At 36.5% G+C, this 72,089-nt stretch overlaps 3 protein-coding genes and 1 long non-coding RNA gene across 4 annotated transcripts; 3 read left to right on the top strand and 1 right to left on the bottom strand.

The window, feature by feature from the left end:
- Nucleotides 1-26,084: 26,084 nt before the first annotated feature.
- On the top strand, nt 26,085-26,920 carry LOC148166841 (uncharacterized). Its single transcript, XM_088048381.1, has 5 exons — nt 26,085-26,173; nt 26,253-26,487; nt 26,531-26,638; nt 26,704-26,717; nt 26,761-26,920. Exons 1-5 carry the CDS (start codon nt 26,085-26,087, stop codon nt 26,918-26,920), a joined length of 606 nt encoding a protein of 201 aa, XP_087904507.1.
- A 1,664-nt stretch (nt 26,921-28,584) lies between these two features.
- Nucleotides 28,585-30,435, top strand: LOC148166840 (uncharacterized). The gene is made up of 7 exons (XM_088048380.1): nt 28,585-28,685; nt 28,755-28,926; nt 29,039-29,111; nt 29,159-29,196; nt 29,239-29,327; nt 29,565-29,912; nt 29,965-30,435. The coding sequence occupies exons 1-7, from the start codon at nt 28,585-28,587 to the stop codon at nt 30,113-30,115; spliced, it is 972 nt and encodes a 323-aa protein (XP_087904506.1). The 3' UTR covers nt 30,116-30,435.
- A 6,319-nt stretch (nt 30,436-36,754) lies between these two features.
- On the bottom strand, nt 36,755-37,238 carry LOC148166839 (uncharacterized). Its single transcript, XR_015770929.1, has 2 exons — nt 36,950-37,238; nt 36,755-36,903 (listed from the first exon to the last, which is right to left on the bottom strand). It is a non-coding gene; the product is annotated as an uncharacterized LOC148166839 (long non-coding RNA).
- A 7,058-nt stretch (nt 37,239-44,296) lies between these two features.
- Nucleotides 44,297-45,339, top strand: LOC148166838 (macrophage metalloelastase-like). Its single transcript, XM_088048379.1, has 5 exons — nt 44,297-44,309; nt 44,368-44,535; nt 44,569-44,709; nt 44,878-44,919; nt 44,972-45,339. Exons 1-5 carry the CDS (start codon nt 44,297-44,299, stop codon nt 45,337-45,339), a joined length of 732 nt encoding a protein of 243 aa, XP_087904505.1.
- Nucleotides 45,340-72,089: the final 26,750 nt, after the last annotated feature.

Raw genomic sequence — 72,089 nt, 5'->3', positions numbered from 1 at the left:
TTCTCTGGCTGATCAGGTGGAGAAAGAGATGTTTTATGAACTAAGTTGTCTTGATCCATAGCTTGGTTTTGTTTGTTAGGAACTTTTGATGAGGATGCTGGATGTTTATTAGTTGTGTCCAAATTGAGTGATCTTAAGTAATCAGCATGCTTATAAAACTCGTTAAGAGTATCTTGTTGTGTAGCATGGATATCATGGAGTTCTTCTTGCAGCTCACGTATAAATCCGGCCTGGGATCGACAGATTTCAGTTAAACTCTCTATCTGTTTAGCAAGAGAGTCTATTTTCTTATAAATGTCAACAGTAGTAATCCAGATAAAAGGTGTAATATGTGAAGGAGAGGAACCATAAGCATAGAGCTTATTTTCTGTACTCTCTTTAGGTTCAGGTTTACCTGTATTGGGGTCCACCGATTCTTCCAGAAGGGTTGCTCCATTTAAAGACGCTTGACCAAGACTCATTAAATGGCTAGGCAACTCCCTAATCTCTTTCGCTGTATATCCCAGAGATGAGAATAACTGAGATGTTTCTGCTCCTTCTTCCTGAGTTTCCAACCAATCATATTCCTCTCTAGTAAGTCCCATAGCAGTATCATGTTGCTGATCTGGGAAATGAATAAACTTAGGTTTTTCCGGTGATAGGAACCCAGTCGAAGAAGTAAAATCCTTCTCCAGAGTCTTCTTTTCTGGAGGAATTTGAGATGTTATTGATGGATGGTTCTCCTTAGTTTTTGAGGATGTTTGCTTCTTGTATTTAGAGTTATCAGACTCTTCTGACTTAGGACGAGGTTAATGCTTCTTTCCTTTGTGGTGCTCTTTATGCTTATGATGAGTTTTTGGGATAGTGCCTGTGTGTTTTTTGAGAGTGATAGTCTGAACCTTTGGGTTGAGTTCTTAACTCATCATTGATGTATTCTTTAACGGAGACTGCCTGTCTCTCTATATTCATAGAGGCTTGAGGTTGGAATTCTGGTGCAGATCCTGATAGTTTACTTTTTAAGAGCAGGTTGGTATAATAATCACCTGCTGTCCGCAATTGTTCTGGATCTCTATGCTTAATTTGATGAGTAGAACTAGATGGACCCCCAGAAGGTAAGGAAAAAATTTGCCCAGATTTATCTGGTATGAACTCTCCCCCTTCTTCAGTCATAATATCAGGAGCTGATATAAACTCCTCTACATCTAACTCAGGCGTCGGGTCACGTAATGTGGTAGGATCTCCCCCAAGGATAAGGTGCTCCCTTTCAGTCGGGTGAGGTTCACTGCTTGGACTGGCACATTGTTGTGGACAAGTGTCTTCATCACAAGTGATTTCTTTGTCCATGTTTTGCATTAATAATCCTTCTACCTCTATTTTTCCTGGAGCAATCAGGATATCTCCCCTTTGAACTCTCTGGATAATATCCAGAAGATTTGGATCAAAAGAATATCTAGTTTCCCCTGGTTGAAGCAATATTGATGGAGTTGACTTGGTAGTACACTGTTTCAAGTGTTGAAGAAATCTGGAATTAGTCTGGATAGCAGGGATGGTATTTTCTTTCTCTAACTCGATTAGGATCTCTGGTGACTCTTGACTTCCTTCAATTCGAGTTTTAACAAAAGCTTGGTTTTGTCGGTTTTTCTTTGACTTGAAAGGCATTGGTCTTTTTTGTGTTTGTTCCGTCAGGTGTCTGCCCCTCGATCCAATGTTTGTCGTCAGAACGTAAGTCTGTTTCAATATACTTTATTGGGTGGCCCCATATAGTCTCTCTGTATTTATCATCCCCCCGATCGAACCTACCCGTCCTTGTCACCCCAAACGTGACAAAAGTGGTGGAGGCGCCGTTCTGAACAAAATTTTTATTTTGTTCAACTTTCAACTTTTTCAAAATTATACGGGTAGTGTTTGATGTCGAATTGGAACGATAAATTGTTAAGACCGGATAAATACGGTAATTTTCATCCTAAATATCGTAGTAGTGACGTTCATACGAGGCCAGTCGAAACTCCAAAATTAAATAATCAAAGTCCGCGACTTGAAGTTATTGATAAAACAATTTTAGCTGCTCAATTTGAATTAAAGTTAGATTTGCCGGAGATTTTGGATAAAACGGTCGAACCCCATCAAGCCGAATTTATTCGTGTTTTAAGTGAATCATCAGAAACATTGAAGGCGTCGACTCTTTCCGACACAGAAGATTACACATTATCAGAACGCGAATTACTTTACGATAAAAATCAGCATCCAAATTTTTTCACACTAAGACCCTTAAGAACCTCAAGTAACAACGCGTCGCATCATGGCTGATAAAACTTGGGCGACTTAAGTACGGCTTCAGCCGAACCACTTCTTCCGAAATACCAAAATCCACCTACGTTTGACCCGTTAGTTGATAATGTTTTGATATTTGTGCGTGATTTCGAAAAAACCGCTTCATACAATAATTGGACGGATACAGTTAAAATGAGATTATTCGGTTCGATTTTACGCGATTTTGCTCAAACGTGGTACGAGGAATACAAAACCAAAGCAGCAAATGCAACTAAAACGTGGGACGGTATTATTTCAGATTTTAAAACTCATTTTCAATTAGAACTTGCAAAGGAAGAATTGTATGATAAATTAGACGGTCGTCGGCAAGGGGAGAACGAAAGCCCTTTGGCATATTTCAATGATATCATTGCAATTATCAATTTAATCAATCCGGCAATGCCAACATCAGAAGTAACGAGAATTTTAAAACGGGGTTTTAACGACACGTGTAAAAAATTATACTTGACTCACGCAGCGCGCACCGAAAATTCTCAGCAATTAATTGAACTATTGCAAAAATTCGACCAAATTACAAGCCTAGAGCATACCTCAAGGAACAAACCAGCACCAGTTTACACCCTTGGTGATTTTCAAGCGGAAACGGAACTTCAACAGTTGAGGCGCGCTTTCCAAAATTGCGGTGTTAGTCCCTAAAATGCACGTTCCCCAACCCCGAATCCTTCATAACAATCAAAGTAGAGACAATATTGGGGCTGCGAGGGGTGGACACCAAGACAGACGGAATAACAACGGTAATTTAAACCACCAGCAGCACTAGAGGAGCAGCCCACCCCAGCGGTGCTCACAATTTCGGCTAAGATGGGCAAAACTATTAGACTACCGTTAATTAGGGTTATTTTAGAAAAGTCAATTAAAATAGATGCTTTAATCGATACGGGCAGTGCGATGAATATTATAGAGAAAAAGTTTGTAAAATCATTAATGACAAAAGATTCATCGCCTCGCTATCTTATTTCGGCTAGTGGGACAAAAATAGTAGTATTGGGAACGAGTTTAATGAGGTTAGATATTAATGGCCACCCGTATGAGGAACATTTTTTGGTGGTACAAAGACTGCCTCGGCCAATGATTTTGGGTATTAATTTTTTGCTTGCGACACAGGCATCATTAGATTTTAGCAAACGAGAAGTAACTTTGTCGAGTAATAATACAATACCTTTTTTATTTGAGAACTACAATGGATTAAATTTATTAAGGAAATGTAACGAGGATGAACTATTTAAAGTCTGTATTAGTAATAATTGCTTAATTAAGATTGGTGGGACTAACAGCTTGGGAATAAAAATTTTCGGGAAGACACAGGAACAACGGGACCTTAATATAGATAATTTCACCTTTATTGTAAATAACAATTTCTGTATTGAACATAGATGTATTATTAAGTCAGATCTTCATCAAAAAAAGATTGAGGTAAGTTTGTCGGGGTATGCGGCTCGGAAAATTTTTGAGGGGAGCACGGTCGGTTTTCTGGTGCCAAAAAATCATTTGGATATTCCCCAACTCTTAATCGTCGAAGAAGACACAGGGACACCCATCAATAATCCTTTGTACAACATCAACAGTTTAAGCAAAGAAGAGGAGAGTCGATTACTATCCCTTTTCAAGAAATACCGCGATGTTTTCGCAAATTGCACGGCAGAGATGGGATTCACGCAATTGGTAAAACATCATATCGACACCGGTGACGCAACACCTGTCCACAGTCGACCGTCCCGAGTTTCCCAGAAGGAGAGAGAAATCATCCGAACACAAGTCAACGAGATGTTGGAAAATGGGATTAAAGAAGAAGAGAGACAAGGAACGTTACGATGCAAAACACAGGGATGTACAGTTTCAAGTAGGAGATGAAGTGAAAATCTACACACCTAGAAGAAAAGTGGGACTTAGCGATAAGCTCTTACTTAGATGGCATGGTCTTTATAAAATTATAGAAAAAAGAAGCGACGTCAACTATGTGGTAAAAATGAGAACAAAAAAGAAACCAATCACAGATACAATTCATGTAAACCGAATTTTACCTTACAATGCGCCATGGGAAGAAGAAGAAATTCAAACCCGGACAATCACACAAGAGGAAGGCCAAAACGAAAAGATATAGATCCTACGAAAATTCTTCTTATGTTTCTCTTAATTAATTTTTTTTTTCTTTTATGCTTTGGGAATTCATAAACTTGCTTTCAGATTGTTAACCTTCTTCATTTCAATGGGGTAGGGGTAAGCTGACTTGACTGGGTCAAGTTTGTAGTTTTCACCCCTATAACTCAAGAAAATTAAGGGCGATAATTGGTTCTTTAACGGGTGTTCTAATGTCATGGTCATGGTCAAGGTGATCGTGCAAGAAATTGTTCGGTGTAATGTTGCTTTTGGTTGGCTCAGCGATTCTCGAATTACAACAGTGTTGATAAACAACCGTTTCGGAAGTAGGCCTCTTACTTGTACCACTTTTAAGCGTAAACAAGCGTCTGAAAGCGCAATCAGTCCATTTTTTTGATTTATAGCTAAAGTTTTGCTTTTAAACTTTAATTAATTTCTCGCATTATTCGACAAAAAATTGATTGTTTCCAGTTTTTTTATCACAACGGTGATTACCGCCGTGGCTCCTCTGCCGGTGAAGATAACATCCGGTGCCTACTGGAAGCCACTTCCAGATTCAGTTCCGTATGAAGCATCCATCCCAATCACATACCGTACCGAATGGACCAAGTTGGATCTCGAGATGTCAGAGGAGAGCCGAGATTACGCCTACGGCAATTTATGCGCTACCAACGAACAACGACCAATGTGTGTTATGGGGCAGAAATTGGGAGACCTCAATATTAACTTTTTCGATAACATCCGGCTTCTTAACGATACCATTAATCCACATGTTTTTTCTCTACATCAAGATTCAGATTCATTTTATAATGATTACGCAACTTCTTCTACGCAACGTTCTAAACGCGCACTTGATTTTATTGGTTCGGGATTATCTTGGTGTTGTGGAGTTGCTACTCAAAGAAAATTGGATACCTTGGTTACGGAGGAGCGTCAATTTCGGGATCAGCTTAGATTATTAAATTCTGGCCTTCAAGCCGATCTTCTTTCAATTGGCAATGTGACGGGTGCTTTCAAGAGCTATTCAGCACAAGTGGCTAATTCATTCAGGGATTTGGAAGATAAGGTAAAACTTATTATGCAACACGATATCGAAATGTCTCACCGCGTTAGTAATGAAAAGAACGAGAATGATAAAGATTTTCAAAGAACTCTATTCCTTATTTTCGAAAATTCAAAAAAATCAATGTATTTACTCCAACTATTGCGAGATGCTCAGATCATGCAGGATTGTAAGGACCATCACATCCCACAATTAATTGTTAATCCTAAAACTTTCTCTTCGGACTTGTTGTCACTAAGTAAAACACTGATGTCTTCTCATATGGATTTGGCAATCCCAGCACATGAGGTTTCTAAATATTATAAGTTACCCTTAGCTGATTGCACTCTCGTGAAAAATGAACTAGTTGTCCAGGTGCGAGTTCCCGTGGTTCACAAAAACTTTCAATGGAAACTTTTTGAATTGATCACAACCCCATTCGCATGGAAAAACCAAACATGTACCTTAATGCACGACACGATGTTTTTGGCAGTTTCTTCTACATCTGAGGGCCGATCCGTCCGGCCGTTGTCTGGTTCCAGTTTACATAATTGTAAACCATACGACAGCAGGCTTTGTTACATCGCTCGGTTTAATTCACATGGTGCGTATGGACCTCAGTGTGCACTAAAAATGTATACCGGGGCGACGGTTGATGAGCTCAACGCTCACTGTTCCTTCCGTTGCCACACATCGCAGGCACTAATTATTTCTGAAGTTCAGGAGGATGTATACGTGTTAACACATGCTCATGCGGGAATTTCCATAAATTGTACAAATTTTCAACAGCGTCTTCCTACGGACATCCCACAGCGCCTTCAGCAGGATCCTGCGAAACTTGGGGTGCTTCCTTCTAGTTGTGGTCTTGATACCACTTTATGTAATTTCGCACTTCTTTCTTCTATTATTTCATAAAGACCATGCCATCTTTCGTTCTCCCCTTGCCGACGACCGTCTAATTTATCATACAATTCTTCCTTTGCAAGTTCTGATTGAAAATGAGTTTTAAAATCTGAAATAATACCGTCCCACGTTTTAGTTGCATTTGCTGCTTTGGTTTTGTATTCCTCGTACCACGTTTAAGCAAAATCGCGTAAAAACGAACCGAATAATCTCATTTTAACTGTATCCGTCCAATTATTGTATGAAGCGGTTTTTTCGAAATCACGCACAAATATCAAAACATTATCAACTAACGGGTCAAACGTAGGTGGATTTTGGTACTTCGGAAGAAGTGGTTCGGCTGAAGCCGTACTTAAGTCGCCCAAGTTTTATCAGCCATGATGCGACGCGTTGTTACTTGAGGTTCTTAAGGGTCTTGGTGTGAAAAAATTCGGATGCTGATTTTTATCGTAAAGTAATTCGCGGTCTGATAATGTGTAATCTTCTGTGTCGGAAAGAGTCGACGCGTTCAATGTTTCTGATGATTCACTTAAAACACAAATAAATTCGGCTTGATGCGGTTCGACCGTTTTATCCAAAATCTCCGGCAAATCTAACTTTAATTCAAATTGAGCAGCTAAAATTGTTTTATCAATAACTTCCCGTCGCGGACTTTGATTATTTAATTTTGGAGTTTCGACTGGCCTCGTATCAACGTCACTACTACGATATTTAGGATGAAAATTACCGTATTTATCCGATCTTAACAATTTATCGTTCCAATTCGACATCAAACACTACCCGTATAATTTTGAAAAAAGGTTACCAGAACACGAAAAAGTTGAACAAAATAAACCACCACTTTTGTCACGTTTGGGGTGACAAGGACGGGTAGGTTCGATCGGGGGGATGATAAATACAAAGAGACTATATGGGGCCACCCAGTAAAGTATATTGAAACAGACTTACGTTTTGACGACAGACATTTGGGTCGACGGGCAGACACCTGACGGAACAAACACAGACACTATCGGCACAACACACCACCAGTTCTTGTTCTCGTCAGTGGTGCTGCTCCCACTTAAATACCGTCAAGGGTTTAGGTCATTTCCTCGTGCAAAGTTCAACAAGTTCAACAAGATTCACACCCAATTTTCCGTCCGGCCGTTGTCTGGTTCCAGTTTACATAATTGTAAACCATACGACAGCAGGCTTTGTTACATCGCTCGGTTTAATTCACATGCGTCTTCCTACAGACATTATGTCTCAACCAGGGGCACTAGAAGTTCATCTCCCGTGCAACTGCCAACTCCTAGTGGGAAGAGATATTGCCATTCCATCACGGTTCCCATGTGGGGAACAGTCAAGAATAGCGGTCAAGTTGAACCATGTTCTTCCTGCAACATGGTCACAACTGAAGTCTCTGCAGTTTAGGCCGATGGCACAAGATTCACACCCAATTTTCGAGAATTTCTCAGAGTGTTTAAATCCAAATTGGACTCTTCACGTGCCACATGTGAATCTTTCATCAAACTTCCTGGACAACAACGTTTTTCGGACAATACAGGCAACAATGGAGAATTTAAAAGAAAACTCATCGTTCCTGGAACCATATAGTTCACACTTCCTACAGTTTTGGAATTTAGTTTTAACCCTAGCTTTAGTTTATGTATACAGACAGAACCGACTCCTAGCAGGTGCGTTTGCACGAGTGCCTACCACTGCGGCCGAGGACCTATCTTACAGAGACTGCGTGTGTATGACCACCATCTTTTTCACCGGTCTCAGCACACTGGCCTTGGTCGTGTGGCTGCTAGGGCGGTTGTTTCGAAGATATGGGTGCGGAACAAAGGAAGAAGTTCCGGCCAGTAATGGAAACGACGAGGGGGAGGTCGGAGGAGACCTCTCAGCCGGTAGACTGTTAATAGAAGAAAGAAGCGCGAAATTACATGAGGTGGTATCAAGACCACAACTAGAAGGAAGCACCCCAAGTTTCGCAGGATCCTGCTGAAGGCGCCACGAGGAGACGTTCCAATCCCGGGGCCCTATAAGGGATTGAGTCGTCCGGAGGCCGCCATGTTGTGAGGGGGGGTGGGGGTGGAGAGAAAAAAAAAAAGAGAATTCCGTCGTAAAAGAAATTTTTTGTTCATCATCGGATGTCAGGATAAACTCCGGCGTATTATCCAAAAGGCGCACCGGCCGTCGATCTTCACAGGACATCCCATAATTCGCGTAACGATTCCATTGTAGATATTTTCCGTACCCACCTGCGGTGGGATTTATCGGATCATCACTGGAGGAGCCTTCATCACAGTTCAAACCACCTCTATGCCAGGTCAAACGACGGAGGCCAAGATGAGGTTAATGGGCGTACCGGCCAAACTCATGGGAAACAACTGGTCATCGCGGAACGAGGAGGTGTGGGCGGGGGAACACGCTTATCCCCATCACCCGCACGACCCCTCTTCCATCCATCAGGAGGGACTCTGTGGCTGGACTGGGGTAACGACCTGGCGAGCATCATGGGACATGGGCAGTGTGGCAACAGGCGTCTCTGGCTTGCTAAATCCGACGTCGGCCACCGCCAGCGGTTCCTACTGCATCGTCACCGTTGCCTCGCCAGTCACTACCACCCTCATCTTCATCGGACGCATTTCCTTCGGCCTTGCGACGACTGTCACAAGACACCAAGTGACAGGTCATGGTCATTGCAACATCATCATCGGGGTTTCGTAGTACAACGTCTGTCTGGGACCCCGACCTGCATTACCATCAACGTCGAGTCAGCAAGGTCACCGGGGAAATGGCTCAACTATATGTGCATGTTGGAGACCAAGTTTTTCCGCAGTGTCAATTGTTCTTCCATGAGGGATGCCGTCATACGCCGAAAGTGTTTCTGTGATTAGGGCTAATCCAGTATGATCCATTTTAATTGATGTGAGGGATGAACCAGGCATACGCACACTGGTTTCCAAATCACCATCTGTAAAAATCATTCGTAAAAATTACTATAGTCAACACAAGTTAACAATTATTTACCAGGCAAATTTAAAGTGGGCAGAGAAAAATTCTTTAGTGTGTCTTTATAGAAAAATCTGCTAGCGAAATGACCCAAGCAAATTGTATAATTTTTGGTGGACTCTTCCGCTTTGTTTCATTAGAGACAAGGCAAAACATTTATCTTCTAAAGAACAATTTGCGATTTTATAAATAAACGTGTTGATGCTGTCAGGTTTTTGAAGCAGCGAAGCAATTCTGGATTTTTATTAATCAACCGCATCTTCTACCTTTGGGGTTGCTGACTGCTTCTTGACAATTTAAGTTGTCAAGGAAGCCCTGACAACTGTTTGCGCAGAAGACGTTCGGGTTTAACGTATTAACTTAATGAATTGTTTTAACTAATTTTTTTTCCACTATTTAGTTTATTCTATTCTTACAAAAAGAAATATAAACAATTTAAATAATAAAATTTAAGTATTTTATTGTTTCGAATAATTTTAGCTTTTAATGATTATGAATAAAATGTTATATTGCACTTGTGTTTAATCACCTACATAAGAATATTAAACACCCGTTCTCGTGCTTTTAATGAAAAACTAACTCATTACTGATTATGAATTAAACAATGAAATGTTAAACTTATACTTACACTCAGAGGGTTCTTCTGGATAAACTAATTTTGCTTTTCATCTCCTGTAAACTCTTTGGGATTTTGTTTTTTGAAGTTTTGGTTGGGGATTTTTGTCTTCTTTAGGATTTTTTTTCTGAGCTTAACACCTCCAGACTTTTTGTCAAGGATTCTGTTAAAACTGATAATTAATATATGTTGCTGTCCCAGAACTCGTGACCCAGAGAAAAATGGCTTATGGAGACAACAATTCTGAACCAAAATTTTTCACCTGAAACATAATCATAAGTAATATAACGAGTGGGCTCGAAATTTCCCACAATTTCGAGCTCCCGAGTTATATTCGTCATGAGAATTCAACGAACTGACAAGCAACTGACGTCACTCTCGCGTGGTATTTTCGCGTGGAATTGTCACTGAAAATTGCACTCGTGAAATTTCCAGAAAAAGTTTGTTGTGATTGGTTGATTTGAAAAAATTAAAGTCTCTGATAGGTCGAACCTATGGTGAGTTGAATTCTCGAGTTAAGACGATATAACACAGTGGGCAAGTGATAAATTTAAAGGCATTGAGGAGATGTCGGGAACAACTTCTGCAATGTTCCTAAAATTTTCTTCTCTTCTTTGCCAACGCTCTGCTTTCAAGTGTTGAAAGTGCATGCATGCATTCTAGTATCAAAAATTAGTAATTAGGTAGTGTACAAGATGGAAAAACTAGTCTATTGTTTCTGTCAAGTAATTTGCCGATAATTTTTATAAAAGAGGAAGAAGATGTTTGTTTCATCGAGATCTACCACTAGTTAAATTTAATGTACTCATTTCTGTTACATCCTGTATTTCTTATAATTTATTAAAGTGATACATGAGCAGAATTGAAATATCTACATTTTTGCTCATATTTTAAGTTTGGAGCAACATGAACAAGTCCATGCTTGAGCTACTTGCGTAGGTTTTTACGTAATTACAAGGACTGTTCAAAATAAGGGTAAAATTCGTTTGATATTTTTGAAATAAATTACTAGACAATACACGTGCTAACAATGTCAACTGAAAGATTTTGGCACGCGTGTTCTTTAAAAACACTCCACCAAAGTGATCTAATGGTGTAAGACCTTAGTTTGGATGTAGTGGAATCTTTGCCTATGCAGTCCAATCGTGGTATGTTCTTTCGTTGTTGTTACCAATTGTCAAAAGTTTAGGAATTTATTTTTGATTTTGGAGCAACTTGGATTCGTCTTCATTGGAAACAAACAATTTTGTAAAATTATCCATGAAATGTGAATTTTGTGTAGCATTTAATTGCCAAGCTCGTCATCTTACCTGAATAACCTTGCATACAAATTAGTTTCAAATTATACAAGGTGTTTATAAATGTTTCTAGCATCAAGGGGGGCTTTGGAATTCCTGTCATGCGCTATTTTGCCGCTTTGTTTTCATAGTGAATATAACTATGTTCACAATTATTTCAAATGTCACTTACGTCTACGACTTACGGTTTTGTGTCAAAATTTTAGATTTTCAGGGTTTAAACCACAACTTGAACAGTTTTTTTTTCAAAACTAACTTTGTTCAATGATTGAGGTTAACTACAAATGTCAGTTGAAAAATCTAAACCCACATTAGTAACGAGCGGCAAATTTATTTGACATTTCATAGGCACCCTTGATGCTAGAAACATTTATAAACACCTTGTATTTTAGCGGTTCTAAACTTGTTTGTTGATACAATGTACAAAGTGAGTCACAAAATTGTAACACAAAATACACATTTCACACTTTGAACTTTTTGAACTGACTGTATTCTCCCTGGGGTTCATCTGTTCGATAAAGATCCACAACATGTTGCCACAACGCTACATTTTGTGGCCCATCTTGGGTAAAATGCAACTGGTTATTTAATAAATTGTTTCGATACCTTTCATTCATCAAATGTGGTCCGTCATAGAAATGCACCACTTCTTCTGCGTCAATTAGGTACCCCTGGTATCTATTTTTGCTATCTACATACATTTCAATATTTTGTTGAATGCAATACCTTGTGGTTTCCTGCATCAATCCTGATATGGCAGCGACGTTTGTAGCGCCCTGGTCACACACAGAAGCAACAACTTGTAGTCCAATTTGTCTCAAATTTTGCACTACTTCTTTTGATCATTCTCATTAGGTCAGCCGTGGAAACAGTACTTTCCGTGAAACAAAAGCAAATGGGTTGTTTACATTTTCGGTTGATAACTAAAATGAAAGATTTAAATAAGAGCACAACAGTAATCCATTAAACAAGTATACAGGGTGTTTCTGAGATGCTTGGCCAAACATTACCAGCACAATCTACCAGTCATACAGATTTAAAAAAACCAAAAATGTTAAGTTCAAAAATGTTTCATTCTCGAGTTATTAAAATCTTAAAATGGTAGAAAAATTTTCACGGAGTGTACTTTTAAATAAATGGCAAACCAAAATCAGTAACGTATGATCCCATTTTAGTAAATGTTTTATTTGTCATTCACAACTGTCAATGTAACATCAAATTAATCTTACTCCTATAATAAATGCTCAAAATGCCTTCCTTCAGCAACAATACATCCATTGCATCGTCTTATTATTGATTCACGAACACGTTCTAATAATTCAAGAGTATTTCGAATTGACTGGAAAGCCTGTGTGATGCGTTGCTGAAGGATCTGACGGGTTGGTATTGGGGTACAATAAACAGTTTCTTTAACATGTCTCCACGGCCAATCCAGCAGTGGGGACAGTTAACATTTAAAAAATTGCGGACATTAATGCTAAAATGCGCAGGGGCTCCATCATGCATTAACCACAACTGTCTGCGTGTCTCCAAAGGTACATCCTGAAGAAGTACCGGCAAGTCATTTTCTAGAAATTGTCGGTATACCTCTCCACACGTTGCACGAAAATTGTTGCTGATGTCGAGATTCAATAATAAACAACAACGATGATTGTTGTGAAAATTAACTATGCGGTGTCTCGCTTCAGGACGTTCTTTGATCACTTCTAGAACTTTGACTTCCAAATTAGGTGTTCGAACAGTTCTCTGCACACCTCTATCAGCAGCAGCATGAGCAAAAGATCCTGTTTCTTAAAGTCTGCGGTGAATCGCAGAAAAAGTACCTTCGGCGGGTACAACTCCTGCGTTGAGCTTCACGAGTGTTCCCATAGGCTTTTCCGTAAACATAGTGAACATCAGCAATTTTGTGATTTGTGTATTGATTCATTTTGTAATTCTTTTGCACACAATTACAAAATAATGATGCGTCAAAAAATTTAAATTTTTTACTTGAGATGTTGATAATTTTTATAACTAAAAACGCTCCTAGGTAACAAACTGAACCTACTATTGAAGTCATTGTTAAAAAGTACACTCCGTGTATAAACTGCTACTACTTTTAAATGTTAATAACTCAAGAACGAGACCTTTTTGAACTTGACATTATAGGTTTAATTTACTCTGTATGACTTGTAAAAGATGCTGTTAAAGTTTGGCCAAGCATTTCAGATACACCCTGTATAAAAAAATAATCTAATTTTTAAAATTAATAACAACCTTGATATGTGTACCACAACGCACAATAATATTTTTTTAGTATGTAAACGTTTGTCGCATTATTATAGTAAGTTACTGGTATAGAAAATTTTTAAATGTTGAACTGTAATATGTTCAAAATAATTTTGAATTATTTTTTTACAAATATTACCTTTAATCATGAATCCCAATGTATGATCGGCAAATGCTGGTCTTCTGTTTCCATTTCCAAAATCGACAAATCCCTGCATAGAATCTGTTTTGCTGTCGTACAAATAGAATGCATTAAAATCCTTACAAGTATCCATATATTAAATTTACCGGGGAGCTAAAGGCTTGGTAATGAGTACCGCTTCAATTTGTCATTATCCAAACAAAATCCATGAAAGTGTCGAGCACAAACTCGATATTTGCTCAGCAGATTCTCGTCCCGATTTTGCAATTTTGGGTTTTTTATGTGATCCAGCCAAATTTTACGAATGTCCACATTTGTGGGAATAACGAGTCTACAATACATACAATTTTAACACAATGAAATAGTTACAAACATGTTTATTATTGTTATTGGTTCAGATTCAGCCATTTTGTGGCCGCCCAAGAATATTCATATGAATAAATAAATTATATTGCTAATATGCACCTGTATAATATGACGATACAACAAATAAATTGTACATACCTTGGAAGATCCTTATTGTCACATCCAGGAACATGGTCTCAATCGTTGTCCTGAGATCATTTTTGTAACTATAAAAATAGTTCAATTTTACCCACAAAACTGAATTAATTACAAATAGATGACATTCAAATGTAAACACAAAAAAGTCAAAGGAAGGACTCAAAAAGTAAAAAACACAGCAAGCAATAAATTGCGCAATATTCAGTAAAGCACGCTTTACTTTTTCTGCTGACTAAAACAAATTTTTGTTCATATCGACACGGACCTTTCATAAGAAAGCATTGAATGACTTGGAGTATCAATTTTACTGTAAAAGTGATTTTAATAAATTTACTTTTTATTAATTTCGTTTCCTTTTTTATACAGTTTGGGGAATTGTCACCCGATGCATGGAATTAAATTTAATAGAAAGTGGGGGACACCGAGCGGGAAAGAGATTCTTGCATTCTTTCATTCTCACACACATCAAGAAACATGAATTTTTGGTCAGTCCAAGACCGATTAATGGACAAATAGATGAGCGCCACAAAGAAAACAATAATTGCTATTGGAGCGAGGAAGATAAAAATAATTTACCCCCATCAGTGCGAATGCATGCGTCGTGGCATTGTTTTATGATTTTTGGCAAGACGAGGTGTTAACATGATTGCTCCTTTAGTAATTCTTCGCTATTAGAGGGATTTGGTCGTTCGAATGCAAAATGCAACAATTTTATTTTTTTATGAGTAATGATAGGCATTGTTTTTCTCAATGTATGTATTTGAGTTACAAATTTCGAGAACTTTGTCGCTAAGATGCGTTGAGGGGAGTAATACCACCCACTGACTCTACTCCTCTCCCACTTCTTATTAAAATTGTTCCCATTCATCGGGTATCAATTCCCCAAACTGTATAAATCTAGTGTTTTTATAAAAATGCTAATTTTTCCAAGGTCACAGACAAAAAATATTACTTTCAGACCGTTTAAGTTTTTTTTAATTGATATCAAATCCTAATTTGGGGTTTAATAACCAATTCAACAAAACGGAGTTTTAGCCCGCTGATAAAATCCCAGCAAAAATTAAATTCGAAGTAAAATAAAAATGAAAAATTTCACAAATATTTGTGGCTTTGACAACGAAATGTAAAATTTATTTTGTGTAGAACATCATTTTCTTCGTATTTTTTCCATAAAAAAATATAATTTATTTTGTTTAAAAATTTATTCAAAATAGAAAAAATAGATACGTTATACTTTTCTCAAACAAAATTGTAGTTAATTGTTTTCACATTATCTCTATCTTCTAACCATCCCTGATGGAAGGAGCATTCAATGAGGCCAAGCATTTATGAATATATATTTTATTTAAAATACTACAAAAAAAAATTAAAAACAAACAAAAAAAAATCTTGTAGAACGAAAAACTAAAAAAAATACTATTACTAATTATGTACATATTAATTATTATAAATGTATAATGTGCCGCCATCATAGATGGTGACTTGGCTACGACTGGCTCTGTTGCCATCATCCCCGTCTTGGCGGCTGTCCTCAGCTGCATGACCGCTACCACCGCCACGACCGCCACGGTCTCGTCCGCGGCCGCGACCGCCCCGAAGAAGCCGCCGCCCTCTGTCCTGCCACAATATTCTCCTGGAAAATAGAAAATATATCTAAATAAATCAAAACTACACTTACCATAATAATTAGTTACCCAAATTTTTATGCAATTAGGTACTCTATATATCTACACTTTTGAATTATATGTATCTATACAGTACCTCGTATCGTCGCAGCATTGTAAAGGCCGTGTTGTCCGGCCTTTCATCCTGCAGGTAAAAAAAAAACAATTAAGAATTATTTTACTCGCAAGCACATGTATAAAAAACAAACTAGTACAAATATGTATTATACAAGCAAATGTTGTGTAATAAAAGCAATTACTTACAATTTCCCTTCTTTCTTCTTCACCTGTTGCCTCTTCCTCTTCTTTTCTTCTCTCTTCTTATTCTTTTCTTATTCTCTCTTCTTCTCTTCTTCTTTCTTCTTCCTCTTCTCTTCTTCTCTCTTCTTCTTTCCTTATTCTCTGTTCTTCTGTTCTTCTTTCTTCATTCTTTTTTCTTTCTTCTATGTTTTGGCGTTCACGCTCCTGTTCGCTAAAATACATAATAATTAAAGATTTTAAATAATTTTTCCTTAATATTTACTAACTTAGTTTTTTCATTTTGATTAGTGTCAAACATGCTGCAAAAATAAAAACATAAATTTAAGTATTCCTGCAAAATCTGTCAACATTAGTTTGGCTCAACCCCAAATTCCAATCCTTTCCGATGCTCCGCTGATAGCAGCCAGTTGCATAAAAGCGCAATGCCGTTAAAACTGGGATTTCAACCGACACGCCATGCCTCCTAATGGGATTTTGCAGGTGTGGTTGTAATTCGTAGATTAAACGACGAGTCGCATTTTTATTCAATCAAAATAACTCAATAAACTTTTTATCCGGCAAATTAAAAGGTTCGCTATTATTTGGTATCTCCAGCCTATTTCTCAAGAGATTGAGATTTTGTTCCCTTCGTTGTATTTCCATAAACATTATCGGCAATATTAATTCTTGAAATTTCAAGGAACAGATTTAAGCACAAGGAATTAAAGGCTTTACAATTTAAGAAAAACTTAAAAATTTGTTGGTTCAACAACTGACAAATTTTGGTTTCTTTTTGCAATGTGCAAAGGCTGCACTTGGTTCTGCTTCATACTTTTCTTGAATTGATTTTTTTTCTTAGCCCTAGGCTTGTTTAACGTCAGTACATAATAACTGGTCTAAGTCAGAAAATCTGCAACCAAATGTTAGAATGAAATATTTGAAATTTCATAGCAGTTTTTTGGCTTACCTTGTAGTTGTAAATTTACTTTATGCGGACTTGAAAGTAAAGCCGACATCTGAAGAACCTGTGAAAATATTTGCCGATGTTCTATATTTTTTACTTGAGACAAAATGACATGTCCCGCCCTAAAAACTCGGTTTCCTTCCCTAATAGGGTTTACTCCTATCCCCTACTAAACTCTAAAATGTCATTTAAGAATACTTCATCACTGTACATTTTGAAGAAAACAGAAAATATAAAGTATAATTAGAAGTAAATCCCAAATAAACCAAGATAAATGCTTTTTCTATTAAACCATAACACGGTTCATCGGAAGGAACTTTTAGATAACTTAAGATTGTTTAGAAGTAAGGAGGGGATAGACGAGAGAGTGGAGGAGATTTCCCTATGCTTATACATTGGGCGCTGTAGATATTATTTTTTTCGCCCTGTAAACTAATCAAACAATCTTAAAATTAATGTAATCCGCGACTCCCTTCAGACTTGAAAGTCCAGCGTTGCCGTGTTTGTTAAGCACTTATTCACTCGAATGTTAATTTTCACATGATTTTTATCTTTACGTTCAAATATTTTGCTCAGAAATCCCCAAATGATGATGAGCTTGGTATTGATCGATGCGGAATACTTCAAGGAATGTGCGGCTTATTTTTCAAAAAAAGTTTAATGTAACGAAAAGATCTATCGCGAGTTGATTGCGAGGACAACTAACTCTCTCCATTTACACTGTAGTGAAGCGGTTCAAATTACGCAACTTTACGTTTTTTTTACTCCGTTAATAAGCTCCCAATCGATTTGAAATTTTACAGAGGCATGGCTCAAATAGTTCACTATCTATACCCTTAATTTCAATTTTTTCTCATTACTCGTGATTTTCTTCTAAACCTTAATTTTGATTGGTATCGATTCGTTTTGATTTTCTGAATCGGAAAATATCAAATTTTAAATTGATTTGTCGATTCGTTTCTGTTTTATAAGAAAATTATTATTTGTACGTGTAAATGACCGAAGAGTTAAAGTTCTGTTTTCGCAATAATTTAATTAAAACTGAAATAATCAAGAAACAAAAGTCTATATTCAAACAAAAGACTTTATTTACAACATTTTTTTCAATATGAGAGTTATTGTAAAAACCAATGGAGATCAAAATAATTTGGATTTAAAGTGAGAGTCGCAGTAATCTTGTTCACTGATACTCCCAATCCATTAGTACTTGTTTGCACTTCATCCGCGTTATTGGGTTGAAATGGCGTACTACGTTCTTTGGGTTTCGTATGATTTATATAACGTCTTTTGGTTTTATCGTTTTCTTCCACGCTTAAAGATTTCATGGTTTGGTCATCTGCAATGTTTTCCATCCGCCAGAAACGTTCGACTTGTTCTTCTAATTGTATTGCCAGATTACAGGATGTTGGACCCATAAATGAACCCTGTTGGAATTGTCCACCAGCAATAAACCCGAGCTTAGTTTTTTGAAAGATGAACCCGGTCGGCATTTTTATTTGACCCAGGCATAACAATTCCCAGAACAGGCCTGCACCCAACAATTGGTCTATTTTGGCGGAGCTGTAAAACGCGGGGTCGGCTAATTGTTGATTGCTGGGAATTTCCAGAGCTTTGGCGTCGATTGATTTCAAAGGGACATTTTCGGTAATTTTGTCTACCACTAGGCAATTTACTTGTTTAGAAAATCCATTTATTCTTGATTTAATATGCACGATAGTTTCCTTGGTCGCTGCGTTTACGGATCCGTTTAGGCACTTGTTAGAGACGTTTGTATTACTAACCTTTAGATTTAATTTTTTACATAACTCGGTGCTGATGTAACTAGACATCGAGCCCTGATCTAATAACGCACGACATGACACATAGTAGTTTTTGAAATTTTTAATAAGTATGATTGCCGTAGAGAACAAAACAGCGTCTCCGATAACATTGAACGTATGACTGTTAATGGTTGATTGTTCGCCACCATTATTGGCATTATTTGCGTTTGAATGAAAGTGTAAGACAGATTGATGATTTTTTCGACACATTCGGCATCTGGATATCGATATGCAGTGTTGTACAAAATGATTATTTCGTAGGCAGTTTGTGCATAGATTAAGAGCCGTATTCTTGAACCGTTCGAGTTGAGACGTATACGAGTCGTATACGACTTTTCACCGATGACTCGATGCGAACGATGAATCCATACAGCGAGTCGTATACGCGAAAGTCGATCTGGCAACATCGTAATCTCACCCGTTCGACACGACTCGTACGATTTAACACGTGCGGTCTAAAATACCGATCGAGTTGAATCCGCGAGAGGGATTTCTTTTTCGTTTGGCGGTTTTTTGTAACTTTTCGCGCTCTTTTGTGGTTGATCTAACCTTAAAAGAGCTTGAGCATCTTTGCAAGTGTGCACACAAGTGTTTAGGTGTTGAACATTTTGTAAAACTGTTGTGTATTGTACATCCGTTGTTTTTACAACGTTCTAACTATCAGAACTGCGTTTCAAGCAATATTTGTTTGAAAATGGAAGAATTGCTAATGTTGGACTTGTTGGATGAAGAGGAAGAAGAAGAAGCAGCAGCAGCAACTGTGGTGGAAGCTCCACGGCAGCCCCGATCGCGTGTCGATGCCTTATCATCTTTAAACAACGACCAGTTTAGAACTTTCTTCCGTATTTCCAAAGACTTGTTTAATTTTGTTGTGGAGATAGTGTCACCCTACTTAAGGCCCCCGAGTAGAGCAACTGATTTAGAAATTCCTGTTCGTGTAAGTATAAATGCAAAACTCGTTAATCATACAAAACAGAACACAAGCGCACATTTGAGTTTTGATTCTTGTAGGTCTTGGCTGCGCTTCGTTTTTTTGCATCAGGGAGTTACCAAATGGACGTCGGTTCAAATGTGTTTATGTCCATGTCTCAAGCCTCAGTGAGCCGTTGTATTTCCGAAGTGAGTGATGCCTTAAACAGCCCTGCAATTTTTGGAGAATATGTAAAGTTCCCAAGAAGTTATGCAGAATTGGATGCAGTTCAACTTCAGTTTTTTCAAAAATACAACTTTCCTGGTGTTGTTGGTTGTATTGACTGTACCCACGTGGCAATTGTTGCTCCTCCAACTGACGATCCTGAACGACCAGCCCATATCTACATCAATCGTAAAGGATACCATTCTTTAAACGTCCAACTGATTTGCGATTCATCTCTCCGAATTTTAAATGTAAATGCTTCGCATCCAGGAAGTTCACATGACTCTTTTATTTGGAATAATTCAAATGTGCTGCCAGTAATGAGAAGAATTTATGAAGATAGACGTGGTACTTATTATCTACTAGGTACGTATTATTTTTTTTGAATTATTTTTCTTATTTTGTTTTCTTAGGAGATTCTGGTTATGCTCTGCGACCTTGGTGTTTGACACCCCTGGATGAAGAACCAGCTCCGAATACTCCAGAACATAACTATAACACTGCTCAGAAACGTGTAAGGAGCATTATTGAACGGTGTAATGGAGTTCTAAAAAATAGGTTCAGATGTCTATTGAAACATCGAGTTTTACACTATTCTCCTCAACGAGCTGGTCATATTGTGAATGCATGTGTTGTTTTACACAACTTATGTATTCAACATAACATACCAGATTTAAATGAAGATGACGGAAACAACGATTGCGATGGTATCTATATTTACAGCAGTAAAAAAAATTGTTTTAACTGTTTCTTTTTTCTTTGCAGGAATTTTTAATCTAGAGCTTCAAAATGTTGTCGCAGCACCAGTAGCCCGTCATGTCGATCCATTACTAACAGAAGGAAGGCAAGTTCGCAATGCCTTAATTGCAAGCCGATTCAGAAATCAATGAAGTTACCGTAAATGTTCATGGAAAGAATTCACACTTCCGAAGAGTCGATCTGGGTGTGATTTTTTGGCGCCAGAACGGAAAAGAATTTATTTGGACATGAGTTGTGTTATCAGCAATAGACTTTTCTTTTCCGACAGTGTGAGTACAAAAATACATTACATTATGAGTTTTGATTGTTATTTTTTTCATGTGTTCGTGAAAAACTGGAAGATGCCCTCAATTGTTCGAAGAATTGAAAGTTTCAATGGATAGTTTTGAACTTCAATTTCTTTGTTTTTTTTATTATAAATGTATTTAATTGTAAATTTGTATACTAAAGGACAAGAGCTTTGTTTATAAGTTAAAAATTAATTTTTCTTTGAACCCATTATAATTTTCTTCGGTAACTAATAAAAAACGTAATTAAACCTGAAATTTTATATTGTTTATTGAACGTAATTGAAGTGCTAAAGGGCTGTGACATTTAAAAAAATGAAATCGGTGCGAAAACACTGTTTACATTTATGAAAACCGTTAAGTTTGTTCTTTAAAAAGACGTATTGAACTATCATTTTAGGATTTGTTCATGAGAAAAACTGAATTTTACTCGACTCCGTTGGAAATTTTCTGGATGTACATAGCCCTTTTATCCATTAAACACTTCAATTAATTAATAACTAAAAAATTAATTACATATCATATTTTTTCTTTTTTATACTTAATAGTTCTGCACTTATTTTAACTTGGGTTTCCATTAACTCTACTTGTCTCTCTAATATGTTAATTTTTTTGTTATAATATTCTCGTTTTATCTGCAGTTTATCTTTTAAATAATGTGAATACTCTAATCTGGAGTTGTTTTCCGCGTTTCGTTTACGCCTAGCCGGAATGGGCCGATGTTGCATTGGAGGATTTTGTGGTTTTGGGGAAACTTGTGGGGTTCTAGAAGTTGATGGGAGTGGTGCACTGGTTTCTAAGGAAAAATACAATAGGTTGGGTTGATGATATGAAATAAGGAAAAGCGATGTATACCATTAAAAGTGCAAGGGCTTTCTTGAACCGCAACATCACCACGAATTGCGACAGGTTTAATGAAGGTCTGGAAAATTTGCGTGTCCAGTTTGCCCATTTTCAATTGCATTGAAGGCCCGCCACCCGTTTTCAGACGATCGGCAACATTTTGCCGCGCCTTCGCTTTGACGCGTGCATACATGTCTTGCCAGGTCTAACAACATACTATTTGAAAACAAGTAAATAAAACTTAAGTAATACTTTTCTCCACTGTTTCCAATGTTTGGTGGGTCCTCCAATGTTATTTAAAATTTCGGACACCTCTACCCATTTTTTTGAGATGTCGCGGTTGGTAAAAGTGGGGGTTGTTTTACCGGTAATCATTTGCATATTGTTAGTAAGAAATTCGGTAAGTACCTCTTTTTGTTCTTCACTTACTTTCGACATTTTAAATTTAAATCTGTCAATATTTTAGTGATATTTATTTGATCCTAAGTTCCTCCCTAAATCTGGTGAGATTACAATGTTGCCATATCGACTTACGCTTATACGATGCGATCGGTCGCGAGAACGTACGCGTCGAGTCATCGGTGGAAAGTCGTATACGACTCGTATACGTCTCAACTCGAACGGTTCAAGAATACGGCTCTCTGTGCTTTGACTTATTCTAATCTCTCTGGTTGAGTTAATTTGAGAAAGTCTTCAGATTGCGCTATTAAATGTGTCGTGGCCTTGCAAAAAAAGCAAAGAAAAGTCTTTTCGTTTGTTGATGAATGCGTCAGAACGCAATATTTTGAGATAAAATTCTGTTTTTGAATATTTACAAATTTATTACTATGTATTTAGAGTTGGTTTGTATTCCGCTTGTTTTTGAGTTAACTCCAATGATTGAAGTACTTGGGCACGTTTTTCCAAGAATTGGATGAGCGTTTTTAATTTGGGTATTGATTTGTCCAGCGACATTTGCCACTCTTTCCTGGTTGCGTATTCTAGTTTTTCCACAACAACTGGTACAATTATCGCATCCCAGCTTTGAACGGGTATTTTTAAGTTTTCCAGTGAGGCAATATTGGACGTTAAATTATCTACAAGTTCTCGCAAGACGGAATGAGATGCTTTAGTAACTGTACTGGCGTTTATTATCGCAAAAACATGATCTTGTACAATTAATTTCGTTTTTTTGAAACGAACTTCCAAAATTTCCCAAGCCTTAACATAATTTTCCTCTTCAAAACTCAAGGAATCGATGGACCGCAATGCTTCATAGCGTAAACAAGATTTTAAATATTGAAGGGCCTGGAGTTTCGTCAAATGTTTATTTTGATCAATTACGGCTTTAAATGAATTTTCGAAATTTGTCCACTCCTTATAATCGCCTGTGAACGTTTTTAAATTTAGAACCGGCAAGTTTAATGTTGGATTTGAATTTGTGTTTGAATTATTTTGCGTGCTTGAAGATGCAGAAGGCTGAATGCTGCGTGTTTGTCTAGTGTCAATTATGTCTTTTAGGTCTGATACTAAATCCCAATAATTGTTTTCGAATTCAGTTCGTGTTTTAAGATGATCTTCTGTTTTTGAAGTTTTGTCAAGTTGTTCGATTTCGTATTGCAGCTGTTCGAAATCTTTCCTTGCGTCAGTCAGAATTTCTAGCCGCGTTGTAATATGATTTATTTTGCCTGATTGTGCATCAAATGTCGCAACATAAGCTTTAATACGTTCGAGTTTTGAATGAACTACCTCCCGTTGGGCAAGAAAATGCTCCAGTTTAGCCATTTTGAAAAGATTAATGGGCAAGTATCAAAGTTACGAAATGTTTCTAGTAATTGATTAGTATGATTGAAGGAGCGTTGAAATAAATGGAAATAGGTAGGTAAAATTAATGGGCAGACCACTGACCTGGAACCTCTGGTGTGATGGAACAGGATGGGGCCTTTGATGCCGCTTCGATTTGGTGGACCTGGGGGTTGACCTCAGTGTCGCTTCTTGACGATGATGCTTTCGTGCGTCGTTTTCTTAGTTGGATGGAACATTGTTGCTTGTCGATGCTTCTGGTTTACGGACCTGGGGCTCACCTCAGCGTCGCTTTCTAGATTTTAACCCGGAATATCACAAATCCGGCTCGAAGGATCATGTTTGCACTTCAACCGCGTTATTGGGTTGAAGTGGCGTGCTACGTTCTTTGGGTTTCGTATGATTTATATCATTTGGTTTTTTCGTTTATTTTCTGATGTCTCTCTTACATGATACTTTCTTACCATCTAACTTAACAACCAACTTATCTAATCAAAGCAAAAGAAAGAGGGGGTGGCCGTAAGGGCGATCGATGGGGGCGCAGCCGCAACCAAGCGTGAGCCTGAGGCGCGAACAGTACTCTTGCGGAATTCAACAATGTAAAAAAACAAATTGCGTGAATTTTAGGGGTAACTTTGATGTTCATATCTTAGAAATCTGTGCGAACGTCTTGTATGGTCTTTTATAAAAATTAGCCAGATTTTTATTACTAAAACACGAAACAACGACTTTTCCAAACTTAAAAAGAATTTAGCATACTTATGGCCGGTTTCTTGAAGCACATTTAATGATTAATGGTTATCATGATAAAGTTATGTATGTTCCATAAAGCACGAAAATCGTTTGTGAAAGCTTCAATAGTTTTTATGTATCTCATAGCGGTTCTACAAGTTATCTCGTCTACAGGGTCGAGATAAAAATATATTTAACGCCAGCGCATTGCAGCTGAATTCGAATTTTGCGTAGGAAACGTTGGATTATTGTGGTTATGTTATGACAAGTGACAATTTTGTTGTTGTTGTAAATATTTGGTGTCATTTTATTATATAGAAGTATCTTATATGGTAATTGTGAACAATAACATTAGTGCTACACATATATTATACTTAATGCCTACGGCAACAGTAAAACTTGGGTAATAGCAAATTACATTTTTTTATTAGAACACAATATATTTTATTTATTTGTAGTATTAATAATGTACCATCGGTGCCCTTTAAAAACTGGTACAGCAAAAATTTGTTTGCTGTAAATGTTGCTTTACAATTATTGTCAATTTATTTGTCAGCGTCGGTTGATTTGTCAGATCCAGTAAATGTCAGCATGCCGAGACTAAATAACATTCAAAAAGAGACAATCGCAGTGCGATTAAGAGATGGGGTTTCAATTCGTCAAATTAGCAATGAATTAGGTGTGAGTAAGAGTACTGTTTTGCTTGCAAAAAAAAAAATTAATGAGTACGGGAGCATCGTCAGAAAAGCAGGTTCCGCAAGACCGCGAGTTACCACTCCCCAGGACGATCTGCAGCTAACGAATTATCTAAGAGAAAATTCTTTTGAAAGCGTCATATCTGCTAGACAAGCAACTCTTTTTCCGGCATCTTTGAAAACCGCCCGTAAACGAGTGCGTAAAACTGAACTACGGAATCGATGTGCGGCAAACAAAATATTTTTAACGGAAGAAAATAAAGCACAAAAAATACTGTTTGCTCAACAATATGTTAATGAACCGCAAGACATGTGGGACAGAGTAATATTTTCTGATGAAAAAACTTTTCAATCGTGTAATAATGGACACATCAGGGTTTATAGACCTGATGGGATGAGATATAATGAGAGATATGTGCACGACTACAGTAAATCAGGTCGATTTTCCGTTAACGTATGGGGTTGGATTAGTGGCATGAGTCCTGGAGTCTGCCTAATAATAGAAGAACGACTTAATGCGGCTGTTTACCGAAACATTTTGCGAGATGTAATGCTCCCATCGGTGCTACCAGTATTTGATAATGTTGAAAATTTTATATTCCAGCACGTTGGTGTTGATTTACTATTTTAAAATATATTTTTTCAATGTGTTATTGTAGGACAACTGTCCGGTCCACAAAGCTCGGATAGTAAATGAATATTTAGAAGAACAAGGCGTAAATGTTTTACCTTGGGCGGCCAAAAGCCCTGATCTGAACGTTATCGAAAATGTTTGGGCACGTATGAGAAAGGTCATTTATACCAACGATTTTCGTCCAAGAAATGCAGACGAACTTCGTCAGAGTATTGTTCAGTCTTGGGAAAGCATTACTCCCCAATTTACAGCGCACCTAGTTTCTTCTATGCCCCGCCGTCTCCAGAGTGTAATAGACAGCAACGGCGCTATGACCAAATATTAGTTCAGTTCCTTTAAATACTCATAAATGCTTAATTTGTTATTTTTCGAATTACTCTGTGTTTTACAATTATTTATTCAGAAAAACAATTTGACAAGTTGTCATCTAACGTCATGGCAGTTATAACCTAATTTAATAATTCTCACAAAACCCAGGTTAACACGATACAAATTTTCAATTTTTGACACTAATCAGTTGTCAATTCGTACCAGTTTTTAAAGGGCACCGATGGTACACCGACACCAGCTCATCTTCAGATGAAGAAGTAATGGACATAGTGGCATATGTAGAAAGACCAAGATTATTTAGGACAAGGATCGATCCCTTTGAAAAATATAATGAGAAAGAATTTAGGAATAGATATCGTTTAAGCAAAAATACCGTTCAGGTAATCATGAATTTGATAGAAAATGATATAGCATCCATTAGAGTAAGGAACCGGTCATTATCAGCTGCAGTTCAGTTTTTAATAGTATTACGATGCTACAGGTATGAGTCAAATAAAAATTGAAAAATTAGCAGTAAGATATTTCCAGGTTCATTTCAAATATTGGTGGGGGATGATTATGGTGTACATAAGAGTACTGTAAGCAGAACAGTAAAACATTTCTGATAAGATAGCTGCGTTACGACCTCAGTTTGTAAGGATGCCCAACATGAGTGAGCAGACATGAGTAAAAACTGGTTTTTATTTAATAAGAAGGTTTCCTAATGTCATTGACTGCATTGATGGAACTCATGTGCCCATAATCTCTGTGGGAGGAAATAACGCACAATTATTTCGCAACAGAAAAACCTACATTTCTGTTAATGTTCAGGCGGTGTGTGATGCAAATTGGCTAATACGGGATGTCGATGCCTGATGGCCAGGATCTACACATGACAGTACAATGTGGAATGCATCACTTTTAAGTGCCAGAAGTCAAAAAACAGAGAATTCTTACCTGGTTTCTTATTAGGTGATAGCGCCTATGCAGGCACAGAATTTTTGCTGACTCCTGTGTTAAACCTAACTACACCAGAGGAACACAATTACAACACAACTCATATCCAAACGCGAAATTGTATCGAACGCTGTTTTGGTGTTTGGAAAAGACGCTTTGCTTGCTTGAGCTTAGGTTTGCGAACAAAACTTGGAACTACTTTATCAATTGCCACAGCTGTTTTGCACAACATGTTGAACAAGAAATAAATGTCGCTGATAATGCAGGTGGTAATGCAAAAAGAATAGGGTTAATCAATACAGTTTTTAGGTGAATGACACATTTTTAAATAAAAAAAATACATTATGATAATATATCTATTAAAATTGTATCAACTTATTTTACATTATTATGTTCCAACTGTTTTCTCTTAATTGTTAATTCTATTTCAAAAATCTTCACATCATGATCAAGCTGTTGGTTTAATTTTTCTAGTTGCTTCAATTTAATTTTTTCTACTAGGTCAAAATTTTTTTTTTCGCAATTAATTCGTCATCCTTCTGATCCTTGAATTTTTTTTTTTTGCTAAACGGTTTGTGAGAATGTTGATTCATTTCTTCTTTTCAGACATTTTTGAAGTACATTACCGAGCTGGGGTGTTTTCAACCTGAGTACTAAAAGTCGAATCATGACACAGGAAATTACTATGGTTTCCAACCGTCTGATATTCCACATTATCTGTTAATACAACATAGTTTTATTATTAGTCTTTTACATATTTTATTCGTAACTTTTTCATTACCATTAATAGGTGGCGATAGATTCATTGGTGTATCCTCGAATTGATCCAGAGTTTGGATGCTTTGTTCTGAAAAACAATGAAAAAAATAGTTGAACATCCAGAGCTACAATAAGAAAGTGCCTGTCACCTTTTTCATTAATTAAGATTTCTACTAATAAGGCCCCCTCAGAACACAACACATTTTTATTGCTTTTAGCCTGGTTTTCAAGGTAATTTGTGAAAAGAAAATTTTTAAAGAATTTGCCCGGTTTTTCGAAGTCACCCTTTTTTTAAAAAGTCAAAATTTTATAAAATAAGTTTCGGCCAAAAAAAGTACTATTTAAAAACACTTAAAATCCCCTTTTTACCTTGTTTTTTTTCTGTTGGGCTACTTCAGAACAAAAATGTATTGGGCCACATGCCCTTCAGAACACTTTGTGTTTTTAGTCATTTTGTCCTAATTTTAAAGGTATATTTAAAAAGCAGATATTCTCATCTCAAACTCATCTAGATAACCTTTTTAAACGAAAATTGATAGATTTTTGAGAAATTTGCCCTGTTTTTCCAAACGTACCCTTTCAAAAAAGAAAAATTTTAAGAAATATATCTTGTTTTATAAAGCGTGAATACGGTTTTGTCCAAACAAATTTCTCTTTAAAAAATACTTAAAATTAGGAATTTTACCTTGTGTTAAAGACTTTTTCCTGTTAGGCCCCCTCAGCACACATCATTTTTTTGGCAAATATACTATGTTGTACTTAATTTTAAGTTAAAATTTTAAGAAAGCTACCCTGTTTTTCTGTCGGGCCATTTCAGCACAAAAATGAATACGGTTTCAGGCAAACAAATTCACCTTTGGAAACACTTAAAATTCGCCTTTTGCCTTGTTATTTTTTTGGTGGGTCACTTTTTGTTGGGCGATACGTTTGTTATTGCGATTCCTCTATAATAATAATAAAATATTATCTAGTACTTATTTTTTTTTATTCTGAGCTTAATTTTGACGAAAAAACAGTTGTTATGGATGATGCTGGACTCTTTGGGAGAGATGGTGTCCCCGAAGATGCTGGCGAGGGACATGGTGCTTCAATCCCTGTCGTGTAACTGTAAAAACAATACAGTTTGTATTGTATCGTGTGGGTTATACAATATACAAACGCAAGATGTTATTTTTAATATTATAATGCTACTTTAAATTCACATCTATTTTTTTAATAAATACTTTTTTCCTTGTGGCCTTTTAAACAACTTTAAGACTGTTATAAATTAAATAGTAGAGAAATTTTTCTTACTTAACACTTCTGCAAAATGCCTCCATTGCTTCTGGAGACCCAAACTTTAGGATCACAAGTTTCTTATTTCTAAGTTGAACGCGTAATTGGTCTCCATCTATGCAGCTAATCACAATTATTTCATCCTTATAGTAAAATCCATCGTAAATCGCATTGAACGAGTTAAACGCGACGGCAGTTTTTAGAATCGACATCCATACATCCGTCTCTGGAAAACCATCGAACCTGATCGTGAGATTTTTGAACACACTCATCTCGGCCACTCGTTGTTTTAGTCTGACCATCTATATATATATACAGGGTGGCCCATCTAAGACTTTCGGGCTCAATATCTTTGTCATTTATGAACGGATTTTAAAAAATTTTTAAATATAATTTCTTGAATAGGTAAGGATGATGTGACATTACCAGCGTCATCCTTGTCTTAAAAATGTTAATTTTACTTGTCTTATTTTAAATTTTAATTAGTTAAGATTTATGTCATTTTATAAAACATCAATAATTATCCGAGTGTGCCAAAACTTAACCGTCTAGCTAGTCAAGTTGCCGAGAAAAAGAGAAAAAAGACCCTCAACATTTCCAAAAGATGCAAAATCATAGTCGGCTATGAAAAAAATAATTTCCCACGCCCAATTTTGGACATCCCTGCGTTCGGTCTGTCAATAATCGCTGACGTCAGTGACGTTCTTGACATTTGTAATATTTCTCATTTGAGGTTATGTTTACTTTTGAGCATGATGATGAAAATCATTGATTTAAACTTGCGCAGAACGATTTATCTCGATCTTTTGAAATTGGAAACTAATCACAATGTATCAGACAACGTTTTGGTGCAAAAAATGCGTAGGCACAAGGAAATGTGAGTAAAAAAACTTGTTGAAAGTTGGTTATCACCAGAAAAATGATTGCAGATTGGTTTGCTATGAGGTGCAACTAGAATTCACGACTTCTTTAGAAATGTCACTGGTTTATTGGAAATGGAAATTCAGTGACACGTATGCAGTGAAGCGATTTGACTCATTTATGATTGCATTTACGTTAAAACAGTTATTTCAATTATGATGGAGACAGAATTAGCTGATTTCATCCTTTTTCGGCAAACTTCTTTACCGCGCCTATAAAATGTATGGTACTAGATACTTTTAACATTTTTCTTTTGTTTAATAATGTCATTAATCCAAAGTAGATTAAGCTCGAAGCTCCAATATGTGAACTGCCGTAGTCAAGAAGTCAAAATTGGTTCACAATACGTATGAAATCTAGGACGTAGTGCTGCTATCGAAAAATGCTGGTGCAGTCGGTATAGTTGGTATGCAAAAGTAACGAAGAATGCTGTATCGTTGAGTGGCTTAGAACCTACAGGAGCAACGGCAAAGACAAGCTTACCCATGTCAAAACGGAATTTTGTGGTATTTAGTGGCTATGCGACTAATAAATTCGTATGTTTCAATTATGATTTGTAGAAACAAAGTCGAATCGACAAATGTAGGCACAATTCTGCACACTTTCAAGACCGCCATGCTAAAAGGTGTTATCAAGAAAGTTTTTTCAAGTCCAAATTGGTCGTACAGTACCATTAATATTCCGTTTCGAAAGATTAGCAAATGAAACTTTGAATAGGAAACCAACTAATGATACCAAGACGTATAAGTAATATAGAAATCAGATACATGTACTTACCGACAACTAAGCGGTTTTGGATCACCAAAAACGCATAATAGTGAGTTACATTTTCTAAGGTCATTGCAAATTGTAGGAACACTGTTTACATCTGATATTTCAGATTCGTGTTTTCGAACTGAATATGGTGCATGATGTTGCGACTTGTATTTGTTGCTTCAACAAACCTTGCGAACTACCTAATGATCTAGGACCACTATACCCCCTCTATTATCATATAAAAAATGTGCTTGCACGGTATCAAGACAATTTCTCACTAAGAAAGAATAACGAGTCAAAGAAGTAGTGCAAGAAAAAAATGAAACAAAATGACAATGAACATCATTTATAACTGCGTTCTAATGAAAATTGCACACATGATATTTCTAACAAAGTATCGTCGGTCGACTCTTTCAATGGGATAATTCTTTAAACAACCAATTAATAACTTGGACGAGTGAAAAAAGACGAACAAGACTGAAAGCAACACACTGAAAATGATGCAGTACTTCAACACGGACTGTTACTTTCAATATTGAACCTGTTTTTTCTCAATGAACCGCCAAAAGATGAAAACATGTAAAGGACTCTTATTGACACCCTATCGTACCCTGCTGCAAGCATTAAGAACGATTGCAGAACGTTCTGGACGGTGTTGTTGACCACCATGAACGACTATGCCACTTGGATTCTTCTAACATGGGTGGATATGTTTGACGGACAGTAACCAAGCTGCTAAAAGTGCAAAACCCTGCTTGTTGATGAATTCGATGAAGAGTCGCCGCAACATTACATGGTAAGTGTTCAGCGAAGGAAAATGACTAGTATCATCGAAGCAATTGTTCCAGTTGAAAGCGACAAGCGATTTGCTCGGACCAAGGGGCTTCAAATTCATTCTTCGCCATCACAGAACATATCCAAAAACTTATGCTGCCCCTAATTGTTTGTGTCCATTTCGTTACAAGAAAGTTCAAGAAATGAGTTGCTAGTAAAAAAAAGCCAAATCTCATCGCATCGCCAACAAGCAAAATGGCAGTGACCAAACGCTTACAATATTCCAGCATTATTTGCACTTGTTATAAATGTCCAAAGTACAGAGACATGTTGTAACAGTGTAAATATCTGATACATTTGTAAATTTTTGTACATTCGTTCATTACTATTGTAGAAAATATGGTGTTACATTGCTATAATTGTCACTGGTATAGTTTATTCACTGTTAAAACTTTGTACCTTACAATAAAATACCTTGTAACAAATTATTTGTTAATCAAAGTAAAGTATTGTGATCATCTAATTCTGTCTCCATCATAAATGAGAGTACTGTTTTAACGCAAATGCAATCATAAATGAGTCAAATCGCTTCACTGCATACGTGTCACTGAATTTCCATTTCCAATAAACCTGTGACAGTGCTAAAGAAGTCGTGAATACTAGTTGCACCTCATAACGAACCATTCTGCAATCATTTTTCTGGACGACCAACTTTCAACAAGTTTTTCGCTCACATTTCCTTGTGCCTATGAAATTTTTGCACCAAAACGCTGTCTGATGCATTGTGATTAGTTTTCAATTTCAAAAGATCGGGATAAATCGTTCTGCGCAAGTTTAAATGAATGATATTCATCATCATGCTTAAAAGTAAACATAACCTCGAACGAGAAATATCACAAATGTCGAGAAACGATGCTCGGTTCAATGCATTGTGATTAGTTACTAAAAGATCGAGATAAAAAATCGTGAATGTGCATGTTTAAATCAATAGTCCTCATCATAATGCTCAAAAATAAACATAACCTCAAATGAATGTCACAAATGTCATGAATGACACGGATTCATCAACAAGTCAGGGATGTCCAAAATCTAAACTCGCTGTAGAAGTCAATTGTTTCATAGCCGACTATCAGTTAGTATCTTTTGGAAATGTTGAGGTCCTTTTTTGTCTTTTTCTCGGCAACTTGACTTGCTAGACGGTTGATTTTTGGCACACGCGTATAATTATTGCTGTTTTATAAAATGACATAACTTTTAACTAATTAAAATTTAAACTAAGACAAGTAAAATTAACATTTTTAAGACAAGGATGACGCTGGTAATGTCATATCATCCTTACCTATTCAAGAAATTATATTTTAAATTTTGGAAAAATCCGTTCATAAATAACAAAGATATTGAGCCCGAAAGTCTTAGATGGGCCACCCTGTATATCGGGCGGAATGAGAATGTGCGGGTAGCTTTTGCTACCCTTATATTCTAATCGGAATGCCTGTGAGAGAACAGAGGGTTCTTTCTCAGTGATTCAAAACTTCACCTAGTGGAATTTGACTACTTCGCAGAAGAAGCCGATTCCCAGCAGGCGGGTTTTGTTTTTCGCGACGCGGACGCGGGGAAAAAACAAGGTCTGCGGGTTACCATGCAAAGCAGGGGAGAGACTTCTGTGGGAGGCGGTGCTCAGAGAAGCTGAGGACTGACTTTCACAGTGTCTTGGCGTGCGTTAGAAACTAACATGCAAGAAAATTTGCGCAAAGCGCAAGACGAAAAGGTACGCTCAAACCAAATTGGGGGGCTCGTCGGAAGGTGCGGTGGTGTGGATTTCTTCTCCCATCACCTTCTAAGCAGCGCCATCTTGGGCCGCTTGCATCTGGGGGGAAGTCTGACCATCTATTCGAAAGAAAACAGATTTTACTAAAAACATTAACAAGAAAGGAACGTACCCTGCTTTTTTGTTTTATAAGAAAAACTCTTCCCCACTGCACACGTGAACAACCAACAGCGTATAGCGCATAGGTTATGCTCAGCACGGGGCGGTCACTTTATAGGCCCTTGTTGGCGGACTCTGTGTTTTTGTCACATAAGTTGTGAAGCTTTGATACTGAAGAAGTACAGATTCCTAATCGAATTAAATTGACGAGGAAACACGTAATTCCAAGAGAGAAACAAATACAATGTTTATGTTTGGTCAACCGAAAGTTTAACACGTGTTGCGTTGAACTTTGAGTTTTCTTCAATTGTAATCAATTGTAGTGTTGAGTTTTATGAAAAAGCTTGAAGTTACATTGTTCTTCTTGTTTGGATTTATTAAATAGTTGGTTCAGCAATGACGATATTCATTACCAAGCTGAAACTGGTGAGTTCCATTAATCTTTTGCTTATAAAAGTTATATTTATTTATTTATTTGTAGAATTATCTACACTGGGGTCTAATAAAGAGACTAGCTGTTCTAACATTTCACCAGAGATGCACCAACTTGCAATTCTTCAGAGAAATTACTTGGTAAGTTACCATTTCACACCAAATTGGCAGTATTTCATGTTTTAAATTGTTATAGATGACCTATGAAAATTCAACAGCCAGAATTATCATCAGCTGACATTTAAACACAATTTAAACTTCTGAAAGAATTTACTACACGATTACAGTGAGGAGAGTCAAAAGTCAGTTCTTTCCAAGTGAAGAAGTTAATTTTGCGTCTGCAATAGTCAAAAATGAACATCCGCATTCTAAAAAAAAAGTATGCAATTTCTTTTATTCTTTGACTATTTTTGTTACATGTATGGAACATGTCTTAATAAAAATGTTTTAACGAAAATTGTTTTTATTAAAATTCAAATTTATAAACCAGTAAAAAAAATGCCTATAACGGTTTGTGTCTTCAATAAAGCGCTGGTTTGGGCCTAAACTTTTGTGCTTGTGTGACATTTTTATAGAGGTCGCTACCTTATGTTGAGGTAGGCGGATTTCCGAACATTTACTGTAGAGTGGGCTATCTATATATTCTTTCATCTAAGATGCTCAGGGTCTGTCAGCTCGGGCTAAAAACATGGTATCATGTAGTAATTATGAAGATTAAGAGAGGGCGCTTTATGGGGAAATGCAAATTTTTTTGCAGTTGCCAGTTTGCAAAAATAATCTGTTAACTGTAGTTCGAGCGTTTGAATGATAGATAGAAAAGTCACTAAATCAAAAAAAAGTGTACCATACGCGCGAAATTTAAAATAACAAAATAACCCCAGTTACTGACAACCCTGTCCACCCATTTCGCGTGAATTTAGTGTTTTTAGTGTATTTTGTAGCATAATTTGCTACCAACCTATATGTCAACTGTTGAAATCTCCCAATCTCTAACAGGATATACCATTGGGAGCGCGCATAAACGCCGGTGGCGCCCTCGTCCGGCAAAACTGTTCTCGTTTTACATATACACAAGATTATTTTTGTACAGGTTAAAGTTGTTTACAACCCAACAGTGTTGTATTTAAACAACAAATAGTTAAATTCGTACAATGCAGCCAACGAAAAAAGGCTCCGGATGTGTACAAATGTTGCATAGTGTAATGTCACAACAATTATTCAAATACCGATAAAAACACAACATTTTATAGTTTTCCGTACAGACCACATGAACAAAACCGGCGAAAACAATGGATAAATGCCGTTAAGAGAAATACGTAAGAGAAATTTTGAAAAGACCAGTTCAACTAACTTCAATAATTGTTAATATTTATAGGTTTAACAGCAAATGCGCTTGGGAATCCAAACCCTATTCGAGAATTTGCAGTCAGCATAGTAATGTAATGATTAATGTTCCAAAATTTGTAAATTCAAGTACTCAATTCAAATCTAATGATATTGAAAAATAGTTTTTATTTGAATGTGAATATTATGGTAATAATGAAATTGCAACATCATGCAACATACCTGTAAATAATTCAAATTTCAAAAGTTACGTAAATAAATGCATTGGTCTAAATAAGGAAGAAGATGTATGTGCAGGCTGTCATGGTTTTTCTTCTACAAAAACTGATGAACAGATAACTAACTTGAAATGTTTACACATATTTTGTCATTACTAAGTGGAAATAACAAAATTTGTCTTAAAGATAAGTTATTAATATTTTTAATGAAAACGAAACTTGGAGTTTCCTATTCTGCAGTAGAAGTGTTGTTTGGAGTTCATATACTATTCAAAGAATACTCATCGCACTATTGGAGAAACTAGCACAGAAGATAAAAAATTATGTTTTTTGGCCTAGCAGAGGAATTGTGTCAAGAACAATGCCAGAAGTTTTTAAAATCAAACAGCCCAATTGTGGTGTTATCATTGACTGTTCAGAAATACGAATTCAACAACCAGGAACTGTAGATCTTTGCACTTATATCGTGTGATCACGGTATAAGAAGATAGGTAGACCGACAACCGGCCTCGCATGTGTAATCGAATGGGCTCGTTCCCAGTTCGCTATGAGCAGTGGCTGCTGAGAGTGAAAGCAACTACCTTTTTCGTTGCATCTTTATCTTACTCATGGACATATACAGATGTACGCGCGCATTTATTTTATCTCCGTACGAGTGTAACAAGGACATTCCTCGTTTTAACTCCCTCCAAATACTTTCTCAGGTTGTCTCTCTTGTTGCTCGTACCGGGACCGCATCTGATGGCTTCGCTGGTCTACCTATCTTCTTATACCGTGCGTGTGATTCATTAAATTTCCATTCTGGGTAGGCCGTGTATTTTGGACGTGCGTTGACTTTTTGTTCGATAACTAGCAAATCTCGCAAATATTAAGTCGAAACTACTGTAATGGTGTTAGTTACGACATGAATTTTTTTCTCAAAGCCAACTGCGAATGGAAATTTAATGAATCACACAATACTTATTCACATTACAAAGGCACTTTTACTGTCAAATTTTTAATTATATAATATATATAACTCCATGTGAATTCATATTATTTATATCTGATTGTTATGTTCTAGTGATTGTTTAATAACTAACTCTTGCGGAATCCTAGAACTTTTGGAAAAAAAGCCGTTCTTTGTTAACCTACAACATACCTTCTTTAGAATGTCAGTAACCAAAAAATGTTGTAACAAACCTCAAGTTCCTTTATAAGTGAAAATTCTGAGAAAGGTCGCTCTAAAACGTTAAGGACGTGACCGGCTCGAACCAATGCCTTTCCCTTTTCTTCGGTCGTAGATGTTCGGTGAATAAACGTAACAGTTTCAGATCCAAAATGAAGTTCGATTTCCATACCTTGTAACGTTTCTAAAATGAGAACAAGGTCATTTATTAAGATTTTTATGAATTAGGGGATAAACGCGAGACACCGCTGGTATGGGAGGCGATTTAGGAGTCCCATAAATGCCTGGGTACTTTTCCACCGTTGACACGACAACATCAGTGTTCAACCTAAAATGAATAATAGTCTAGTAAGTCTCCACAGTTCAAAACTTACTATTATCGCGTTTATCTTTTTTATCTTTTCTTCGGCCCCAATCCTAGGGGAAGTTGGATCAAGCCTTTGCCCCAAAAATTTCGTGTGTTCGCCAGGAAGGGGTTGGTGAGGCGCAGACCACCCCTGAGCGTTTCAGACTGTCCCTCTGGAAGGTGTTGGCACCCTTCCAGTGAATTTCAGAGCCCACGTTCCTTCTTGTATCGTCGCACCGAACCCAGGGCGACTCGGTGTGGTTTAAAGCCCCTTTATGTTGTCCAGTCCAGGAATTCGTCATGACTGGTTCCCGTACCTTTCTCCAAATCCCTACAACAACCATTTTAGTTTTCAAGATCAACCCTCTCGCGACTACTATGTTAGATAACAGTATCAATTACCAACCTACGTTTATTGCGGACATTCACCAACAACAACAAACTAACATAACCTGTCAATCACGACTCTTTGACAAGTGCGACATTGAGAGCGCCCGCGGTACTCGCGCAGAGGTCGGAATCTTCTTATCATCCCCGAAATCACAGGTAGTGCCACCTACGATTCCTCGTGGTATTTTAACTCTCTTTTCCGTTTTGGGCTTCGAAGGAAGCAGACGTAGTATCTTACCTTAAAGTACCGTATCTTTACCGTCTAAGCACTTCCTAGTACTGTTTGAAGTCCCGTATTTGCGGTTAAGAACCCCAGAACCGCATTAGGTATCGTTCACCCTCAGAGAGGTAATATTTCACGTTTTTTCTTGACGATACTAATTTAGAAAATTAGGGTCGCACGGACGCCTACAACTCTCGCACGAACGACTACCCGATTCTCGCCGGTACACCTACAACACCCTTGCCCGTCGCCTTGAGTCCCCGATCGACCTCGTGGAGTAGCCGAGACTTTCTCGCCCGCTAACAACCACCCCGAGCGGCCACATACAGCCCGGACCAGACGACCGAGGCACCTGGAGCGTTCCCGACGGCGATAAGTACCTTTTTTGCGATATTATTGTTTCATTGCGTCACCGCCTGAGTCGTACTATCGACGTCGCCGACAGCGTGCTTTTATCGACTCCATCGAGAGTCTCGCTTGCCTGTAATCTGATTTAATTTATTTCTTGAGTCCAATTTAACTGATCATTATTATTTTTAATATTTAACCTTTTTTAACATAGTCATTCTGTAAACCAATCACAGCTGTGACACGGTATCGAACCTGTCATTTAAATTTAACTAACCAACATCACCTCAATTTTCACCAATTGTTAATTTCATAATTTTTATTAAAGCCTAATTTATTAAACCATTTATTTTACTTCCGCGTAGCATTGAGCGACTTGGCTACTTTTAAATCAACTAAGTTCTTGGCGCCCAGACTCTCTGACCCACGACACCAGCTCACCAAAAGCTATAAGAGCACCGGTGCGGTGTCACCTACCGACCTTTTTTTTGAAAGGTGTGACACAAGATTTTGGCGCCCAACGTGGGGCCCGATTTAACTTAATTTTTTTGTCAGGCAAGTAGGCCTAGTTTTCGTTAAGTCAAGTATCTATTTTCAGTATTTTTTTAAATAATAGAATCAGTAACAGGCTTTACACGAACATGGATGTAATAATGATTGTACCGGAATATCTGTCGGAGGCGGAGGTTAACTATGAACTTCTAATTCGGCGAATTAAGACTAAACGTCCTATTGAGGAAAAAAGGCGCTTGTTAGAACATGAACTGTTTAAGGAGAGGTCAAATCCAGTTCATTTCTCTACAAAATATCTTATCTTTGAGTCAGACATTCGCGAAATTTCCTCCACTTTGGAATCGGTAACGACCCTCATCCTTGAATTCGGTTCAGGACCGCCGGGTGACTCCTTGTGCCGCCGGATTACCTCGAGACTGAATCATGTTCGCGAGCGAATTTTGCGAGTACCCATTCCGGTTGAGAATAAAGATGCAGCCCTCGAACAACGTGACGAACTGTATGCTACCGCTCTCAAACTCGAAGCAGACCTTCGAGATAGTCTCTTGTTGTCGCCAGCGACTCTTGTGAATCCGTTGCGTCCGTGGTTTAACTCTACGACGATGTCTTTTACCGATGCCGCTAAACTCCCTTCAACTAAATCGGTTCCCGCTTTTAAATGGGGAATTTCTTACTCCGGTATGCCGCGAGATAACTTAATCTCTTTCCTAGAGCGTGTTGAAGAGTTGGCTCCTGCTAGAGGATTCAGCGAAGCGGAATTATTCGCGTCTGCGGTAGATTTCTTTGACGGACCTGCCTTACAGTGGTATCGCAAGTGGAAATCGTCTTTTACCAATTGGAAGTCCCTCAAGGAGGCCTTAAAAAAAGATTTTCTTCCTAGCGATTATGACGAACTTTTGTGGGCTGAAATACGCCAAAGACAACAACACCCGGACGAGCCAGTTTGCATTTTTGCTGCCGTGATGGAAACTCTGTTTAACCGTCTTATTGAACCTGCTTCCGAAACTATTAAAATTAAGACTTTGCTTAAGTTAGTTCGACCCGAATATGTAACGCCTCTAGCTCTTCAAGAAATCCCGAGCGTAGACGAACTAATTTCCTTATGTAAAAGACTGGAGAAGTCATTTGATCTCAGATCTTCGGGAACAAAACAAAAATACCGACTAATAGAGCCTCAGTTGTTGTCTTTAGAAGCACACCCGGAAAATCTCGTACCGTCAACATCAAGTCCCTCCTCTAAAAATAAACAAACTGCAAAAAAGGTCCCCAATTCGTCTCCGGGAAACAAAGTGACCAAATGCTTTAATTGCGGAGGTACCAACCACTTTTACGCCAGCTGTACCTTACCTAGGAAACGTTTTTGTTATCGTTGTGGTACCCCCGACGTTACCGTATCTAGTTGTCCTGCGTGCAAGTCAAAAAACTAAGCATGGGTGCGATCCCCAGGGCTCGCACCAAAGTTAAAACATCTCCTACTGACTGGACTTCCTGGTTAGAACGCGTGCGGAAATTTTGTAAACCCGGCATAAAGTCAACTTCAGTAAACACAGTCTTTTTGCAGCCTTTAAGAGATAATCGACCTCATGTCAAAATTTCGATAAGCAGTAAGCTTATGACTTGTCTTCTCGATTCCGGTGCCTCTAAGTCAATTATCGGCGCGAAAGGACTTTGGTTATTGAAACGTCTCCAACCTTCCCAGACGAAATCACAATTTCAACTTGCTCGAACCGCGGACGGAACCGTGCATAGTATCGATTCAGAGGTTGAAGTGGAAGTGTCTTTTTCGAGTGTAACTAAATTGATGACTTTTCTCGTAATACCGTCCCTTCAACACTCCATACCGAGTTTTTCACGCTCAAGGTATTATCTAGCCTCATGCTACAGACTAAATTGCGAACAGTCCTCGACAACCCCCAATTTTGACCCCTACCAATTGTGACCCCTACCGATTTTGACAGTTTCCAAAAAAAAAACGGAAACTACTGATTTTGACCCTCCCGAGGCGTATGGTACGCGCAGATACCGACACTGTTTTGCTTTTAATTGTCACATGACACAGATGTAACGACCTTTAAGACGCGGATTTACGGAAATTTTACCGGATTAATAGATTGGTTACAAAGAGTTGATTATTGTAGAGCTTTTCTCTTCCTGACGACAGATTATTTTAAGAAAAAGACTTCATCTTTTTCTTCTTTTTTGGAAGGGGGCAGTGTAACGTTTCTAAAATGAGAACAAGGTCATTTATTAAGATTTTTATGAATTAGGGGATAAACGCGAGACACCGCTGGTATGGGAGGCGATTTAGGAGTCCCATAAATGCCTGGGTACTTTTCCACCGTTGACACAACAACATCAGTGTTCAACCTAAAATGAATAATAGTCTAGTAAGTCTCCACAGTTCAAAACTTACTATTATCGCGTTTATCTTTTTTATCTTTTCTTCGGCTCCAATCCTAGGGGAAGTTGGATCAAGCCTTTGCCCCAAAAATTTCGTGTGTTCGCCAGGAAGGGGTTGGTGAGGCGCAGACCACCCCTGAGCGTTTCAGACTGTCCCTCTGGAAGGTGTTGGCACCCTTCCAGTGAATTTCAGAGCCCACGTTCCTTCTTGTATCGTCGCACCGAACCCAGGGCGACTCGGTGTGGTTTAAAGCCCCTTTATGTTGTCCAGTCCAGGAATTCGTCATGACTGGTTCCCGTACCTTTCTCTAAATCCCTACAACAACCATTTTAGTTTTCAAGATCAACCCTCTCGCGACTACTATGTTAGATAACAGTATCACTTACCAACCTACGTTTATTGCGGACATTCACCAACAACAACAAACTAACATAACCTGTCAATCACGACTCTTTGACAAGTGCGACATTGAGAGCGCCCGCGGTACTCGCGCAGAGGTCGGAATCTTCTTATCATCCCCGAAATCACAGGTAGTGCCACCTACGATTCCTCGTGGTATTTTAACTCTCTTTTCCGTTTTGGGCTTCGAAGGAAGCAGACGTAGTATCTTACCTTAAAGTACCGTATCTTTACCGTCTAAGCACTTCCTAGTACTGTTTGAAGTCCCGTATTTGCGGTTAAGAACCCCAGAACCGCATTAGGTATCGTTCACCCTCAGAGAGGTAATATTTCACGTTTTTTCTTGACGATACTAATTTAGAAAATTAGGGTCGCACGGACGCCTACAACTCTCGCACGAACGACTACCCGATTCTCGCCGGTACGCCTACAACACCCTTGCCCGTCGCCTTGAGTCCCCGATCGACCTCGTGGAGTAGCCGAGACTTTCTCGCCCGCTAACAACCACCCCGAGCGGCCACATACAGCCCGGACCAGACGACCGAGGCACCTGGAGCGTTCCCGACGGCGATAAGTACCTTTTTTGCGATATTATTGTTTCATTGCGTCACCGCCTGAGTCGTACTATCGACGTCGCCGACAGCGTGCTTTTATCGACTCCATCGAGAGTCTCGCTTGCCTGTAATCTGATTTAATTTATTTCTTGAGTCCAATTTAACTGATCATTATTATTTTTAATATTTAACCTTTTTTAACATAGTCATTCTGTAAACCAATCACAGCTGTGACACGGTATCGAACCTGTCATTTAAATTTAACTAACCAACATCACCTCAATTTTCACCAATTGTTAATTTCATAATTTTTATTAAAGCCTAATTTATTAAACCATTTATTTTACTTCCGCGTAGCATTGAGCGACTTGGCTACTTTTAAATCAACTAAGTTCTTGGCGCCCAGACTCTCTGACCCACGACACCAGCTCACCAAAGGCTATAAGAGCACCGGTGCGGTGTCACCTACCGACCTTTTTTTTGAAAGGTGTGACAACCTAATAAATATCTAAAACACTACTTAAAGACAAAACACACAATCACAAAAACTTTACAATCGTACACCTTCAACCTTCACCATTAACTAAAAATTACACTTTTAAGGCGTCGCGACGCCAAAACTAGCAGTGATAAAAAACAAATTTTTGCGTCAGCTTGTAGAGCTTTGTCAACTGTGAGCGTATGCAAATTTTCAAAATTGTAGCTTTAAAATTAAAGACGATTTTGGGGGTGGACACAAGTGTTGCCGGACCCTGTATAAAAAAAAAATCCTGGCCTCATGAAGCTTGGCTGATTCATCCAACTCTTTCAATTTATCCACAAGTTTTTAATCAATTTCAAAACTATGGTTTGTTAAAGTAATAAATTTTTTCAATTACATAATATAATAAATCATACATTATTAATTAACAACGAAAACAATTAAAATCCAAACGGTATTGTATCAAAGTTTTCTAGAATAACTCTCTTGTCATAGACAAAACCAAATTTTTTTGTTTCTATTTTATTTAAAAGTTCTTTAGTTTTGGTATCTCTGGTAATTCGATTATATTGTGTACTGATTTTTCTGTCTTTGTTCGTTTTTGACTCTGGACCAGCTCTGTTGGACTTTTCTAAAATATTATTTATACTATCGGAATTAATCTTTTTGGACGTTTCACAGTTTAATGTGAATCTTTTAATTTTGCAAACAACTTTACCTGTATTAGTTTTATAACAATAACTTTTTGGACCTGTTGATACCCAATCAGCAATCCATACGTCCTTACCTAATTCATCGGTCCAATCTCCCTGTTTTAACAGTGTTTTTACCATCATCTATATATACAATGCATCATAATATGCCACGCTTTCTCCTAATATGTCTAACATTTCGTACAATCTTAGTCAAGCATTTGCAGTTGTAAAAGCAGCTATGAATATATTAGTATTGAAATCATTTTCTAGATAGCAACCTTTATACTTGTAATCAATTTGTAACATATTTTCGTTTAATTCATTGATATGTATATTATCAAGTCTGTCGTCTAATAAAATCTCATAAAATCTCTTAATATCTGTAACATACTCTGTTGCGCCCATATTTTGTCTTTGACCAAATTTACCCCATAAGGAATTTAAGCACATTTTTGCAACAGCTCTTTCCAGGATTATTTTCTATTTTACCCAATTCAATACATAGATTTTCTTCTACGGCTTTTCTATGTTCTTCTTCTGATTCAAAATCATTTCTTCATTCACTTGTCTCTAATTTTATTTTCATAAATGCTTTTAACATATCCTTTAAACAAATAACTCGATTTTTGTTCAAAATGCCAAACTTCATCAATAGTTATTATTTTCTATTCTTTTTCAATTGCTTTGTTTACTTCGTTTGTACACCAGGTTCCTCTGACAATTCTTTGAGATTCCGTATGACTACATTTATCTTGTTGATTCGGCCTTCGGCCCTCATGAGTGGGCGTGGTCCACGAATGATTTAATTTTGCACACAATTGACATAATGGAAATGTTAGTTTTTATCGCCAGATTTCCTTTTATTTTTAAGAGGTAAAACTGAGTGATACAAACCTCTTGGTGGTAAAATTGCACATTTTATTAAACCATACCATTTCGAATTATACGTAGGAGATTTGAATATTTTAGTAGGATATCCAACTGGATAATCATCATAACATCGTACTGTTGGATATAAACTACAGATATCTACACAGGGTCCGGCAACACTTGTGTCCACCCCCAAAATCGTTTTTAATTTTAAAGAGAAAATTTTGAAAATTTGCATATGCTCACAGTTGACAAAGTTCTAGAAGCTGACGCAAAAATTTGTTTTATATCACTGATTAAAAATCTATTTTTTAGATAATTGTGAGGTTTTGTGATATCAACCCCAAATTTAATTTTTTTTTAATATAAATGTGTTAAAAATATCTCAGTTGTTATTTTACATTCAATGCAAATTGTCTTCAAAATTTGAAAAAAAAATGCTGTTTTATCAAGTTAGTTTCCAATTTCATTACGTCAAAATTGGGAACTACGTTTACATCCATGTGTCAACATCGTGTGTCATAAATGACATCTATCCTTTGGCTCGCATCCAAATAATGATGAATGTCTAGGAATTCATTTTGATAAATCAGAAAATTGGTATTTTGGTGAATCAAGCAATACACCTGATGGGCAAACTAATTTTTATACAGTATTTTTACATGAAATCAGACACACACTAGGTATTGAACATTCTGCAAATAATAATTCAATTATGTACGCCTATTATAAAGGTGATAGTAAGTCTTAAAATATTGAAAAATTAACTCAAGACGATATGTGGGCAATTCAATATTTATATGGAAGACCTGAACGATTAAAATATGAATTAATACCAACAACAACAACAGTTAAACCTACTGCAAGGCAAAGGGTCCCTGAAGAACAGCCTAGAGGTGAAGCCGATGTCAAAGGTATATTTGGTAATTTATGTGATTTTAATAAAGAAATTAATACATTCTTAATTGCAAATCATCATATGTATATTTTTTATAAGAAATATGTTTGGTTAGTCAATTTAAAAGACATGACTTATGATAAAGAACCGAAATTAATTAAAGATTATTTATATTTTTTGCCAGATGATTTTAAAGAAATTTCACATATTTATCAAAGACCCTCAGGTGATGTTTTAATGGTTGTTAAAAATTTATATTATTTAATTGATTTTCCAAGTTTTAATGTTAAAAGTAATCAATATATTGAAAATACCAAAAGGAAAAAGAATTGATGCAATATTTAGAACTTATTCTGGAAAAACGTATATATTTTATGATAAAGTCTTGTACATTGAGTTTGATGAGTGTTTGTTTAGATCAAAGAAAAATGGTCTTATTTCAGAATTATTTGCTGGAATACTTCCAGATATAAGCAGAGCATTCAGGTATAGAAAATTATATTTCTTTAAAGATACAATGTATTATGAATTTGATGATATTTCGAATACATTAGTTAAATCTGATAAATTTGACTTGACAGTTTTCGGATTTAAATGTGGGCTTATCAATCAAATAATAAAACTAATTGTGATCATTTTCATATGATTTTTTTTAAATAAATGACTGAATCTGACTTAAGTTATTCAAGTGACTCAACTGACTCAGATGATATGAGAAACAACAGTTATGAAATTGATGATTCGTTTTATGTTTCTCCTAATAAACAATTATTTGAAGATTTTATTAGAAAATTTAGATCAAAAGTTGTTTGGAAATGTCATTCCATCAAAAATTATCTGAAGAATTTATTACAGAGTTTCACAATGTAGAATTCGATTGGGTCACAATATCGCGTTATCAAAAATTATTTGAAGATTTTATAAAAGATTTTGTCGATAAAGTTGATTGGAGTGCAATATCACAATATCAAAATTCATCTGAAGATTTTATCAGAGAAAACAAACAAACTAAATTTATTCATTATATTACGCTATCAAAAATTATCACAAGATTTTATACAAGAATTACAAAAAGATCTAGACGGACTGATTCCCATCGAACAAATATTTTCAGGTTTAATAAGAGTTAAAGCAAAAGGTCAAAAAATATCTGAAAAATTTATTAGAGAGTTTCATAATGTACTCGATTGGGACGAAATATCGCGTTGTCAAAAATTGTCTGATGATCTTATAAAAGATTTTAGATTAAAAGTTAATCGGCGCGCCATACCACGTAATCAAATATTATCTGAAAAAATTATTAGAGAGTTTCACGAAATATCGTGTTGTCAAAAATTGTCTGAAGATCTTATAAAAGATTTTGCAGATAAAATTAATTGGGGGTATATATCAACATATCAAACTTTATCTGAAGATTTTATTAGAGAATTTTAAGATAAAGTTGATTGGGTTAATATATATTTACATCAAAAATTATCTGAAGATTTAAAAAAAGAATTTCAAGGTAAACTCATAAAAATTATTCATTGAAAAAATATTTTTCATTTGGATCATAAAATTAAATACTTAACAAGTTACCTTGGAAAAACAGAACAAAATGATTAAAAAAGCAAAGTATTCTCAAAAGCTTTAAAATTCAAGTGTTTTTAAAAGGTGAATTGTTTTGGCCGAAATCGTATTCACGTTTGATAAAACAGAATAACAAAAGAATTTGGTTTTGCTTATGACAAGAGAGTTATTCAAGAAAACATTGATACAATACCGTTTGGATTTTAATCCTTTTCGTTGGTGCCTTTGAATTTTGTGTGGAAATTTTAAAAATTTAAAAATAATAATTTAAAATTTTTAAAACAATTGCACAACCAAACTAAGATGTTGAAATTTAAATTATTCCACTCATGGTCCCAACCATCTAAAAATCCCTAGAAAACACTGGTGAGTGGCAAGGTTACTAAAATTAACAGGTTTGCTACAAAGTTTTGAGCCAATAGAAGCAGGTCTCTCGAACTGGCGCGAATACGTCATCGGAAAGCTCTTAAGGGTCTACGAGCCTGCCCGAAAATTTCTGTTTGAAAAGTATGCAACTTTAACAACACCTTTGATTGACAGCTGCCTAAAGGGATTACCGAGGATTTGGTAATGAGGGAATCATAAACTTTATGGAAACGGTCGCTTGACCTGCACATTTCCTAATAAGAAACCCAGCGGTTGGAACAATAAATTCGTGTTGGACCAAAGATGAGTTTAAATATTAGGATTTGAGTTTCTCTGCGTTTTGAGCCCGTGAAATTTCTGGTTCTAGTAGGTAAAAATTTTACGGGCGTAATTTTTTTTTTTCAATTAATGGAAAATGTATGTATAAAATCCGCAAATTTCCAGTTTCCATAGTACGTAATGGCAGAATGTTTTTTAATTGAAAAATGTAATTTTCGTAAATGTAGTCCGAAATTTTTCCTCACTGGTCGCCGGGGAAAGTTTAAAATTACTTATTATTATATTATTTTTATTTGAGAAAAACGCATTTAATTTTTTTTAACCAAACCTTTTACCTGACACATGAGTTTTTGGACCTTTTTTACTTTGTTGTTTTCTGTGATTTAAAAATTAACTCTTCATAATAATACATCCCGATAATCAATAAAAATAGTTCCCTAATTCATTTTTAACAATTTTAACATTTTAAATTATCATAGTTTCTATATTGGTTAATATTTTTTAAGTCAGAACCACACAGGAAAAGCAAAATTGTCGTTTAATGTTATTATGCAAAAAACTATTTTTTAAAAATCCTCATCTCTAATAAGCTACCTGCTACCGGTGGATTTTACACTTAACCAATAAGACAATTTGCTTTCAAAAATGTTTTGCTTTAAAAAATCCCGAGATTAACACCATAATTTCCATTTCAAGAAAATATTGCAAATCCCTAAACTCCAATCATGCAAAAGCAATTAAAAACGAATTTGAGTTTCTTTGCTTACGTACTTAGAAAAAGACATTTAGAGGGTGATAGCCCCACTTCTTTATCTTTATTTTTTATGATTGAGTATAATAATTTTAAAAATAGTTCTCTCTACGATATATTTTTACCTGCATTAAATAGAGTCGCGAATTTGTCAGTTAGTTTACTTTACGACGTGGATAATAACATAGTGGAATGTTTCAATTCTATCGTTAATAAATTTGTAGATGGGAAACGAATTAACTTTACTCTTGCCGAGTCTTACTAAGGGAGATTTTATGCGGCAGCATTGAATTTTAATAGTGATCATACTTTTGTATATAAATTTTTAAAAAACAATGCGGGATTTGATACTCCGGGAATATACGTTAATAAATTTCGGCAACATAAATTAAAACAAAAGAAGAAAAAGCATGGTAGAAAAATTAATGTTAGATTACAAAGTGCAGATTCGGATTATGGTGCGTGTAACAAAAACTCTGAATCCAACGAAGTAGTTCCGGACATATTATTGGAGGAGTACGAAACAAGAAAAAATATATTTTTAAATGAGCTGTCATTGGCCAATGGTTTAGATATTGAAAGAAAAACAGTTCAGCAGCGGCATAGCGATGAATGAAACAAAGAACGGCAAATTATATTGACACCGAGTAATTTCGGAAAAATTTGTAAAATGAGAGACGGAACAGACACGTCAAACACGGTAAAGTCATTGTTATATGGTTTTGGTTTGAAGTCAAAAAAACTACCGAATGCATTACAATACGGAGTTGATAATGAAGAAAAAGCCACAAATAAATTTATGGTAATCACGGGTTTAAAAGTTCAAAATTGCGGTTTGTTTATAGACGATGATAAAAAATTTTTAGGCGCCACCCCTGATGGGTTAATTGGAACTGATGCGATAATTGAAATTAAATGTCCTTATTCAGCAAGAAACAGCACCATTGAAAGAGCGGTAAACGAGAAACTTATAGATTTCTGTCAAATTAATCCTAATAACGAAGGTACAATAGAATTAAAACGGTCCCATAATTATATGTATCAAATTCAAGGTCAGCTGCATATTACTAAACGGGATAGATGTTTTTTTGTGGTTTATACAAAACTAGATTTGAAATATACAATTGTAGAGAGAGACAATGACTTTTGGAATACATTTATGGTTTCCCATTTGGAAAATTTTTATATAAATGCCTTACTTCCTGAAATAACAGATTCTAGAGTTAGCCGAGAACAAACGATTATAGTAAACTCAGTTGACATATACCTAGTAAATTTTATGGCCACATTATGAGAGGGCCGAGCAGTACTAATCCTTGCGATTGGGAGACCATAAATGAGCACGAAATGAATGCGGGCCTATTCAACCATCGGTCAACTCTCTACCTAGAACTTTGTCGGCTGCAGTTTACAACACCCAGTTTTATTGCTATGGGTGGTTTGACTTAAGCCATAAAATGTTTACTAGGTATATGTCAACTGAGGTTACTATAGAAGCATTTTAAAGAAAGACTTATAAATTATGTTCGCTCAAATGTCCGGATTGTCATTTCTAAAATAAAGTAGTTTTATAGTTAAAGTCAAAAAAGTGCAGTAGGCCTATTGGGGAGAGCACTTAAAAAAAAACGCGCCGTCTCTCTGTACCCCAAGGGTGGTGTGGAAAACAGTGAATTATATTACAGTTTAAAAATATTATTTCTCAATACACTTGCTACAAGTACCTTCGATGTTTGTTGCCGAGAGCGACCAGTTAGGTCTTTACCTACTTTTACCCGACAGCAGTTTATTACAATTGGGCGGAACGTCAGTGACCCCCTAGTGAGCGGTCATAAATCATGAGATTTGAATAAGATGATTTGCGTTAGTTGTACTGTTGGTTGCCTATTTTTGATTTGTTTTTTTTATTAATAACTTCAAAATTATGGCATAATGACAAAAACAAAAATGTCACCTCCATAGAGGTTTTAATTCTCCACATGTTGGTATTTTTTTAACTTCGTAGGTTGCTTCATATTCCTTAAAAACGAAAAATGGGAATTACAGTTTTTAATTAATTAAAGTCAAATTTTTCACTTATTCAAAATTCGAAGATGTCACCTCCATAGCTCTACCTGAGACGCATACATACAGAGGTCGAGCGATTTTTCAAAGTCCAAAATGCGCTTCAAAAACGAAAAATCGTAAGCCATATACCGGGTATATGCGTAGCGTAGACCCTTAAAACTTGCCCTTAACGCAGACAGATACACTCCGATCCGTCAACTTCATCAGAACGCGAAACTTCCACTCCTACACCATTACATCCATTCCCTTTCCGATAAATTCGACGAGAAGCAGGTGCGGCACGTAAAGTGAGCCGCTTTTACCATGGCGTACCTGACTTTTAGAGTCGAATATTATCTTATTGCACTCATAATGTGGAGGGTGTAAACAGGCTATTGTGTCCGAAAATTAAAATTTACGACATCTCCAAGTATATTAAAATGTCGTTAAACTAAAAGGAGTGGTAATATGTATAAAGAGGACCGGTAAGTACGAAAAATCGATCGTTTGACGAATTTTGCTCACTTTGTTTTCTTTACGACCTATTTCATGATGTGGCAACCTTGGTTAGATCAATCTAATGAAGATGAAAATGATGATTTTATCGACGTAATTGGTGTAGAGTCAATGGACGTTCCAGAGCAAAACTTGTTAAAAGAAGGTAAGTGAAGAAAACCATTATTTTTATTTATTATCAATTCATTATTTTAAATAAAATTTAGATATTTTTCTTACGGACCTAATATTTATAAATGGAATTAATAACTACAAAATTTGTTTTTTCTTTAGGTGCTAGCGAGGTGCGAAAATATTTGTGCAATTCTGCAAAGGACTTGGTCAGAAAAGTCTATAAAAACTTGATTAACCGGGGAGAGAAAGCACCTGTCCAGGTTACATCTGAATTAACGGAAATACTATATCGGACAGTTCAGCGCATCATCAATTCTACCCGAGAAAACTGTGGACCAAATAGGCGTCACCGACTGAAAGTCCACGAAAAATTCAGTGAACCAGAATTAGATTTTGTTCGATCCATCATTTACACGATGTATAAAGAAAAGCAAGTTCCAACGATAATGGCTGTTAGAGAAAGACTCATTCAAGCTAAGTTCCCAGCAAATTTTTGCGTGGATACTATGCGTAACTTATTAAGAGCCATTGGTTTTAGATACAAAATTTTGGACAAACGGTGTTCCATAATGAACACACCTCGTTTAGTGACGTGGAGAGTGGAATTTATATCCAAAATTAGACAATTTAGGGATTTGGGAAAAAACATTGTCTACATTGATGAAACGTGGTACGATAGTCACGATGTCGTAAAACGAGGTTGGGTTGACGGATCCAAGAAATGTTTTTTTGAAACGCCACCAAATAGAGGAAAGAGGATCATCATCTTGGCAGCAGGTAATAAAAATGGATTTATTCCTAATTCATTTGTTTTAGCGACCAAAAACATAAAGGACAGCAGCGCAGATTACCACGATGATATGAACAATCAAATTTTCGAGGATTGGTTCAAGAATCGGCTTCTTCCAGAATTAACACCGAACTCTGTAATTGTTCTGGATAACGCTTCGTACCACTCCAGACAAGACCGAAAAATCCCAACTAAATCTTCAAAAAAGGATGCCTTATTGAAATTCGTCCAGGAAGAGAACATTCCCATTCCCAAAGGTCTAAAGCAGACAAAAAAGAATTTGGTTGCTTTAATTACACAAAGTGACGTGGATAAGTCCAAATCATATGCGATTGACAACTTTGCTGAAAACTGTGGATACCAGGTTTTGCGACTTCCACCATACCACTGTGTGCTAAATCCCATCGAGTTGGTGTGGAGCCAACTCAAACACCGAGTTAGGAAGGGTAATTTAACGCCAAATTTGACTAATTCTGTCGTTAATTTGATCCGCGAAGAGGCTCAAAAAATTGACGGTGTTCTTTGGTCCAATTGTATTGACCACACAGTTCACGTGGAAAACAATTTCCTAGGTCGAAATGACTTTCCAGAACTCATCATAAACACTAATGATGACAGTGATGATTCTGATGTGGAATGATTAATTTGTAGTTTTTTTTATGACTTTATACAAATTTCATAATTTTTGTTTAGATATTAAATTAGATAGATAGGATTAGGATGTTCTTTATATTTTTTTTTATATAATTATGCAAATACACATGTTCCAACATTATTTTTTCGTTCTTATCGTAAAAACTTGATGTCTCTCGGTTTTTTCAAATTAATAAACAAAAATTAAAAGCTTATCAACCTCATTAAAAAAACACGGTGAAGGGATCAACAATCATCTTGAGCCTCCGCGCTAATACCTGGAAGAGGCACGGGTCCACATTTTTCTACCTACTTGGAGATGTCGTAAATTTTAATTTTCGGACACAATAGCCTGTTTACACCCTTCACATTATGAGTGCAATAAGATAATATTCGACTCTAAAAGTCAGGTACGCCATGGTAAAAGCGTTCTACTATACCTCTTCTCAAACAATCCCTTAAACACCCAGCAGGAACTCACAAGTTCCCGCACTCGGGTGTCCCCAATTTAGAACGGATAATCCGCTGAATTTTGTTACAGGCAAAAGGCAGCGGAAGAAGAACCGGAAATGACAACCAGCCACCACTAGATATACCGGAACAGGAGTCCAGGAGCCCCCTGGAACATTAAACTGAGGATCAGGAGTCCCCGGAGCCCCCTGAAGACCATCATAACTCAAAAACGGTTTGGACTAGAAAACTGAACTGTCCTTTTTTATTGATATCACCTCTGGAACGATAATTACACTGCATCAATGTATCCAATCGAATTGTAAAGCTGTTGTTCTGAATACGTACAACGGTCCTAAAGTTTTAAAAAATATCCCAATAATTAAGCGACTAATCGTAGCGTAAAATTTTAGATTTTAAATCGAAGTTGAAATTTTATAATTTACAACCAGCAATTGCCGGCAAACTACAGAAATTAGTACTTCTCTACAAGCACAAAATTTATGGTAGGGTCAGCTAGTTTGACGAAACCAAGAGGTCCAGCTGTTTGTTAAATAATTGCTCTTTCTTGGAAATAACGATAGGAAAATAATAGCAAGAGGGATGTTGCTAATTACGGAGAAGAATGCCAAAAGCCGGACATGGCACTAGACTTGTTTGAAGAAAACAAAGTTCATTTTTTAAGAACATTGAAAAAGACAAACAAAGATTGAAAAAAAATTGAAACTATTCGCCAAGCTGCTTGCGGCAAATGGTTGGAAGAAAGAAGAAAATTAGTAACTGCCTCCAATTTTGCAAAAATTTTCAAAAGACCGGATGGCATCGCGGATGACGCCGTCACTGAAAGTAAAATGCCCGTATGCGGCATATACAAGAAAAATGGATTTTGAAGAAGCAATTGATCAAAAAAAATTACTTTTTGGAAGAAAGATCAAAACGGGAAGCTAAACATAGCAGTAATTGAAAGAGACGTTTTGGCAATCAATGTTTGCAAAGGCCATTTTATTGTAACTGTTGGTCGGTCTCCGACAAAATCGAAACATGCCGATTCGGGATATAATTCTTTAAACATTCATTTATTACCGATTTTTGTTTAGTATTTGTACACCTGTGTCTATAGATATGTGTAGGCATTCTCATTTGTTGAATGTATTTAGTTGTGCTATTTTATTAGCCATGTGTAAATGTAAATGCCATTATTTCATGTGCGAAAATGGGTATATTTTTTGTGTTATATATTAATAAATATATATTTATTTAATCAAAAATTGACTAAGTTTAATAGCATTGGAGAACTGATAAAAATTAACAACCAATTCCGAAAGCTTATTTAAGTAGTGTAAAAAGGCCATTCCATTTTCCTAGGCAACGAGAGTGTAATGTTCATCTGATCAATGAATGATAAATGTATTGCTTTATGAAACTCGGTGTTTTAATATACCATTTATTATTCTTTTGACCTTCACTATTTTTGCGTCTCGAAGAAATACAAACGATTCCAACATTGAACAACTCTACTTGAATTGGTCTTTACAATATTTTTTATATTGTACAGACGACTGGGTACGGCTATAAATTGCATAAGACCCAATAACTTTGAAAAAATAAAAATGATGACCACACGCCACAAGTGGCAAGAGAGAAAACAAAACCAGCAGAAGCAGTAAAAACTTTTCTGTCCACCTGCAGAAACGTCAGAGAAATCGTAAAAAACGCTATCCCTGAACTGTAAGATAACACAACCCTCGTAACTGCGCAGAAAAACTACGTAGCTAGCTTAAGCATGGGTTATTCCTCTAAAGTTCTGTCAGAAAAACTGAGAAAAATAAAACGGTTAAGATTTCCATTAGTACATTAATGTAAAGTTGCAATTACCTAGCTTATCCAAGGTAGGATAATAAATTGTACAGTTTACAGCCACCTTACCGTCAACCACCATAAACATAATAACCATAAGTGGTTGGGTCTTATCTGTCTTGAAATGAACCGTAATAAATTTTCTGCACGATAGAACAAATTTGCTTAGTTACCGCGCCTGCTGTTGGAACAGTAAAGGGCCCCACAAACCTTGTTCTTGCACGACGTTTCTGAACGACGGTTTCGACGGTTGGAACGAAACGGTCGGAAAAACCGAGGTCTGTGGGTAAAACGGTCGGTTTTTGCCCACAGACCTCGGTTTTTCCGACCGTTTCGTTCCAACCGTCGAAACCGTCGTTCAAACACGTCGTGCAAGGACGAGGTTTGTGGGGCCCTTAAGTTGAGTTTACTGGTTATATAGTATTCCCAGTTTCCAGGTTATATTGTTGTGGAGTCATTCCTCTTTCAATAGGCGAAATTATCCAAACTACCCCCATCATAAATTTAAAATTCTTGCCTGGCCATCTACTTTACATCTGGCTGTTTCCCCGGATTACAGCAGATCTTTGATTTACAAGCGTCCCCATCATATTTTAACAATGGTACAAATTATGGTGGGTGGCTACCTCTTAAACGAAGTTAAATAAGTTTATAGAGGCCATATAACTTTATTCCACTGGGAATTCTATACCAAGATAAACAAAACGGTAAGTACAAAATCTACTTACTGTTCGTTCTACAAATTGAAAAATTAAAAAAAAAAACGATATTTTGACTTGTTGGGAATTATTGAAGAACAAGTAATGTCAATTATTTGTAACATTTTTAATTTTATAAAAATAAACGAAATCGTGCAAAAAATATTATAAGCATCACAAAGGTTAAGACCTATATTGATCTCAGACAATAATTAATTCCAAACAATTGTAAAGTGTCCTACATTCAAAACGCGTCTACAAATTCTGGATCAGAGGATGAGATTTTCTTGGACGGTGAATGAAAATGGATGGTATAATCTGATTATCTCAAGTATATAAACTCACAAAGACACCAAATTTTTAAGACTTTCCAGTTTCTTTTATTATGTCGGTTTAAAAAGTAAAAGAGCAAAAGGGTGAAAAGAATCAGTTTCTAGTAAAATTCAGCTTCATCAACGTGTGTCTTTCCCTTTTTTCTGTATTTTCTTTGGCTCCTGAGTTTCGAGTTCGAGTCTTTTTTAAGACTAACAATAGCAGATTCTTATTTTCATAAACGTATGTTTTATACAAAATTAGAAAATCTAGTTAGTTAGTAATCTAGTTAGTAAAGTACATAATAAAGTTTATAATATTGACAGTATCGTCGAGAAAAATAATCACCGGGTAATAAGCACTTCTAGTTAAAAACCAGAAAATGCAAAATGTGAAATTAATGAATCAATTGTTTGCGAAATGTTGTTGTAGGTGGGGGTCATGTGCAATTAACTAAATTTTGTGCCGCTTTAGATATTCTACAAATTAGTTCTAAAAAATAGATTAACACGGAAAGAAAAGTTTTTGAAAAAACGCAAACATTGGCAATTGATGAAATGCTAGCTGCTGAACAAGAAGAACGAGGATGAGCGATTGAATCAGGTGATATTGGTGCTAATGGGGTGCCTTTTATTACTGTAATTGTTGATGAAGCCGAAATCTAAGCGTTCTAATTATAATTTTTATATCTGGCTGTTAAAAATAAATTAAGCAAGTTATCCCTGTTATCCCTAAACCTAAACAGTATAAAAACAAAACCCTCACAACTGCACAGAAAAACTACACAGCTAGCTTAAGCATGGGTTGTTACTTCTCAAAAGTTCTGTTAGAAAAACTGAGAGAAATGAAACGGTTGGTCATAACAACAACAATTTTAGCTAATAAAACAACTTCTACTTCGCAATGGCGTAGATTAACTAAAGCGAGATAATGAATTATACAGGTATGTACCCTAAAAATTCCATTCGGTTCTCCATCAAAATTTGAGATGACTTTCATATCACTATTTCATGTAGACATATTCCGTCAAATAGCAGAATAATTCACTATTAAGCATTTTGTTAATGTAAAGTAGTGTAAAACGAATGAATAATTATAAAAATTTCATTGTCTGCTACACAAACGCAAAAAAAATGACTTACTCACCTAAAAACCCAGACGTAATTTGGCCACAAAACACTGCAAAATGTAAAACCCACGTGAACGGTTAAAGCAAATTTAAAACATCAACATTAGGTAAGATTTGTTAAAAACTTGGTGATCGCGCTCGGTATATTGCTTTGAAAAGTTCACAACAGAATAATAATGAAATTTAAAATGTTACTATTTTTATAGGTTCAGGTAGAAGTGGGGTGCGCTGGGGTGGTTATTGATGAATAAGGGTGGGATAAACAACCAACCGTATTGCATGCAGCCCTTTTTAAATTTCCACAAAATAACATAAGGTTGCCTATTTTATTACCAAGCTATTATTTCCCAACTGATTTAACACTTGAAATTGCAAACTGTGCGAATACTTGTTTGGTTCCCGTGTAAACATAATCAATCTGTTGCTTACAGTTGCCAACAAAGTCAAATCTACAATTTCGTCTACTTTTCACAACCGTGTGGAAAGTGCCACTTTCACATGGGGTCGTAGGAAAAAATACCATAGTAAAATCTCGTTGATTTGTTCAATTTGTTTTGTACCCTTTGAAAAAAAAACATTGAAAAATAAGCAATACATTTCGGCCTCTTTAGTAATTAATTTCTGTAGGCACTCTAACAAACATTATTTGTAAAAAAAAGTTCTTATAACTGACTGTTATACTTTTTTTAAAGTTAATAAAAGAAATTAGAGAAAAACAGACATTTATAATAATTTATAGATTTGTTACTTTTGTAATTTCGATAATTGATAGCTATGCTGATGATACAATGACATGATTGAATGAATTTTATTCTTGTGTTGACCGCAAGTGGTATTTACGTAATCAATATAAAAATTAAAATTAAGTTATTTGTGACAAAAAGTGCCAGTCCTGTTCTATTCCCGGCTAAAGTCATTATAATTAAATTGAAATACAAGTTGTCTGAAAAATCGCGCACCACCGTGATTCTGTATCATTGAACAGTGTTATAGATCATCAAAAAAACATTAAAAAAATTATGTCTATAGAGATATTATGATGGATTGAAGAGTAAGATTTCTGTGCAACAATTTTATATTCAAATGAATTTGTTAACTAAAGAACATTTTGTACGAAAACATGGTGCCAAAAAATCGAAAAAATCTTGTGAAAAATGACTGAAAACTCTTGTATATACCGAGATGTTTAACATTTGCTTACTTTTTGTTAGTTTCTAATAAACTTGATGGTTGAGCACTGGCCGCCAACTAAGTGGTTTTTAATGACCAAAATTTGGCCACATAATAGGATTCGGAAAGGGTTAAAGGCGTTCCCAGTAGTGCTGCTGGAATTTTATTGAAACGCTTTCCACTCCATTCGAGTTCAGATAGTCTGGTCATACTTAGACGGTTCTTGTCCTAATGAGCATTGAAATTTTTACCATTATAAATCACTTAGCGGGCGACTGGTATTCAACCATAAATCTGGTTAGTAACTTAATGCGAGGTGTTTATAAATGTTTCTAACATCAAGGGTGGCTCTGAAATTTTTGCCATATATCATTTTGCCGCTTTGTATTCATAGTGATTATAACTATGTTTAACTACACCTAAAATGTCACTCACGTCAACGACGTTTCAGTTACGATTTTGTGTCCAAGTCTTTGATTTTCAGGTGTCAGACCATAACTAGAACAGTTTTTGTTTCAAAATTAACTTTGTTCTACGATTGAGGTTAACTGCAAAGGTCAGTGGAAAAATCGGAACACACACTTGTAATGGACGGCAAATTTCTTTGACATTTTTTAGGCACTTTTGGTGCTTATAAATTCCTTGTAGATATCATAGCTCAACAAAACAATATTTATATGTTTTTAAGATCTTAGTTTTCGAATATATTCATGAAAGTACTGAATTGGCTCTGGTTTTTATGATTTTAGGGTATTTTATATTTTTAATAATTTAGACTTTGAATCGGCTCTCCAGAACACGAATTATAATAAAGTGTTTATTATCATGTTAAAATTCACTTTGTGCACGCCACGTGGAGCCCCGTCGGAAGAACAGGGAAATTTTTATCATTTTAAAAGTGATTTTTCTAACTCAATTAAACAAAAAAAACTCTCATTTAGAAAAAACAAAATTAATTGGATGAAAGAATGGTATCAGGGTAGATGGGATGGTCACTTGGTGGCAGATTACTGTTGATCTTTAAAAAGATTGTTCTCAAAAAAATATAAAAGACGCGCCTATAAAATGCGTTTTATTAAAGTTTAACATAAGTTTTTTTTTTTTTTCTTTTTCAACTTCTATACAGGGTGTTCAAAAAATAGCGGACCAACTGATAAGAACGTCAAACTGTAAGACGATGTGAATTGGAAATGCTGTTTAAAATTTTTATTTGAGGCTTTGTAAGGGAGCAAAATAACTTTAAATATTGCGAAAAACGGCAACAGTGTTCAATTCTTTCGGTAATTATTAGGAGTATAATTTTGAGACCAGAGCAACACTTTGGTAGTTACAATTATTAATAAATCATGTAATTGTTTACTATGGTTTGCAATTAATTTTGATAACACCTGACGAGTAAAAGTCACAAAGTAGATCAAGAACCATTTGTTCTCGACTGTTTCCGTCACGTGTCGGTATATTCAGCAAAATTATACATCATTAGACAAATAAACTCCTCTAGTTTGTGACACCTAAAAAATGTTTGACTTTTCTAAAAAATGGTTATTGTCAGGCACTAGGCAACAATTAATTACTGAAATCTTGAAGTGAAATGTTGCCAGATTAATTTTGCACTTTTGAGCTTAATTTTAAATGTGAAAAATAACGTTTTGCATCAACATTTAAGGCATTTAAAGACTGTAGGTATGTAAATATCACCCAAAACATGAACTCTAGTAGAATTTTGTAAACCTTGAGTTCATTATAAGGAAAAATTTGTGCCAAAATTAGCGCCCCTTTAAGTGGCTGTAGATTTCTTACGAAGCACTCAATAATTGAAAAAAAAATTTAGCTACTAGTTATTATTTGAAGATTCACGTAGTGAATAGTTGGTCCGCCATTTTTTGAACACCCTGTATGTTTACTTGAGCACCAAGTAAACCACATGTGCCAACCTCTTTTTTGTGTGGTTCCACATTAGTCATTTTTCACCGCCACCACGCCCTGTGAGGGTGTCGGTGCAGGTGGCTTTTCTGGAGGCCACAGCTTCTAAAATCAGTCCTGTATCAGCTGCCAACAAATAAACTCTAATCACACATTTGAAATTTCTATAATTTCTGGTCCTTCGAGCAACTACTTTAAAATACGTTTTACTTTCAAAACACCATACAGTCCGCAGTTGCATCTAACATTTTGGTCAATTCGAGCCGGATAATACAGACGTCCAGTACAGTGTAGTGCCACATCTGTAAAACCAGTGTAAAAAAGTGTAAAGAACCAAGACCCATCCCGAAGCCAGGCGTCAGAATCAAAACCCGTTCCGAGATCAAGGCGTCGCAACTAATTTCAGACCCGTCCATCGAACCAGGCGTCGCAACTGTCAAGACCCTTTCGGTGAACCAGGCGTCGTAATTGAAGCTAGACCGCTTCTCAACTATAAGCATCTGACCTGAAGCAAGACCCGTTCCGGAGCTAGGCGTCGTAATCAAGACTCGTTCGGTGAACCAGGCGTCAAACAAAAGGCACAGCAGGACTCAAGGTCAGATCACTCCATTTTATCCTTCCTAATCTCGTAAGGCATACAGAGCCTAAACTCGCGATAACTCACGCAAATTATTATTGCTTGACGCTTCTCAAATTGCAAGGTTTTTGAGACAATCAAAATGACGGAGTTTAACGCGCTCAAATCCCAGAGAGCGCAAATCAAATCGGCCATCACCCGAATTCAGACTGGGGTGAATCATTTTAAAGCTGGTGACAGTCCGTTTCAATTGGAAGCGCGACTTTCTGATCTAACGGAGCTTTATAAAAAGTACGACGCTGTCCAGACAAAAATCGAAAACCTACAAGTCGTATCGGACGAAGATTCAGCGGCAGCGGCGGAAGAAAATGACAAAGAACGCTTAAAGGTTGAAACCCAATATTATAATATTGTATCCGCGATCAAATCAGTATTAGTACTAGGCGAATCGTCGCCATCCACGAATAATTGGTAACTGCAGTGCTGGTACCATAATCAATATCAATAGCACCAGCGCGGGCACATCTGATTCCGTTCTCAGCAATCTTAAACCGCTAGAATTGCCATCGTTTTCCGGAAAACTAACAGAATGGCCCACATTTTTCGACTTGTTTCAGTCACTCATAACGAAACGAAGCTTAGTAAAATTCGGAAATTTTACTATCTGCGGGATTGTCTGAAGGGCGAAGCATTTCGCTCAATCGAATCGTTGGCAGTGTGCGAGAAAAACTACGACAGCGCCATACAAATATTGCAAAATCGGTATGACAATAAACGACTAACCGTAGAAGAACATATCGCCCAGATATTGCATTTTTCTCCATTGTTAAAATCATCAGCATCGGAGCTTCGTAATTTAATCGACACGACCAATAATAACATAGCGGCATTAAAGGTTTTAGAGGTACCCGTAGAACACTGGGATTCAGTGTTAATCGCGATAATCACGGAAAACTTAGATTTTTTGATCAAAAAAGATTGGCAAGCGTCATTAGACAAAGAGTTGCCCAAATTTGAAACATTTATGCAGTTTCTCGAAAAGCGGCAACGAACGTTGGAATCGACCGACCGCCTAAAATCCCACAATCTCGAACCTAATAAGGCACAAAATCAAAATAGCTTTAAACAAACATCAAAAAAGTATGCCTCTCAAACTAAAGGCAAAAAACCCAAATTTTTACTTTAAATTTTTGGTGTATTAGCCGGAGGCTGTTCAGAGCAATGTCCACTCAAGAGAAAGAAAAAGAGACGGTTGGAGAGCAGATGACATCAACTGCACCGACAGGATCGAGAGGTGGATATAGAGGAAGAGGCGGATATGGCCGTGGCCGCGGTTCCCGCGGAGGAGGACAAAAACCCCCATTTCAGAAAAAGGAAGAGGGGCCAATTGCCACACCTCCGAAGGTTGATCCGAATGTCCGACCCAAATCTAAAGCTCCTTCAACGACGAATTCCCCTTTGTCCAATGACCCAATGTGGCAGGACTTTGATTGCGAGGGCTTCGAAGGGCTTGTCCCTTATCGAAGAGAGAATACCTTCACGAACACGTATGAGGGCCTAATCGCTATAGCCGAACGACAGTACGATTTGATTTCGTCATCAGAACGAACATTTCAAAAATTTGTATCGAAGTCAGTATTTGTCTGGTATGTAGTAGAGGTCTTCTATGGAAGATGTGTTGCTATTAAAGCGCATCGTGGAGAAGCGTCGTTTGACGACGAGAGATTCAGGGAGTACATACGATCAGATAACTACCCTGTACCTGTGCCAATAAAGGAATACCTCAGATCAGTCGGAGCAATCACCGACAAGAGCGGAGCTCAGTATAGACTTGAGTTCCAGAATTGGCCAAATATACATGGGCATTTTGGACGTGTAACAGCAGACACACACGTTGCCTATGAGACGATGCCTGCACCAGTAGTGTTAGCACGAAGAATCATGCAGGACTTGGCCTATACGATTAACGCAGACGGAAGAGACTGGGATTTACCAGCAGATATCGCTTGCAAAGAACCAGGCGCAGGACTACCAACAAAGAACTTACTCGGTTGGGCACCAGCTTCACAGCTTGGCAGTGAACAACGTCAGCTGATTGAGGGTGCTGGTATAGACCAGGGAAACTTCCAGGCCGGAGTTCAACGCTTTGCAATGAATAGAGCGTTGTTTGAAATAGTTGGAGATCACATGCGTAGAATTACATCACTAAAGTTGAGTAACGGTCTACATGAGTCAGAGAAAGGCTCAGTCGCACAGTCCTTGTGGCAGGAACGTGACCAAGAGGAGGTCGTATTCTCAAGGACTACACAATACGCAGTATCCGCGGACATTAGTAAAATGTACCGCATGATTTTGGTCCATCCGGAGGATCATAAATATCAAAGAATTATTTGGCGTAATAATCCTAATCAGCCACTCCAGACGTTTCAACTGAAAACTGTTACATACGGTACCACATGTGCACCTTTTTTAGCAGTGCGAACATTGCATCAATTAGCATTGGAGACATTAAATTCAAATCCATACGCGAGTAAAATCATCGATCGTGATTTTTACATGGATGATCTGTTAACGGGGGCGGATACTAAACAGCAAGTCATATCAATTAAAAACGAACTTACCAAGATTTTAGAGTCAGGAGGTTTTAACCTAACAAAATGGGCCTCAAACATTGAAGTCGATGATACAAAAAATCGAGACATCGAATTCGAGGAAAGCAACGATGTCAAAGTGCTCGGTTTTTACTGGAACTGGATTTAAATACCGTCGTCAGTAAACGGTTCATTCTATCCACGGTAGCCAGAATCTTTGATCCACCCGGATTAATAAATCCCGTTGTGGTCACTGCAAAAATCCTTCTGCAAGGACTCTGGAATCTCCAGTTAAACTGGGACCAGCAGGTTCCGCCGCTTATCGAAACCGCGTTTGTCTAATTCTTTGAAAACTTGCGATATCTGATGACTTACAACATACCGCGTAAATTGTCAAGTGTCCTGCAGTGTAGTCAGCAACTCCAAAAGTCAAACGCTGACTACACGCCAATAAGTAGGTTAGATTAAGTTGGGGATATGGTTATTTAAGACGGTAGAAATTAGAAGGAAAAAGGAATTGTTGTTATGAGTGGTTACGAGATGTAGTGTGTTAAATAAAAAGTCATAAATGAAGTCTAAGTGTTTTGTGTCCTGAACCCTTCAAGTGAATCAGTGAATGATGTCCCACGTTATCACATGGCGATCCTGCCACCGAAACTAGTGGAAAATTGACACAAAAATTACCAAAGATGTGCGGACCGAGACAAACTAAGACCGAACAAATTATTGTGGAAGCCGCCGGAATGGGAAAAAACCAGGCAACAGAAGAAAAACTAGAACTAAATCGGACGGAGTGGATGTTAGTAGTCTTCTTCCTTGTTATACTACTAGGTACCGGCTGGTACATCATACAAAGATGGAAAAAATCCCAAAAAACAAAAATTAGACGAGAAGTCGAACAAGAACATCTGAGAAGATCGAGAGCCAACACCGACGACGAGGCGTAATGAGTAAAGTGAATAATAAAGTGAATACGTCGCAAGTTAGGTTAGTTATGGTAGTGTTAAGTGCAAAACAATAGTGAAGTGTTTGGGAAAATGGAATGGACCTTCTTCGGGAGTTCCGGCACTTATACGAAGACATTAGAGTTTTTGCAAGAAACCTAGGAAAGGACAGCATCGAACGAAGACAAAATCTTGAAACCACCAAAAAAAAGATAGGAAAGGTTGGTAATTTTGAAAATCGATGTTTGGCTTTGCAAGATTTGTTTAATGCGAAAAAGAATGATGTAGCGGACATTCAAAAAGTAAAACAGTTTGTAGACGGTATAAATTCAATTATAGCGGAAGTAAATGAAATTTTAGAATCTAGACGGGCGTTGTCTGAGGAAACGTCTGAAGAAGCAAATACAGACAATAAAAATAGCACAAATTCAGACCTTTCCTCAAACATAGAGAAATTTGAACTTAAAACGGCTTCTAGTTTGCTTCCAATAATGAAAGGAAAAGAGCAAGTCACAAAACAGCTCATAGATGGTATAGAACTCTACGATTCATTGTTGGATGCAGACGGGAAAAAGCTTCTGACAAAATATGTATTAAAAACTAGACTATCGGAAAGCGCCAAATTTAGGCTAAGGAACGAGTATACGTCAAATGCACTATTGTTAGGTGATATGAGACGGCTACTATTATCAAAAAAATCTGCCGCCTGTTTGTCTTTACAATTAAATCAGGCTAGACAAAACGGTAGCTCAATTAACGAATTCGGTAAGAAGATTGAAGAATTAATGGTTGATCTAACAATTTCTCAAGCTGACGGAAATGCAGAGGCCGCAGAAATTTTACAAGAAGCAAACGAAAAAATTGCCATAAATGTTTTTTCAAACGGGTTGCACAATAAAAACTTAAGCACGATAATCAAAGCGCGAAACTATTCAAATTTAAACGACGCTATACGTGGAGCTCTAGATGAAAATTTGTCACATCAGGAAAGTAATTTGTTTCATTTTAATAATAGAGGACGAGGTAATTCTTTCAGTCAAAGAGGAAACCGTGGTCATTATAGAAATAACTTTCAATATAACAAAAATACTAATAGAAACGACCAAAATAACTACAGACATAATGCGGGACAAAATTCTCAAACTAACTATTACTCAAATAATAACTATAGAAATAATTCGGGACAAAACAATCAAACTTATCAAAATAATTTTCGCGGACGAGGTAACAATTCACATCAGTCAAATTTTCAATCACAAAGAGTAAACAGAGGAAATAGCAGACCAGGCTTTTTCATGAGTAATAATTCGGAAGACAATCAAAATCAAACTCAATCCCAATCAGTTCACACAGAACACCAAGAAAACGCCGAATCGCGAAACATGTTTTTTCGAGAATTCAGACAATAAAACCAATAACATTCTTCAAAATCCAATAATTCTAAATTTAGATGGTCTAAACTTTATTACATTACAACACAGAAACAAAAACTTAAAATTTCTATTGGACACAGGAGCTTCACTCAGTGTAATTTTTCCAAATTGCATTTCAACAAACCAAATTATTGATCGATCTAGGAAAATTACGATTAACGGAATTGCTGGGTCAGTGATTTCGCAAGGAATTCGTAACATCGACCTAAGTGCAAACGACAATTGCATACAACACGAATTTTTGCTGATTGATGAGTTCGAATGCGGAGCACATGGTGTCATAGGTGCTGATTTCTTTGCAAAATATGGTGCAACAATTGATTATGAAAGGTATAGCTTTTCATGCAGGTTTAACGACCAGAAAGTGGAACTTCCAATGGAGTCCAGATATGCTTGTTTTACAGAAATACCTGCTCGTTGTGAAATCATTAAACATTATTACATTGACAGTGATGATAACGAAGAGTTTGCAATTTTACCACAACAAATATGTGAAGGTGTCTTTATTGCAGGAGTGTTAGCAAAATCAAAGTTCAACAAAATTCCAATTAAACTGCTTAACCCTTTCGCATCGGGATCAGCCAAAACGCGTAAACAGAAAGTGTCGTTGATACGCGGGAACCGACTTTTCGCGCAAAGCTAAAACATTCATTTTCGTCGGGATTCGCCCGTTGGCGTTGATATTTTCCGAATGCGCAGCTGCGAATTTGTCTATTCATAACCTAAATTTTCTTCAAAACTTTTTGCGGTGCCGGCAAATAATTTTTTTACTATGGGTACTACCTTCAAGCGAAAAGCTTTAAGTGAACAAGAGCTGGAAGAGTTATTATATAAGAGTGATGATAATAATGATGATTATCTGTTTGATCCTGAAAGTGGCAGCGACAGTGAGAGTTTAGAAGACATAGAGGAAGTTGTCATTGAGGAATCGGAATCTGAGTCTGATGACAATATCCCTATAATGAATAACAACCGTAAGTAGTACGAAAAATTATATTGTTTTTTAACGTTTATATCGCTAGGTCAAACGACCCGAAATAAAAAGGCTAGGTCTAATGACGCTGAAAAATTTGTTTGGGCTGAAAACCCAAACTATAAACCAACATTATACGCGTTTGCCCAAACTGCATCTGGCTGTAAAATTGCTAGTGATGATCCATCAATTTTACAATGTTTTGAGCAATTTTTTTCGGAAAATTTGATCACACAAATTGTCTACCAGAGTAATTTATTTCACCATCAATCAGTTGACGAGGATGAAGCTGTTGCAAGCCATAGAAGAAAATGGAAAGACATTGATAATAATGACATGTATTGTTTTATTGGGTTGAGTTTCTTGATGGCACAGGTTAAAAAATTGAAACTTCAAAATTACTGGACAGGCGATCATTTATTATCCACACCTATTTTTGGACAAATTTTATCAAGAGATCGTTACATGGAAATTTCGAAATATTTACACTTTGTGGACAATAGTGTACATAGTAAGGACAAACAAAAAAAATCAGACTGTTGGTGTCGCATCTGAAAACAGCGTTCCAAAATACTTTTTACCCTTTCAAAAATTTGTGTATTGATGAAAGTCTAATGCTGTTCAAGGGACGTTTATTTTTCAAACAATACATCCCATCTAAATTTTTTTTATTTTATGTGACTGCGAAACAAACTACATGTTGGATTTTATAATATACACTGGCACTTCCACTGACATAGAGCAACATTCTGAAGAAGTTGGAAAAACAGGTAATATTGTCCTTACATTGATGCAACCATATTTGGACTCGGGACACACGTTAATTGGTATACAAGTCCACTCTTGTATCACATGCTTCATACTCGCAACACCAACGCTTGCGGAACCGTCAAACAAAATAGAAAGCATATGCCGAACCTAAAAGGCAAACTCAAAAGGGGTGAAATCAAATATTATGTCACGGAAAATATGCTGGCCCTAAAGTGGATGGATAAGAGGGAAGTAACTGTTATCCACAAGTCACTCTCATGAAATTTCGACTACTGGTAAAAAACAACACGATAGTGAAGAAGAAATTTTGAAGCCAAATTGCGTTATAGACTACAATTGCAATATGGGTGCCGTGGACAAAACGGATATGTTGCAGAGTTCGATTGAGTCCGTCAGAAAATCAGTGAAATGGTATAAAAAGGTATTCTTTCATCTGCTCGACATGTCACTAATAAATACGCATGCAATTTACAAGACAAAATCCGGAGAAAATATTCCGGTAGCCAGTTTTCAACTGCAGCTAATAAAAGAGATATTTCAAAAATATCACAAAAGCAATCCGCGTTCGGGACCAGGTAGAAGAAGTGTAGATGAACATAGTCCACGACGGTTGACGGAACGACATTTCATTTCATATATCCCTTCCGAGGAAGAAAAAAGACAAACACGTAAGAGATGCCACGTCTGCTCCAAGAAAAAAGAACGAAGAGACACTTCGTATTGTTGCTCGAAATGTGCTGTCCCATTGTGCATAATGCCCTGTTTTGAAAACTACCACACTTTGGTAGTGTATTGGAGAGATTAAATATCTAGCTTTTCTTTTATATTTCCTTAAATTTTTGTTCATTTGAAATAAAAAGTTGAAAATAAAATATTTTGAATGTTTTCTTTTGATATAACGAAAGACTCATTATTGCGTCTTGAAATCTACTGCGCGCATATAGCGGGAAACGCCCGATTGCGTCATTTCGAAAAACGCGTATTGCGGGAGACACCCGATCGCGCAAAGGCCAAACAAACCCGTTTTTCAGCGACACATACGCAAAAACGGCCCCGATGCGAAAGGGTTAATACCAGAGATGAATCAGTTACTGTCAAGAACTTTAAACCAAAATTAGAAAAGGCTTCAAATTTCAATATTTTTAGTTTTGATCAAAATTTACAATCAGTTAATCGGGTTGAAAAATTGCTTACTACATTAAATACAAAAAATTTAAATAACGAAGAAAGGTTATCAATTGACAAAATTTGTGCAAAATATTCTGACGTTTTCTTTCTTGAAAACGACCAGCTTATTGTTACTAATATTTACAAACAAAGTATTCAATTACAGAAACATACAACACCAGTTTATGTAAAACCGTATCGACTTCCACATTCGCAAAAAGCGGAAGTACACAAACAAATCGGAAAAATGTTACAAGACGGTATCATAGAAGAAGCAAAAGCTTCACCATGGTCATCTCCACTATTAATTTTTCCAAAAAAGTCAGACCACAGTGGTGAAAAAAAATGGCAAATTGTAATTGATTACAGACGATTAAATTCAGTTATTGAAGACGACAAATTTCCACTTCCAAATATTACAGAAATTTTAGATTCTTTATCAGGTGCAATCTACTTCAGTCATTTAGATCTATCTCAAGGATTTTATCAAGTAGAGTTAGAGCCAAGTTCACGACCTTGCACTGCGTTTACCACAGATCGAGGACATTATCAAATGAAAAGACTGCCAATGGGTTTAAAAATTTCACCATCAAGTTTTTCTCGTGCCATGACAATTGCTATGACAGGTTTAAATTATGAGAGTTGTTTTGTTTATTTGGGCGATCTAATAGTTTTCGGAAACAATCTTACAAACCACAATAAAAATTTAATCAAAGTATTGGAAAGATTGCGAAAAGTTAATTTAAAATTAAATCTGCATAAATGTGAATTTTTACAAAAAGAAATTTTATATCTAGGTAACAATTTCAGCCAATGGTGTTTCACCTGATCCATCAAAAATTTCATGCATTAAAGATTATCCAATTCCACGAAATTCTAACGAAACCAAAAGATTTGTAGCATTCGCAAATTATTACAGACGATTCATTAAAAATTTTGCTGAAATCGCATCACCTTTGATAAGGTTGAGCAAGAAAAACGTAACTTTCGAATGGAATAAAGAATGTCAAAATTCATTGCAAACGTTAAAAGGGGCTTTATGTAAACAACCAATACTACAGTATCCAAATTTTTCGGAAGACAATACCTTTATTATTAAAACAGATGCATCAAATTTAGCACTAGGAGCAGTACTTTGTAATAGTAATGATAAACCAGTGTCCTTTGCAAGTAGAACTCTTAATCCTGCAGAAAAACGATACAGCACAATTGAAAAAGAAATTCTGGCTATTGTCTTTGCGGTAAAACACTTTCGACCATATTTATACGGCAGAAAATTCATAGTTCATACAGATCATCGACCCTTAGTATATTTATTCGGTATGACCAATCCATCTAGTCGTCTAACCAAATTTCGTTTAATTCTCGAAGAATATGATTTTATTGTCAAATACATGAAAGGAAAAGAAAATGTGACAGCAGACGCTTTATCTAGAATCGAAATAAACTCAGAAAATTTAAAAGAATTAGGAAACAACGTGTGTTCGTCAATGAAAGTAATGACACGAGCCCAAAAAATAAAAGAAATTAAGAACAATGAGAAAAAAAGTGAAGAAGTTCCTTTAGTTTTACAAGACAGGCTTGATCACCCTGCAGTAGTAGAATTAATTCAACGACCTTCACAAGCTTTTGAACTTAGATCTATTTATAAAAATGAATATGATACAATTGTAAAAAATAAAGCGTACGATTTCAAATTAAACAATTTACTATGCGACCTTCACACACTTGTAATTTATATGAAAGAAGATACTCGGTCAACGTTTGCCCTAGACGCAACGTTGAGAGATCTAAAGAATGTTGTTATGAAATATAATATTCGGGAATTAGTTATTTTAAAAAATGGAAAATGCGCGCAAATATTAAAAGATATTATAAAGAATCCATTTAAAGTAAAAAACTTGAATTTAAAAATAAGTGTGATAAATGATGTTGAAAAAGTAACAGACTTGGAATTAAGACAAATCATTTTAAACGATTTCCACATGTTACCTACAGGGGACATGCAGGAATTAATCGTATGTATAATAATGTAAAGAAATATTTTTATTGGTCAATCTTACGAAAAGACGTAGAACTATTTGTGAAAAAATGCGATGCATGTCAAAGATTTAAACACTCAAAACAAAACACAGAACCATTAACAATTACAACAACTGCCACCTCAGCATTTCAAAAAGTTTTTTTAGACATTGTTGGACCTATTGAGAATGACGTACATAATAATCGATTTATTTTGACTTTACAATGTGAACTCAGTAAAGTTGAAGCTTACCCACTTCCAAATAAAGAAAGTGTAACCGTTGCTAAAGCATTTGTCGAAAATTTTATTCTTAGACACGGCATCCCAGCAGAGATTGTGTCAGATCAAGGCACTGAATTCATGTCAAGCTCTTTTACCGAAATTTGTAAATTGCTAAAGATAAAAAAGTTAAATTCGACGTCATATCACCATGAAACAGTAGGTGCACTTGAAAATACTCATAAGACTCTAAATAGTTATTTAAGGATACAGTGCGCGAAAAATAGTGACGAGTGGAGTGAATGGGTACCATTTTGGTGCTTCACCTATAACACTACAGTGCATAGTGCAACAAAATACACGCCATTCGAACTTGTTTTCGGAAAGACGTGTCGGATACCATTAAATATAGTTCAAAATTTGGATCCTGTTTATAACTTTAGCGATTACCCAATTGAACTAAAATATAGAATACAAACAGCTTGCCAGGAAGCAAGAAAAAACTTGTTAGATTCTAAGGTAAATAGAAAAGTAGAATACGATAAAAAATGTAAACAAGTAGACTATAAGATAGGAAGTAAAATTATGCTAAGAAATAACGCAGGTAATAAAAGGAGTGAATTATATAAAGGGCCCTACGTAGTAATAGATAATAAATCTCCTAATGTAATTATTAGAGTAGATGATAAGGATGTTATAGTTCATAAAAATAGAATTAAAGAATACCACGAGTGAAAAAAAAAATTGTAAAAGTTTTTTTTTGCATTTGTGGGGGAGGTGCAGTGTAGTCAGCAAGTCCAAAAGTCAAACGCTGACTACACGCCAATAAGTAGGTTAGATTAAGTTGGGGATATGGTTATTTAAGACGGTAGAAATTAGAAGGAAAGGAGAATTGTTGTTACGAGTGGTTACGAGATGTAGTGTGTTAAATAAAAATTCATAAATGAAGTCAAAGTGTTTTGGGTCCTGAACCCTTCAAGTGAATCAGTGAATGATGTCCCACGTTATCACAGTTGAACGCCGTTGGATAATATCCATCTCGGCTCCCACCGATTCCAGGAGTGGTCCGTGGGGTGCAGAAGGGCAAGGAGTCGTCGAACTCATCCGCCAGAGGTCATCCCAGCGTGATTGGAGATAAGATTTTAGTACCATTTTAATTGATTACGTCCTTCAGACGCCTTAGTTTTAATCGTTCTTTCTGTGTTAGGTCCTTCAGACAGTAAGTTTAATTTTTTTTTTGTCCTTCAGACGTAAGATCAATCTATTCAAATTTGGGCTAGTTAAGGTTCGTCACTTGTTTGTCGCGGGCGCGAGCGGAGGCCGAAATTTGCAGCTGCGATTTTCGCGAAGTGCGCCTAGACGGTGGGTGATTGCGCCGAGCAGTCAAAGCGCTAACCGGTTAATTTGAATATTTTGTAATTTTGTTGAGTATTTATTGTTTTTGTAGTATTTCGTTTAGGATTGTAACGATTCGTCTTTGTTCTTTTATACTTCAACTTCGTAGTCATTATATAGATTTTTGTTGAGACTCTGTTTGCCGTTATTCCTCATCTCAACCCCCTATACACTAACAAGGTAAGTTTTCGGGTTTTTAACAAGCCTAGTGGCGCTGAGTTTTGGTACCGAAAACCCGTGGCGCCCTTCTGGTATTTTTTTTTAGTTCTTGAACCCCCGCCTCCCGTCGGGGTTGGCCGAGCCGGTACCCAAAACGCGCGCTAGGCCTGAGATTGCGTCACACACTTTTCAGTTATGTAAGGCCTTTCTGGACACATGTCCAAAAAACTTAATCTGAAAACCGAAAAGGTGAACAGGCAGGTTACCGGTATCCAAAATTCAGTTTCGAGGGTAAACGAAACGACAAATCTTGAACTACAATCAATCACCGGGAAGTTCTCAATTTCAGCGGATTTCTTGGTAATTCCTACAATAACAAACAATTTACCATCCTTTTCGTTCTCAAAATCGCTAATCACCATACCTAAAAACATTCAATTGGGAGACCCAAATTTCAACGTGTCGAGTTCAATCGACATGTTAATGGGCGCGCAATTATTTTGGTCTTTGTTGTGTGTCGGACAAATCAAATTAAACGACGGTC

The sequence above is a fragment of the Gnatocerus cornutus genome, unplaced genomic scaffold, assembly GCF_029298725.1.
Source record: "Gnatocerus cornutus isolate USDA-ARS CGAHR unplaced genomic scaffold, icGnaCorn1.1 Chromosome12, whole genome shotgun sequence".
Classification (NCBI taxonomy): Eukaryota; Metazoa; Arthropoda; class Insecta; order Coleoptera; family Tenebrionidae; genus Gnatocerus; species Gnatocerus cornutus.
Note: the sequence above shows the minus strand (reverse complement) of the source record. Positions and strands in the feature narration are given on the sequence as shown.

Coding starts and splice junctions, on each gene's coding strand:
- LOC148166840 (XM_088048380.1), top strand. CDS start 28,585: ATGAATACGGTTTCAGGCAAACAAATTCACCTTTGGAAACACTTAAAA. Junction 29,197..29,238: donor TCCTTATAGTAAAATCCATC/GTAAATCGCATT, acceptor GGCAGTTTTTAG/AATCGACATCCATACATCCG. Junction 29,913..29,964: donor ATGCGTAGGCACAAGGAAAT/GTGAGTAAAAAA, acceptor AAATGATTGCAG/ATTGGTTTGCTATGAGGTGC.
- LOC148166838 (XM_088048379.1), top strand. Junction 44,710..44,877: donor AGGTGAAGCCGATGTCAAAG/GTATATTTGGTA, acceptor ATTTTTTGCCAG/ATGATTTTAAAGAAATTTCA. Junction 44,920..44,971: donor TATTTATCAAAGACCCTCAG/GTGATGTTTTAA, acceptor TGATTTTCCAAG/TTTTAATGTTAAAAGTAATC.
- LOC148166841 (XM_088048381.1), top strand. CDS start 26,085: ATGCTTAATTTGTTATTTTTCGAATTACTCTGTGTTTTACAATTATTT. Junction 26,174..26,252: donor AGTTGTCATCTAACGTCATG/GCAGTTATAACC, acceptor GACACTAATCAG/TTGTCAATTCGTACCAGTTT. Junction 26,488..26,530: donor ATGATATAGCATCCATTAGA/GTAAGGAACCGG, acceptor AGTTTTTAATAG/TATTACGATGCTACAGGTAT.